Below are 72089 nucleotides of genomic sequence, written 5' to 3' on the forward strand. Positions count from 1 at the left end.
ATGGCGATTTACAGGGTTTTATGGGGCTCCATATGCAAATAATAGAGATGATTTATGCAATTTTCTGAGGAACTTAGGTTATTTTCAGGAGTTGCAGTGATTCAACATTTACCACATTCCTTTTCGAATCATTACCTTCTTCTTATTCAAACAAAATGACAATTGAAAAATCAAACGAGGACGAGATTTTGTTTTGAGACATGATGGGTAATGGAAGTATCTTTTGAGAAAGATGTAAAGAGGTTATGGCTGGTGATATTCTTAATAAATTAAAAGGTTTAGAACAGGGTTTAATGAGATGGACAATTTATGTCAAATATAGGAGGGAAAACTTAAATAAGGAACTGACTAAAAAATTGGGTTGATAGGACAAGAGAGACGATTGAAATCTTGAAGAACTCATTGATACAAAGGTTCACCTCAACCTTGAGATTAATAAGGACAAAATGTTCTGAGAACGGAGGGCTTTTGTAAATTAGTTGAAATTAGAGGACAAAAATATGACTTTTTTCCATAACCATGCCTCTCATTATAGACGGAGGAATACTATACGGAGTTTCAAACATGATGATGCAAGGGAAACTAAGGATGAAGACCAAATGGAGAACATAACCTGTACTTATTTTCAAAATCTTTTCTTATCAAAAGGGGTTGAAGATACTGAACATATTCTTTCATGAGTAGAGAGGTGTACTACTGATGGTGTAAACTTTATGCTAACTTCAAAATATATAGAAGAAGAGTTCTTATCAGCGTTAAAAGAAATGGGACCAACAAATGCGTTAGGGGATGATGGATTTTTTTTTCTTTAATTTTCCAGAAATGCTAGCATATAGTGGGAAGCTACATCACTTCCATTTGTTTGGGGTGTTCTAAATGAAGGTAAGAACTTTAATCTAGTAAATATTACCAATATTGTGTTAATTCCTAACGTTCCCCATCCAGTGAACCTAGGGAACTTTAGGCCAATTAGCTTATGTAATGTTATGCATAAAATGGTAGCAAATATGATTGTTAATCATTTCAAAAAATTTCTGGATATGTGCATTGATAGCACCCAAAGTGCTTTTATGCCGGGGAGATTGATTTCAGATTATGTGTTATTAGCTTATGAGATCTTGCATACTTTTCAACAAAAGAGAGTGGGGAAAAAGGGTTAATGGCTCTTAAATTAGATGAGTAAAACTTATGATAGAGCTGAATGGCTTTTTCTAATGGTGATGATGATATGTATGGGGTTCAATATTTCATGGGTGGAGACTAATATGGAATGCATCACTATTGTTTTGTATTTGGTAATTGTGAATGGAAAAGCTGGGCAGATATTTAAACCCACTAGGGGCCTTTGGCAAGGTAACCCATTTAGCCCATTTCTTTTCTTGATCTGTAACGAGGGTTTATCGGCTCTCATGAGATTAGCTTTGAAATAAGATTTTATTAAAGGGGCTAAGGCTAGTTGGAGAGGTCCCCAGATTTTGCATTTTTTATTTGCAGACGATAGTATTCTTTTTTGAGAAGCTAGTGAAAGAAGAGTACAAACCTTGAAATTGGTTCTGAAAGAGTATGAGAGGTGTTTAGGACAATGTGTAAATTATGACAAATCCACAAATCTTTACAATTCAAATACTTTTGAAGGGGATAGGAGAATTGTTTCTGACATTCTTGAGGTTAGAAATTTGAATAATCCGAAACAATACCTAAGGCTAACAAATATGTTGCAGAGAAATAAGAAGGTTTCTTTCCAAATTTTAAAGGACTGATTAAAATAATGGATTGAATGTTGGAGTGTGAGATTTTTGTCACAAGGAGGTAAAGAGGTCTTCATTAAACTTATTTTAAAAGCTATTCCTACATATTCTATGGTATGTTTTCTGCTACCAAAGTCACTTTGTGGAGAATTGGAAAGCATTATGGCTAGGTTTTGGTGGCAAAAAGGCCATGGTATGAGAGATATTCATTGATGTGGATGAGACTATTTATGTGACTTAAGAAAATGGGGGTTTAGGATTTTGAAGTCTAGCGAAGTTTAATGTTGCCTTGTTAGCAAAACAAGGGTAGCGTATTATTAACTATCTAAATTCTTTGTTAGCTCGTGTGTTAAAGGCTAAATATTTTTCAAACTCTGATTTTTTTAAATGTTGATCTAGGGAATTTACCTTCTTATACCTAGAAGAGCGTGTGGGCAGCAAGGGGGCTGTTATAGAATGGGCTGTGCTAGAGGGTCAGCACTAGTAAGAAAATATCAATATGGGCAGGTGCGTGGTTACTAGGGGCTATTAGTTACAAAGTAAATAGTAGCATTAGCAATGATGATATATTTGTTGTTTCGGACCTAATTGATATACACTCCACAAAATGGAAAGTAGAGCTTGTTAAAAATACCTTCTCAAGTGAGGATGCGAATAGAATTTTGAGAATACCCTTAGTAAAAGAGGCCCATGATGATATGCTGGCATGAAGAGGAGAGTCACCAGAAGAGTTCTTTGTAAGGAGTGCCAATAAACTATTACAAAAAGGTACCATAGCTCCTAGTTATATATAAACCGATACTAAATATTTTTACAAAAAATTGTGGAATATTCACATTCCAGCAGACGTCCTAAACTCAAATATGTTTGTTTTATCTTTTGTTCCACCGCGAATAGTTCTAGCATTATTGCTCTATCCTGGTCGTCTGCCTTCTTGGAAAACAAACATCTATCTAACAACTTGATTTTCAAAAATGTCTAACTTCTTTGATCAATCTATTATAAAATGTTCAGTAGATCCACATCGAAAATAGGCTCTAATCGTAATTGGATGCACATCCCTGAAGAACTTTCCACAATAATCATAAACAAATTTATCATCATTACGAACACTATCAGTACTGACTACCGATGTCTGCTGGATTCTTTAATCTTTCTATCTCGACTTATTTCTTCCTGTGAATTCAGATAATATGACATTGCAACTAAAAATATCTCGGTTTCTTTGAGAGTGAAGCTGAAGGCAATTTAAATATATTCACTACAGGAAAACAGACTTTTAGCGGCGTTTTTTTTGCCTTTAATGGCGTTTCTAAGCGCCGCTAATACTTTTAGCGGCGCTTTCACAAGTGCCGCAAAAAATGTCGCTATATGCAGTGCCACAAAAGTTCGTGGCGTTTTTTAAAAAAAACGCCGCTAAAGACCAGGACCTTTAGCGGTGCTTTTTTAAAAAGCGCCGCTATAGACCTGTACTTTTAGCGGCGCTTTTGTAAAAAAACGCCGCTATAGACCAAGAACTTCAGCGGCGCTTTTATAAAAAACGCCGCTATAGACCTATACTTTTAGCGGCACTTTTATAAAAAACGCCGCTATAGACCTGTACTTTTAGCGGCGTTTTTTAAAAAAGCGCCGCTAATTTGCCCAGTTTTGCAATATGTATTTTTACACCTATATCCAACCCTCCTGCAAAAAATTCAATAAAAACAGCAAATATACCATGAAATCCAACCCAACCAAAACACGCAAATTTAAATAATACAAAATTATACGAAAAATATATTATATAAATTGGAAATTAATATTCAAAATATTCTTAAAATAATGTTAAAAGTTACAAGAAAACATGTCTATGATGGCGGATTTTGAAATTGGTGGAACATAGTCATCATAGACTGAAGCTGCTGCTGGAGTTCATTGTATTTCCTGTTCTGCTCCGCCTCCTTTGCTGCTGTCTCCGCCTCCCTCGCTGCTGCCTTCGCTCTAAGTTGAGAAATTTGCTCATCTGTGCTAGCTTGTATCTGAACTATCTGATCTTTTAACCTCTGAACTTCAGCTTGACTTTGACACCCGGAAGGCATGTATTGGTGCGAGGTGGATCCAAAATATTGGGTTGGGTTAACACCAGATCCTTGAAATCTAACCCGACCATACCTTTCAGGACCCAAAACTTCATTAATAATTTTGTTATCAATATCCTCAAAATTAACAGAACTATCAGTCGAAGCAGTCGCTTCATACGCTGCCTTCTTATCTTTTAGTTTCTCCTAATAAATCAGTTAAAGAGTTAGAAACGAAATATACAATAAAAAGGAATACAACATAACATTATTTAAATTACACTAATAAAAACGACGAATTAAAACATTATAATTAAATATTATAAATATTTATAATGAATCAATTTTTATTAAGTAAATATACCATAATTTCTGCAGCCTCAGATGACATCGGAGTTCCATCTTTTTTCCTGTGCGTAATGTCAAAAAGTTGAAGGCGTCCAACTTTTTGACCAGACGAGGCTTCCTACAATATAGTAGTAAAAATATTATTTAATAGTAAAAAGTTATTAATACTTGATAGATTTAATAAATCCATAGTACCTCGGCCTGAGCTACACAAGCAAAACTTTTCGACCCTGCCGTGTGCGTAAATTTTTGTTTTTGCCTGCTGCTTGTTCCAACTCGCTCACGGTCCTACATAATGAAATTATTATTACGTATATAGTAAATACTATAAACCGAAAAATTTATAAGAGTTTGCAAGTACATAATACCTCTCCTTTCTTCGAATTCCAAAATTGAACCGCATCTTCCCATTGGTACCTCAGCATTCCCGGTGGGACATTTTGCAATTTTTCTTCGAGGCTTATGGGTTTTTTAAAATATTCTTTTTTCAAAATGCTTTTATTGTCTCTCCATTTTTTACCTAATGCCTTCTTGATATAGGCATCAGAGACCTCTAAAGCAAACCTATCCTAAAAAACACAAGTTTAGGAAGTAAATATAAATGAAACTTAAACAAAAGTATTATAATTACATTAACGTTTAGTTACCTTAATATTAGAGAGAGCTTGATTTTTATTGCTATCAGGCATGTTATGCCATGATTCGTAGATGATGGGCAACATATTGGCATTTCGTGCTATAATGCCCAAATAGCCTGCTAAAAGTCGAGCTTCTTGTCCAACAGGCTGACCATAGCTGTTTCTAGTTACTTTGACACGCTCGATAGAATTTAAGTTATATAAATCTGTTAGGAGCGTACGTCCTCGACCTCTACGCGTCCCACCATTTTCAGCTGAAAAATAATAAATTATTACTATATTGAAATTTAAAAATAAATCAGTAATAAAATTTAATACAATTTGTAAAATAAACTTAACATTACTTTGAATTTCCACAGACTCGTCAAGTGTCTCCGGCACGCTTGAAGATCCAACAACTGTCTGCTGTTCAGTACTTACTTCTTCCGAATTTGTAGTATTCTGTACAATACTAAGATCTCTTAATCTTCTTCTAGGCATTTTTCCTGCAACACATAAAATAGATAAAATTTTAGTAAGAAATAACAACAATAGTAAATATAAAATAGTTAAATTATATAACATGACTAATGTTAATATTGTAACATTACATATAAATAAAAAATCATAAAATCTTACTACATCATAAATCGTAAATATCTTCGTCTACATCCTGACGAACCCATTGAAATTGTGTACTAGTACTAGGGATATTTTCATCTAAGTCTTGTTCTGGAAAAGGCAAAGTTTCTGATCATTCACCGATGTCATCTCTACTTCCATTCCCAATGTCAAACAAGTCTCTAGGGGTGTTTCGGAGTACAACGTACCAACCCTCATCAATTGGATCTTTCGAGTAAAAACTTGTTTAACTTGAGAAGAAAATACATACGGCTCATCTATCAAATGTTCTCCAGTGTGAATTAATCGAGAGAAATTCACCATTGTAAAACCAAACTGATCATTTTTAATTCCGCGAGCAGTATTAGCATCAGCCCAATCACATCGAAATAGGACAACTTTCCATTTTCCATAATAATCCAACTCAATAATGTCGGTTAGAAGTCCATAATACTCCACATTTCCCTCGACAGGATTACTGTCCCTAGCACTAGCGTAACTTGTAATTAAAGAATTAACAACTACTCCACAATTTTGAGTTCTCCTCAATCTCTCACGATATTTGGTATGAAATCTGAATCCATTCATGATGAAGCCACTATATCTTTTTACTACTCGATTCGGACCTTGGGAAAGCCATTTAACTTCGTCATTAACGATATTCCCACTCCGAACCTATTGAATCGAAAGTAAATTGAGTAATTATAAATGTTATGAGAAAACATTATTATTTGTCAACAAAATGTTGAGTTGCATACCGTTTGGCTTAACCATTCATGAAAAGATTCTGCGAATAACCTATTAATCTTGCGATGTTGTAATCTTCGTGAGCGTGGACGAGATCTTAAGATTTGTTTGTACTCACTATGTTAAACACATGTTTAATTCGTTAAAAAAATAAACAAATCAAAAAAGAAGAATATTTATCATATTCTAGAACTTACTTGCGTAATTGTTCAAGTGCATCGTGGTGGAAAAGAACATATCTATGTGCTTGTATCCAAGATCGGTCATCTAATTCTACAATTTCAACTTTGCCGATTGGTTCTCCATAACTTTGAAATAAATAAGTTTTGTCCAAGTTAGGATCATTAAGTCTGGCATTTCTACTTGGTCTATTCAATCTTGTTTCAACATCTAAATATCTAGAACAGAATGTCATACACTCCTCTGCCAAGTAGCCTTCAACAATTGATCCTTCCGGACAACGCTTGTTACGGCAATAAGACTTCAATTTGCTTAGTAACCTAAACACCATATACAACATTATCAAAACTGGTAACTATAGGTATAAAGGTGAATGCCTTTGAAATAAATTAGCACCTTTCAATTGGATACATCCAACGATAGAAAACTGGCCCACCAATTATTGCTTCACGAGGGAGATGAATGACAAGGTGCACCATAAAGTGAAGAAGGAAGGTGGAAAGATCTTCTCCAAATTGCATAATGTCAAAGCGGCTCGATCTTGTACTTTTTCAAGTTCTTCAACATTCAGAACTTTGCCACAAATTGCTTTCATTATATTGGACAGCTCAATTATACAGGACGTTACCTTCTTTGACATACAGCACCGTAAAGCAACTAGAAGTAGATCTTGCATCAGGATGTGATAGTCATGTGATTTTAATGAATATAGTCTTCGATCTTTAAGACTTACAAATCGAGATATATTTGATGAATACGCATCCGAAACCTTTATATCCTTCAACACCGTGCAGAACATTTCTTTCTCTTCCTTTGACATTGCAAAAATTGTAGACGGCAACCAATATTTTCCATTAGGAAGTACTTGGGGATGAAGATCACGCCTAATTCCCATGTGAACTAAATCAAGTCGACTTTGAAGATTATCTTTTGATTTACCATCGACGTTCAAAATTGTCCGGATGATGTTCTCGCAGACATTCTTCTCAATATGCATCACATCAAGATTGTGGCGTAATATGTGATGCTCCCAATAAGGCAACTCAAAAAAAATTCTTCTTTTCTTCCACAAGTCCGCCTCATTAGGGTCATCCTCCTCGTCAGATTTATCATCAGATTCATCCCTCGATCGTCTATTTGTTTGCCTCTTAGATGGTTGATTCAGCTTCCCGTAACTGAAATCCATATCTTTTAACATGAATAAGATTTCAGATCCAATGGTCTGCTCAGGAGCTTTTTTCAACTCTTCAGTACCGTCAAATAAAGCTTTCTAAAATCTATATCTATGATTTTCATCTAACCACCGACGATGCCCCATATAGCAGAACTTCTTCCCATTATATAACCACTGTGAACACGTTTGAGCAGCACAACAAGGACAAGCATAACGTCCTTTGGTACTCCAACACGATAAATTCGCATATGCCGGGAAATCATTAATTGCCCACATCAAAGCAGCACGTAGGTAAAAGTTCTCCTTTCTCAATACATCATACGTCTCAACACCCGCCCATAATTGTTTTAACTCTTCAATAAGTGGCTGCAGATATATGTCAATATCATTTCCGGAGCCTTTCTCTCCGGGGATAATCATAGATAATATCAAAGAAGATTGCTTCATGCAGAGCCATGGAGGCAAATTATAAGGAACAATGACCACAGGCCAAGTACTGTACGAGGTGCTCATGATTTTAAAAGGATTAAATCTGTCAGATGCTAACCCGAGCCTTACACTCCGAGGATCACTTGCAAAGCTTGAAAATGTATTGTCAAATGATTTCCATGCAAAAGAATCTGCAAGATGCCTTAATAATCCATCATCCGTTCGTTGATCATGATGCCACGTCATAAACTCAGCTGTCTTTGACGACATGAATAGCCTTTGAAGCCTTAGAATTAGCGGGAAATATCGCAAAATCTTGTTCGGCTTCCTTCTTGACTGTGGCCCATATTCATCCTCATTAACATCTTCTGCATCTCTATTCATCCAACGAGATTTACCGCAAACATGACAAGACTGTTGATTTCTCCGATCACCCTAATACAACATGCAATCATTTGGGCAACTATGAATTTTGTTGTACCCAAGGCCCAAATCTTTTATCACTTTCTTCATGTCTTTACATGATTGAGGGATTTTTGCAAATGGGAACATTTCTCTCAAAAGCTCTAACAGCATTGTCAAAGAGTTTCCGGTCCACCCTCCCAAACATTTTAAGTGGAAAAGGCGAATATAGAAAGACATTTTCGAAAATTTTGATCCCTCATAAAGTTCTTCATTCATTTCACCAAGTAACGTGTAGAACTTCACTGCTTCTTCATTCGGTTGTTCATCCGGTACACTTCTTCTCGTTTCCATAAAAGTATTCCCACTGATATTATAATCATTAGATGCAACATAGTTTGGTGGAAATGATTGGAAACTTTCACTCTGCATATTAAACGCATCCCGCATCATACCTTCCATGTCATCTTCTCTAACATGCTGACGGTAACCACTATAAGGATAACCCGGATTAATCGTCGAAGAGGCTCCACTAGTTGTACACTCTCCATGGAAAATCCATTTTTTATACCCCCGAATGAAGCCATCAACAATTAGATGTTCGTAGACAACTTCACGATAATGCCAATAGATATTGCCACACTTCTTACACGGGCAAAGAATCATATTCTCTTGGCTTGAATTGTGAAATGCAAAATCTAAAAAAGATTGCACTCCATTTTGATACTCGTTGCTTGCCCTTGAGAAATTCATCCAAGTCCTATCCATTTCGTAGTTGTTGACGTCTAAAGTTGGCAATAAGTTTCACGGGTAAGTTGTTTATTATGTAAGTCTTGATATGATATATATTTATGTTTTATGTAAGTTATGTAGATTGTGTAAGTTATGAAATTTGAACTTTTAAACTATATGCTTTTAAGGAAATTATTAGATTAAACTACATGTATTAGTTAAGTTATGTAAGTTGTTATGTACGTTATGTGAGTTATGTAATTTATTTAAGTAATGATCAATATTAATACTATTTTTATAAGTAAATTGAAAATAAATTAAGGTTATATAAATATTCAATAGCGATAGAACTTTTTTCAATTCTTTTTGAATTTTTTAAGATTCATCATACGTGGTGTTGTTACACCTAGGGAGGATCCATTATATCTTGCAGCTCGATATAAGGCAACCCGTCAAGTTTCTAGCCTATATACTTTGAATCTTTAAAATATTTAAAATAAGGAATGGACAAGCAAGCTACATATATGGTAATAAAATTAATTCATACTTAAGTTGAATCAAATAATACTTAAGTTGAACCAAAATATAAAAACTTATTCATACTTATTCATACTTCAAATAATAATTAATAATACTATTTTGATAAAAATTAGTTATAACTTTTAAAGACATTTAAAAATATTAAATATTAAAATCAAACATGTTTAATATAACAAAATAGTAATTTGAATATAATAATATCAAGAAAGAATCGTAGTTTAATTTTTATAAGTAAATTGAAAATAAATTAAGGTTATATAAATATTCAATAGCAATAGAATTTGATATAAGGCAACCCGTCAGGTTTCCAGCCTATATACTTTGAATCTTTAAAATATTTAAAATAAGGTTGGAGAGAATGTCAGATATTGTTGTAATTATAATGGACAAGCAAGCTACATATATGGTAATAAAATTAATTCATACTTATTCATACTTAAGTTGAATCAAATAATAATTAAGTTGAACCAAATATAAAAAAATTAATTTGGAAACAAAATAGTTCTGCTCCAAACAGAACCAGCAATTAAATCTTTACAAAATCGCAACCCCAAAATATTAATTTTTCCAAAATCATCATGATAAAACTATTATTGATTACAATTTTGAAAAAAAACATACCTTAATAAAACGTACCTGGTCTACTCCACTCTCACCAGCAAACAGAGGCTGGAGTCCAAAAAGTAATATTTGTTAAGTAATTTAAAGTGAAAATGCATAGAAATAAGGAAAAAAAATTAGCAACGAAACCTGTATGTACCTAGAACAAATGTCAATGGCTGTGGTGTATATAGTTGCACCAAATATTATTTCAGGTGCTCGATAGTACCTAGAACAGATGTAAGATTATAAGAGTAGCACCAAATATATTTCAGTTTAAGAAAATATAAAAACTTTATCTATATCAGTACCAAATATTAATTCGAAGATTAAATGGCAACTTCAGTTGAACCAATACTTGCAGGAGGAGCAGGAAGCAGTAACTAAAGCTGTACACCTCAGCAAAATCTGGCAAAACTGCACTGTATAGAAAGCACACTTATCATCAATGGGACAAAGGAAACTTAAGGATGTGATGAAAGTATCCCATAACATCAATACAATTTGATTTACTCAAACCAGGATGCCAATTGATAAAAAAAAAAAGATGATACCAAAATGTAGATCTTTGACATATACTCAACTGATCTACACTTTGCATGCATTTTCTTTTTCCTTTTTTTTTCTTTTTTGAATTTAGATTAATAAACTACCAAATGACACTATCTCAAGCAAAAGAAATAACAGCCAACAGGGGATAACTCCACTTTTCAAGTACATAAAGCAGGCTTCCAAATGTAAAGAAGGACCAGGACATAGAACGGGAAAGGAATGTAAAATTGATGCAATTGAATTCTGAAAGAAGTGATTAACTTTGCTTGGTATAAATGTAAACAAATATCTAATATTATTACCCAGCCACAAAATCTAAGCAATACCATGTAAGAAGAGCCACAAAACATCATTGATGGATGTAAATACTAGAAACTATAGAAGGAATAACAAAGTTGGGGTTAAGTAAACTAATGAAACACCCTTTTTAACCACCTATCTAAATTGATGTAAGTAAAAACTTGGGATTTTTCCATTCTTCCAGACTAAGTTTGAAGCAAGAAAATAATGCTCTTTCCCTTCCATCAGACAGCATATAATTTTATTTTCCATCATTTTCTGGTAAAAGAGTCTGTTCTAAAATCAAATGAAATTCAAGTTGACAAATATTAATCACCATAAATGTGAATGAATGATGTGAATGCATTAGTTCAAAAATATCAAAAAATATTATGTACAACCATATGGAAATATAAAAGCATAAGAGGTTGTTATATATCTAACCACTTATTGCGGAAAAGGTGCTTTTCAAGGCTTCCACTTGCCATGTATTCATAGACAAGAAATCGATGCTCATCCTCACAACAGTATCCAATGAGCTTCACAAGATTTGAATGGTTGAGTTGCCCTAGATAGTTGACTTCAGTCTGCAGAACAAAGAATCATATGCAGACCAAAGCAATCATATTCTACCTTGAACTGCTGTTCTCAATAAAAAAAACTGCATATAATAATATAACGTACCAACTTGAAACAGGTGATATAATCGAAATCTGGCCTGCAAAACTAGATTGATAAGCAAGTCTAGAACTTTTCATCTGAGCAAGAAGTAAAAGGTTATTGATAATAGCCTTACTCTTCTGCATAGTCAGGACTTTGTCGAATTTTAAGGCGAATATTTCTTTCAATAATCCTTTCATCGTTGCATATTGTTTCTAGAAAAATAATCTACAATCAAAAGCAAAGATAAAACGTATTAGAAAATCAAAACTAGATATATTTCATTCTGGCTTAATTTATTATATCATTAAGCAATACATCACATGTACATTTGTTAATCATGATTCTAGTAAAACAGCATATGCAAAATCATGAATAGCACACAATATGTGTCCCCTATTAGGTCCAAAATACAAATCAACACAAAATTCCAACAGGCAGGCTGCTGATTGCCGACTGAGTAAGCCAATGTATATAACATTCTATACACACTAAATCTACATTCCTGTACATTTAGAATGTGAGATTAAATGAAAATTTCTTAAAACCCAAAAAAACAAAAACATTCATATATATATATATATAGCACTGCTTACTAGTAATTTGGTATAGCAGTAAATGTCACAGGCAAAGCCAATAGGTAACATTTGACAGCACTAACCTACAATATTTCCACAATAACAGAAAACGTAATATATAAACATATTCAAACAAGTGCAAATTATGGGTAAAGGAAGCAATTGCTAGAAGTTTATAAAAAGCTCCTTTCTTGAAACTTGCAACACATTGCAATCACAAATTCAATTAATTAATACAAACTAACCAACACTATAGAGTCTATGATATTACTACCATTGTGTTTGGTAAGAGAAAAATAAGAACAATAAAAGAAAATGAATATATTTTCACATTTCCTTTCCCCCAAATCAATCCTTTCAATTATGAAAAGAATCATTCGTGTAACTTAAATTAACAATTTTATTTACTAGTTACGACTTCACTTCTAACCCTGTATCTCTCTCTATTTTCCATCTTTGTACCAAAACAATGAAGGAAATATATTATTATTAACCATTCTTCCACTACTCTCTATTTTACATATTTCCAGTCAAACAAAGATTTAGCCCAGAAGAAAAAAAGGGGAAAGACTGATGACTTACATAGTAATCTCTAGATCGACCTCTGAACTCTTGAGCGAACAAATCCACTATTGTTTTACCTTCCCATCGTTTATTAACCTGTGCCAAATCAACAATTAAAATAGCAATTTTTTATTAGATAAGCAGAATTAGGGTTTAATTAGGGGTTTTTAAAAACTTGCTAACAACTGAAATCAGGAAAAAGAAAGAAAACTAACATGAGAGACGAACTCAAAGTAGTAAGGTCGTACATGGCGCTTCCCATTTAATTTACCGTTGTGAAAAATATAATCTCGTTTCTGAGTAGGATGAGCAGGCGACAGCGACGCAGCAGAGAGGTTAGTTGAGGGCGATGCACCAGGTGGTCCGGTCGGCGTCTTCGGTGGCAAATGGGTTGGGAACTTGGGGATGAAAATTTAGGGATTAAAGGAGAAGAGATGGAATGAGGGAAATTTTGTTAAGGGGAAAAAGAACAGCTATCGGGAGCACTGGGAATAAATTGGATGAAACTAAAACGATGGCGTTGTGGTTTAAAAAAATGATAGTTGTGGCGTTTTTTTTTAAAAATGCCGCTAAAAGTGATCTATTGCGGCGCTTACATGCTAGCGCCGCTAATTTCTTAAAATTATTGTAAAAATCAATTAAACCTATTCAAATTAAAATAAAATTTTATTAATAAATTACTGTTGCACATTACATATATAATAACAAAATTGGTTTATATAACTTTATAAAATCATATTTATTATTTTCATATAAAAATATTATTTTGATAAAAAATAAAAAAGATCTTTTTATCATTAATAACATTATGTGATATAAAGTTAATCATGGAAATTATGCGTATGTACTAAAACAATTAAATATTACGAAAATTTTATTAATACAAGCATTATTCTTTTAAGTATGTTCCGCATTAGTTGTTTAGATTTTTATATAAATGGCATACTGGTTGTTACATCAAATTTTATTAATTTTGTTACATAAAAATTCAATGAGTGTGCCATATTCTAGTATGATTATTTTACTTTACGAATTCAAAACATCCATTGTTTCGAATCGACTTTTAAATAAAATTAATTGTAATTTTATAATTTATATCAATTTGAGTGCAATAATTGTTTGTCTATATAAATTAAATACTAAAAATATTTTTAGTTGAATCATATAAATGGAAAGAAAAATTTATAATTATAGTTATTTTTTATTAAGTTGGTGTTATGGGTTAATCAAGTATATTAATTCAGTTGTGAAATTATTAATTTACCCTCTCACATATAAATTAAGTTATAAGAATGTATTTATATATATAATAAAAATTCGAAACACAATTAACTTTATGATTATAACCAAAATAACAATTAATTTTTATATAAACTTTTAACAAATATACGAGTTAAATAATTTCTTTTCGCATAGGAGTGTTAAATCTTAAAAAAGAAAAAGTAATTCTCTTAACATACTTTAACAAATTGAATACTAAACCACTTAATCTGTAAAAGCTAAAATATGAGATAAGTATTTGTACTTTTCGTAAAATTAAAATTTAGTCATTATATTTCTATTCTTAAGAATTTAATTCCTCTATGTTTCAAATTTCTGAATTTAAGTTTAATTTAACATTAGCAGAGTTTATAACCTAGCGCAACTAAAAATGCACCAATTGCGGCGTTTAGGGTTTTAGGGGTTATGTTTAGTGTTTAGGGCTTGTTAGGGTTTAGGCGTTTACTATTTTAGGGGTTATAGATTAATGTCTTATTTTTTCTTTGGGGTTTAGAATTTTAGGTGTTATATAACTTTTAGTGGCGTTTTAGCAAAAGCGCAGTTAATGCTCTGGTCTTTAGCGGCGTTTTACCAAAAGCGTCGCTAATGCTCAGGTCTTTAGCGGCGTTTTACCAAAAGCGCCGCTAATGCTCTAGTTTTTAGCGGCGTTTTACCAAAAGCGCCACTAGTGCTCTGGTCTTTAGCGGCGTTTTACCAACAGCGCCACTAGTGCTCTGTTTTTAGTGGCGTTTTAACAAAAAACGCCGCTATTGCTCAGTTTTTAGCGGCATTTTTGTTAAAACGCCGCTATTGCTCTGTGTTTTACAATTTTTGCGGCGTTTATTGATAAAACGCCGCTAAAAACGCCGCTAAAGCCTTATTTTCCTGTAGTGATTTCTTTTACTAGAGTCACGAAATTTCATTTCAATTTTTTTCTTAATGTTACAAATCTCTTCTATTTATTGCGTTCAACCAGACAAAACCATGAATTCCCATATTTCCATTGCTTCAGCCAACATTTTAATTTTATCAATCAGCCCATCTTCAAAACGAACACACCTTTCTTTTTTAGTCAGTACAATCTCGCGAGTATACTAACTATGCTGAACAAACTCTCGTTCATATTTTGATATAGACTTGTTTTCCTATTTCCACTCGATAGACTCTTTCTTTTCTAGTCCAAGCACCATTTATAGACATATTTCTTTCTAAATTCAGTTCGGGAAAGGTCCCAGTTAACTTTGTCTTTCGATACAATGGCTAATAACGCACTACCACTGATACAATTTGTCCTTCAATAGTAATACTGCACATCGCAAATAGTCATCAAGTGAACATGCCAATTCATCAAATATTCTCTGAATATTTTCTAACCAAAATTCAACTTTAGTTGGATAGTCATCTATCTTGTCTCTAAACTCATCAGCTCCACAATTATGAATCTTGTCTACGGGAGATCTATGTACACATACGAAAGTGGAACTTTGAGGACCTGGGGTTTCAGGATAGGTATAGTAGGGGGCGAAGGTTATGGAGCCATAAGATTGACTCACAAGAATTTTATTATACCAATAACCTATTAAGCCGAAAAAGACATTCTTTACCTCATTTTAGAACATCTGCGGAACTAGCACACTATATAATTACTCGTTGTTTAGGATCTGGAACATTACTTTCAATTTTATCAATAACGACACGATTAGAATTGACCGACATCTTTTATCTATAAGAAAAATAGGATCAGATCGCATCAATAGCATCACACTATCACAGGTATATGTGGCATGTATATTTTAGAATCTTTACACGCTACGTTAGTCCTAAAATCGACTAAACCATAGCTCTAATACCACTAAATATAACACCCTATTCCCGAACCGGTTGTTAGACCCTAGTTACAGAATGCTACAATAATTATTCGAACATTATAACACGTTTTGTAACATTTAATCAAATCATAAATCATAATTGTTTTAAATACATGTACCATAAAGATTATGATATTCATCAAGCTTATATCAAACATTCAAACATCAATCTTAATCGATATAACGATATAAATGATCAAACAATTCATAATATAACGTAATTACAATCAGTCAATGATAATCAAATATAATCAAGCCTTAGATTCAACATAAATAATCAACAAATTTATTAAAATGAAATTTAATTCAAGAATGATGTGATTTTTAATCAAAACTGGGCATTAATTGAGCATACAAGACCCTTAACTCAACACAAAATCAAATCAGGACTAATATAAAATTTTGACAAAAATTTAGGTAAAAACTAAAAATTAAGGTCACGCGGCCATATGACAAGGCACAGCCTGTATGGTGTAGAGATATAGCCGTGTGGCTAGACCATGTGCAAAGGTAAAGATCGTGTAGGAGGAGACACAAGTTCATGTTCTCAGACCGTGTAACTAACTGATGCCGTGTGGACCTAAAATCATTAGAATTTAATAGAGCACACGACCGTGTCTCATGCCCATGTAAGGCACACGGTCGTGTGTCAAACCGTGTGTGCTATATGATACCTTGAAATGCAAGGCTTTCAACAATGGTGTACTTAAGTCCCAAGCTTACCAAAAATCATGTATTCAACTACTCAAACACATCAGAAGTATGTCAAATCATGTCAAAATTATACCAAATCACAATCAACCTATGTGCCTAACCAATATGCCCTCATTGGCACCACAACTTAATCTTAAACAAAATTCATTCAAACCAAGACATAATCAACATGTTAATACCATACATTCATCAATAAAATTTCAAACATTATATGGCCAAAATCATTCATTTATACCACTTTCCAAAGGCAAACATACTCATCCTAAAACTATAAGTTACTAAAACCAAAGTGACTATTTCCACATCTATTCACCAAATAGGACCCCAAATAACAAACTACCATCTAACTTTACCTTTTCATCATCTAAAACATGGTTTAACTTTCATCAAAATTATCCATACATAAAACTCAAAAATGCCATTATCTTAGTACACATTCAAAACTTAACATATCCAGGAACCAACACATATACCTTAGCTATCAACTAACACATATATTAAGCAATTCATTCAAGTTTATTCATTTCTCAACCATCTCATAATCTAAGACCCAAGTATACCATAGCGACCGTTAGATTCAACCATTAAAATACATTCCAACTTCAACTTTGTACTTCCAAACCATCAACTCAAAATAACCTATATACATGCCACGAAACCAAAAAAAATGAGTCAGAATCTACCGAGACTGAAGCTTGATAATGTGAACCTTGATATTGATTCGACTGCCTAGTTCTGCAAAACATCAACTACAGAAAACAGGAAAAGAAACAAAGTAAGCTTACAAAGCTTAGTAAGTTCATAGGTATTTAAACAAAATTATTACCTCGGTTTACAATTAAGTAAAAAAATATAACTAAATTTAATACAATTTCCTTTCAATACATTTAAAACAATTAGGCGAGTGTTTCACATAACAATTGTATAATCTTTCGATCATTTAATATGACATATAAATCATATCAACCATTTGATCGTCAATTTATATTCATATTCCATTTCTTTTAAACACAACTCTATCAACAATATTGCATTTACAAAATAAGCGTTTCATACTTATAACTATGAACTTTCCAAATTTCATATCACTTTAAACAACCTTTAAACACATAATCATTATTTATTCGATTTCATCAATTAACATTTCAATATTCATATAAACATATCATCTCCAAATAATTCATGAATTCAATACATATATTTTCTTTCACCAAATGGCTCGATGAACTATAGCAAAGTAATTTTGATTTAATCCTTTAAAAATTATAAAGATATAGGATCTTAAAATGGTGAAATTGCATTTTTACCATTGTAAAAATAACAATTTAACTTCACCCCTTAAAAAAATTTTGGTTTTGTCCCTATTAACTGTAAGGACTTAATTGGGTGTGAATTTAATATAGGGATTTAATTTATTTTTTGCATTTTTCTTAAGGGATTTTTTGACATGCCTTAAAAATAAATATTAAAAAAAAACTCATGACAATTTTTTAAGGTTGCTTGTAGAATAAAAAAGTATACTACCAATATATCAAATGCTAACCCTATATATTTTATGCAATTTATAACACAAAAAATTTATATATAAAAATATAATGTAAACATTTAAAAAGTGCTGAAGTTACTAATATATAAATTGTAATAAATTAAAAATATATAATTATTAAATTTGAAATTAAAAATAATATGTACTATTCATGCATAATTCACAATTACAAAAATGGAAAATTAGTTAATGATGAAAACATAATTCATGCATATGGGCTTCTTTTCTTAAATCATACAAGTCAATATTAAATCAGTTACTGCTACAAAGTAGAAATTATAGATTCAAACATGTAATGCTTGTTTAAAAACAGCCATCACACTCAATATCAAATAATTATGATATTGAGACTGACATTTTATTCATTAACTTTAACTAATCCAATTACGCTTGCTTTAATAACTTGATAATATCATCATCTAATTTCTAGCTATTAATTAATCATACAACATCACAACTCTATTTGCAAAAAAAAAAATCTAATAAGTACAGAAATTGGTGTTGAAATTGAAAGCAGAATTATTTTACTCGTTTTTTAGGTGATGAGTTCAATGCTTTTCAACTTCCATGACAATTAAAGTACAATTATAGTAATTATAATGCCAATCCTTCATATTCAATATAATTTCTCCTCCACAATGACTGCAAGATAACGTGCTGATTTATGGTACAAGCAAACAGTTTCCAATTTTTAAGGATGTGTTTCTCTGACATGCCACTGCTGGAGGCTCCTGAAAAATGGTTTTGTCCTGGACCCAAATCAGTTAAATCAGGTGGTGGTTCAAGCCCTAATTTTACTTGGTTACGGTTGGTGACAGAGATGGAGGACTGGAAGCCGGGTTTTGAAGAATAGAAAGCATTGGTTGAATGGAGTTCCATTGGTGATATAAGAGCCGAAAAGTTAAAGAATTGGGTGAATAAAGCTACCAATATGGATAAAATAAAGAGGTTGGTGGTGTCAAAGTCACCTGGATGTGATCGATTCAGGTTATGGATGGTTGGGATCACAACGGCGATGCTTTTGCAGTGGGTTTTGTCATCGCAATCAGGAGACGATAGAGGCACGGTTACAACCAAGGTTGAAGCGCCACCCTATTTTCCACCCCCGTGTAAGTTGTTTCATTTTAGATGTATAAGATGGTTGATTTTAAGGCATCTATGGGTTATCATTTAGCATCAATGTTTTACAGGGGATTACAAGAACCAAGGTTACTTGATGGTTTCATGCAATGGCGGATTGAATCAAATGAGAGCCGATGTAAGCCTTTTTTTGGCCATTAGTGTGCATATAATAATGGTGGTATTTGTAAACAGATTTGTGGTATGGTTGCCATAGCTAGATTATTGAATCTCACGCTTGTGGTTCCTGTATTGTAAAAAACTTCATTTTGGCACGATAGCAGGTCGGTTCTTTCCTTACTAATTTACTTCAATTTTGCATAATTTAATACGGGAATGTGGCACTGAATTGAAAGACATATGGGATGTGGATTACTTCATCAAATCACTGAGCAGTGAGGTACGAATCATCAAACATCTCCCACCAAGGCTGAGAAAAAAAGTTGAGACAGATGGACTCTATTCAATGTTCCCCGCTAGCCTATTACTACAACACGGTGAGTAAAGTCATACCGCCGTTATAATACCAGAAATTTTAACCGGCAGTGGTAACGTAAACGTATTTAAAACGTATTTAATCATGCAGGTTTTTCCTCGATTTCAAAAATATGAAGTGGTTCGTTTTGCGAAAACTGATTCTAGGCTTGGTAACAATCTGGCGGTGGAGGTTCAAAAAATGAGGTGCAGAGTTAACTGTGAGGCACTAAGGTTCACTCCTGCAATAGAAGAGGTAGGGAAAAAGGTCCTTTCTTAGTATTACATCTGAGATATGAAATGGATATGTTGGCATTTTCTGGTTGTACCCAAGGTTGCAATAAAAGAGAAGTTGAAGAGCTTACGAGACTCAGGTCAAAACAACTTCCAAGGAGAAAGTCTATTCCAATTTCCTATAACTTAGTTAATTAATTAATTAATTAAATATCTTACCTTTTTTGTCACCTCATCAATAATGCTTAACCATTTTTTTTATCCTAAATTTCCCCTTAATTAATTAATTAAATAAAAATTAATCAATAGAATTAGCATTAACATTAACATTAAAAATTAGGGTTTAGGATCAAGTTAAAAGTTATTATATTTGGTTAATTAATTATAAAAGAAAATAAATCGTGTATCTTTGATTTAGATAGTGAAAATTAATAATAAAAAAATAAATCATAGCCTTTGAAATGTTGTTTGTCTGGAGTTAAGGAACCACTCAACTAATCGGATTTTGTTTCTCGACTTTGAAGGGCCTTGTCAAATTGAGTTACGCATTATGCGCGAGCCACTTATCAAAGGGATGTGTGCATTGCACGCTTGGTAGGGTTTGAACCATTACCACTTATATGACATCTAGTGTCTTTTAATTAAAGGGAGGTCAGACTCCTTTCAAAAAAAATTTAAAGTGTCATCTTTTTATATAGCGACTTTTTCTAATAATAATTCTTTAAAAACTCCATCAATGAAATTTAAAATTGTTACATGTTTAATTTTTTATACTAACTTTTTTTTTTACTATAAATATGTATTACTCATTCAATCATGTTTCGGTAGTATTCCACATAATTTTCCCAATTTTATAGGTACCGTTTTTGCTATAAATAGGTTATTAGTAGGTACCTAAAATGTAAGTATATTTTACGTATGTAGACATACTATTCCTTGGTGGAAGGAAAAGGAAATAGATCCCAAGATTCAAAGAGAAGCAGGACTGTGCCCATTGACACCATTGGAGACAGCTCTTACACCCAGAGCATTCAATATTGATCCTAATATCCAAATATATATAGCTGCTGGCAACATATATGGAGGGAACAGGAGATTGGCTTCTCTTAAAGCATTCTATCCAAATTTGGTAATAAATATATATAAACCCCAAAAGCTAGCTTATTAGACAATAATAAAATCTAAAAAAAGGCCTTGGTTGATGTTTCGAAGCACAGGTGAAGAAGGAAACATTGTTATCAGCATCAGACCGAAGCCATTGATGAACCATTCAAATCAAATGGCAGCATTGGATTATCTTGTTTCATTAGATAGTGACATATTCTTGCCTACATATGCAAGCAATATGGAAAAAGTTGTGGAAGGCCATAGAAGGTACCTAGGATACAAGATGACAATTAGTCTAGACAGAGCGGTGTTGATTAGTTTGATAGATGGATACAAAAATGGAATGAATTTTCGGAGTTAGTGAAGGCAGTTCATGCGAATCGACTGGGGAGTCCATCTCAAAGACTGCAGTTCCCAGGGAAACCCAAATTGGAGGACACCAACCCACAGCTGCTTGTAAGAAAATCAGTTACTGAATTGGGATGATTATATATCATCATAGCATCATTTCCTTGGTGTTAGAAACTAGGGGGGCTCACTCTACTTTTAATTAATTGAATGAATAATTATTTTCTTCTTTGGTCTTCCTCTATTACCTTAAACTTGGTGGTATTCCATGCATCCATGAATTTGTAAAATTTATTTTTCCTTTGTGAGTGATACCCAAATTGCTTTTAACTTTCTAATTTATAAAATATTTCATTTCAACAGAGAGAAGAGAATCCGACAATTTTTAGATTTATTAATTTTAAATATGATATATAAAAACGAAAATAGTGTAATAAACATAATACAATATGTTTGTTACAGTACGTATCATATTGGTGTTTTAAGATTTTAACACATTTAATAATTTTTATATTATTTTTTATTGAGATTTAATTCGATTGGCATGGATATTGTTGTTGATGTAGAAGGACGTGAGTTTGAGTATGTTGAAGCGTATTATCCTCTTATTTTTAGGTTAGGAGAAGTTATCCGTAGTTCTCAAGTTTAATTGCATCTCTCTTTCTAATGAGTTTTGCCAATTCTTATTCATTTTAATGTGTTTTTTTTTCTATTTTAGTGTTCTTAAGCTACATTTGTTTTACTCAAAATAACTTTAAGAAAATAATTTTTGAAAAATAGATTAATGTTCTAAAAAAATAATATTTCTTTTTGTGCCTAGATAATTCTAGGTGAAATATTTTTTATTATTTGACAAATTTCCCTGAAATCATTTTTAAAAGTTGTTCTTAGTGAAATAAACACAACATAAATATATTTTTACAAAATATTATAGTACAGTTTCCTTTTAACAATCAAAATTTATTTTATAATAAGATAATATTTTGTAATAATTAATATCATATATAAACTTAATAATAAATAAGATCTAATTCAAATTACATATTATATATATATGAGAGTGCATATTGACACATTAAAATTGGAAGTGATAAATGAAGCTAAGCATGATTTAAACAAATACTCATATTTATATAATTAAAACATTCATATTTTATACTAGGTTAAAATATGTCATATGTCCCTATACTCTTTATAAATGTGGAATTTAGTCTCTATACTTTTATTTTGGGGAATTTAGTTCTTTTGCTTTTTTAGACTTCAGAATTCAAGTTCAACTATTAACACTATTAAATTTATTTTGTTAAATTCAAATTCGTTATATTGTCATATTTTTAGTTACATAACTATCATGTGGGTATTTTTTTTATTTAAAAATATCACATCAACAAAATTAACAATGTTAATAATTGAGTCTGAATTTTGAAATCTGAAAGTAGAGGGACTAAATTCTTAAAAATAAAAATATAGAAACTAGATTCCAAATTTATGAAAAGTATATGGACTTATGAAATATTTTAACCTCTATACTATAGAACATTTATCATTAATATATTTATTATTAAAATATTAATAATATGCTTTAATAGTATTCTTCATATATTTTTTAAAAAATATGACTCATAAACATATTAAAGCTTCCTTTGAACGGGCTGTGTGTTTGTCTCCGATGAAGTTAAAAACATTAATGACAGTGAGATCAATTATTGTATCTACGAGATTGGATATTGTAGCGGTGAGATTAAAATCAATGGTGAGGCACGTGCTTGGATTCAAATGTAGAGGTGATAGTGAAATGAGTTATCGTAAGAATACAAAATGATTATTAAAAACATCAAATTAATTTTTTTTTATATAATTGAAATTTTAACTTATTTAAAAAATTATTATAATTAAAAATTATATTAACACCTTGCTTAATATATTTATTTAAAATTTTTAATTAATTATTATATTAACTATAGTAAAATTAATAGAAATAAATAAAAACCTTTAAATCAGATTAATAAATAAAAAAGAACAATAAATAGTTTAAAACCTTTGTAAATGGACCCTAAAAAAATATTGTAAACGGGAATATAAATATGCAATGATCATAATATATATCAAATTTAAAAAAAAAACTATCAAATTTATTTCTAAGAGTCTAAGCTAAAAAAAATCTTATATGTAAAAAAAAATTCTTTAAAAATGCAAAAAAAATAATTAATTCTATGTATTAAATTTGTATTCAATTAAGTCCCTGTCATTAACTAAAATAATTCATTAAGCCCTTTTGTTTACAGTTTCCGTCAATTACCACATTGACCATTAAAATAAATTGACAGGCCAATCTAATGGTGGCATGTTGGTTTAATCTAATATCTTTCTCATAAGAAAATGATTAAAAATCATAGAAATTTATAAAATAAAATAAAAATATTAATATTGATATAAACTTATTAAAATTAAAAAATATATAAAAACTTATAAATATTATAAAATTATAAAAATTATAAAAAATTATGAAATTAATAAAACTTATTTGAAATATTTAAAATTAAAAAAATATTAGAATTCTTAAAAAATATTAGAATTCTTAAAAAATATTAAAATATTAAAATTGATATAAACTTATAAAAATTATAAAAAAATCATAATACTTTAAACTGAATCGATTAACCTGAAATCGACAAGGTACGGATTCGGGGAAAGCCATTAGATCGTTTGACTTAGGAACCGGACAGTTGAACCAATTTTTTTATTTTTTAATATTTTTATTAAACTAAAATTTCATTATCTAACTATTAGCATATGCCAGAATGAAATATTCTAACCAAGGTTTTCAGGACTGAACCAGTGGTTGAACCGATCAGGCCATTGTTTTACCGATTTGACTGATCCGTGTAGTTCAATTAAATAAAATATTAAAATTAATAAAAATTGATTCAACCTTCTAGTTCTCAGGTCAGCCGATCTAATAGTTTTCTCCAAATCGATACCTTTACCAATTTTGGTCTAATCGGTCCAACTGACTGATCCATTCATGTTGAAGTTTTTATGATTTTTTATAATTTTTATAAATTTATATGAATTTTAATATTTTATCATTTTTATGATTTTTATATAACTGTAATATGTTTTTATAAAAAATAAATATTTTTATAATTTATTAGAATTTTTATATTCTTTTATAATTTTTTTAAGTTTATATAAATTTTCATATTTTTTAATATTTAATTATTTTTTATTTTTTTATTTTTAAAATTTGGTTTGATATTTATAATTATTATTTAATTATTTTTATGATTTTTTTTTTACATAAAGGAAAAAGAAAACAAAAGAAGAAGGAGAATAATACAAATAAAAAGCAAGGATGTGGTGGGAAAAAGAAATGGCAGTTGGCTTGGGTACAGTAAAACGTTCCAATCTTTTATATAATTATAGATGTTAATGGGTTTCTTTTCAATTCAGAATAAACATAATTGGTGTACCCGCAACTAAATATTCAATTTATTCTTGGCCAAATTAAATACAAAACATTACACACATAAAATCGACCGGCTCTAGCTTAATTTAACTCATATTTTACTCAACCTATAAACAGGATTATGTCACTGTCTATTCTCTCAAGATATCATCCATGTTTACAGCTGAAAATGATCAAATTTAATAAAAAAAAAACATTCCAAAGAGACCACAAACATGTGCTTCACTTTGTGCATCAACCAAATGATTATTTTGATTCAGTCAATTCCTGGTTAAATTGAATTAATCCATCTTACATCCTCCAGCATTTATATATTCATATAGTTTAATTATCATGTTATAAGAACTACTGTCTTTTTTTAACTACCATATATGTAACATATATGCCTCGATTTGATCTATTGTATGAAGCCATTGGAGGAGGAGACTAAAGCTGAAAAAAATATGAAGACTGTAGCTGCCAAGCAGCCTTCTTCATTGGCTTGTATTAAGTTCTGGGTAGTTGTAACCTTAATCATGCTACTTATTCTTTGGGTCTTTGCTATGCAGTTGGCAACCCCTGATGATAAAATCATGGTGCCAAAATCTGCATTTTATATCCCATATGATTTCCCACCTCAAAGTGAGTGCTAACTGTTCTTGATAATGTCTTGTGTCATTTGTGTTGTGTAATGATGGAAATGAAATTTGTTGTAATTTGGTCATTGCAGGGGTTTGTAAAAACAATGGATATCTAATTATTTCACCTAATAGAGGATTGACTCAGAAGGGACTTGGGGTGAGTAAACGAAAACATGTTTGAGATTCATAGTAGTATTCAGATTCCCCTTACATGCATGTTTTTTTTTTTTTTTTTGTTCTTCACAGGTTGCTGATATGGTTGCCATTGCAAGATATCTGAATGTCACACTAATTGTTCCTAAATTTGCTTATGGCACATACTGGAATGATACCAGGTAAAACCTTTCAATCTGTTTATGTGCTCACTCTTCAGCCACCATTGCATCAACCTGTTCACTATTATATATCCTGACATTTTTTTAATTATGGCAGCAAATTTGAAGATTTTTTTTATGTGAATCATTTCATTACATCTCTGAGAGACGAGGTTAAAATACTGAAAGAGTTACCACCAGAACAGGAGAAAAGCAGAATCTGAACCGCTTTATTATATGTTTCCAATGTATTTTGGTAGCTTAGAATATTATCTTCAAAGGGTTGGTTCCCATTTTTCCAACCTTTACACCAAGATTTCTTGCTTTTGACTCAACTTCATTTCAACAACTAGTATTGATATAAATTTGTTTACAGATCCTTCCTCAGATACAAAAGCATGAAATTTTGCTGTCTGCTTATACTGATGGCAGGCTTGCCAATAATGGGATGCCTATAGAGCTCCAATGATTGCGGTGTCTTGTGAACTACGAAGCATTGAGGTTTACTAAACCGGTTGAGGAAACCGGAAGAAAAATTGTTAACATCTTGAGAGAAAAGGGTCCTTTCTTTGTTCTTCATCTCAGGTACGAGAAGGATATATTGGCATTCACCATTTGCAAACAAGGTTTAACGAAAGAAGAGGCTGAAGACGTAAAACAAATGAAGTAGTAATCTTGTTCATTATGTTTGTGACTGCGATAAACACAGGAACCAAAAATAAAAAATGCAGACATTTGACCTAACAATGTTAGTATTCAGATATTCCCAAGATGGATGGCGGCATAAACCGATTGCTTCAAATAAGAAACGCAAACATGGATTGTGCCCTTTAACTCCGGAGGAAACAGCTCTAGTATTACAAGCATTAGACATTGATGAGAACATCACAATTTACATTGCAGCCGAAGAAATATACAATAAAGAGAAGAGAATGGCAGACCTTGAGGCAACTTATCCAAATCTGGTCAGTAGTTCAAAAATCAATGAAAAACAAACATTTTTTGTACATTGAATTCTAAGCCAATTTATCATGTTTCATTGCTTTTCCTTAAGGCAAACAGACGATATTAAACCCAGAAGAGCTTGAACCTTTCATGGAACATGCAGATCAGATGGCTCCTGTCGAAACCATCATTTTGAAAACGGGAATTGACTTTGTTTAAATGCGAAAATTAAAACGGGAGTCGCCACCGATCTTTATTAGGTGTGATCGGATCACCTTTGTTTTAATAAAACAATTTTAGTTTACTAAAACGGCATTTTTGGTCTACGAAATTCAAGAGAATAAGTTCGAGAGTCGATTACGTGCGAGGAAGGATTAGCACCCTCGACACGCCCAAAGATTGGTACCGAATTGATTAGTTAGTGTCTTAATGTCGAAAATTGAAAATCGGGAATGGATTTGAAATACGATCTTTTCTATTAATATCAATTTTAAAATTCTTGAATTAGCTCAAAACAATCACTAAAGATTTCCCTATCTCGAGATATCGGAGTATCATATCCCGTAAGTTAGACACAATACTATGAATTCCCGAGCGCAAGGTTGTCTTTAATTTTAATTGGGGTTCCGTGTGTTTTAAAATTCAAAAAGGATATTTGCTACTTAGAAACAACAAGGAAATCGAAATCCCGTAAGTTAGGGCACGATTCCTCGAATCTTCAAAAGGCAAAACATTGCCTTATTTGGAAAATTTCGTTTTTGAATAGTAACAAGTACGATATTTAAACGACGTGTATTTGTTTAGGTTAAAATAAAACGATTTATTGGATAAATGCATTGGGATTTAATTCGCGAGGCAATGATATGAGATACAATAATAATGAGTGTAAACAATAATACATGGACGACATCACATAAATATACAACAATAAGGTGAACATACAAGTGAACAATTTATGTTACATGCAATGACAATAATGGCATACATTATTCACATATTAACATTAACAATTGAGGAACAAAAAACATATTTAACAATCTAAAAAAAAATAGTACAAAGCAAGTCAAATTAAATAAAATATAAAAAAAACTATTTAAAAGCTAATAGGCAAGTTTAAAAAATAATAAAGTAAAATATGAATTTTTTTCTTTTAAAATCAATAACGTATAAAGCAATAATGTACATGTATGTACATAAAAGCATAGCATATAGCATGGGTAATAAAAAATCTATAATGAATAATAAATAGAATGTTTTAAAATAAATAAGTGGCATTTTGAAAGGTATATGAAAACAATTTAAACTAATGGAATGAATTTTAAATAAATAATACAAAAGACGATTTTAAGATAGAAAATGGTACTTTTAAAGTAAAAATATGATGATATATAATTTGCACATAAGATAAAATAATATAAAATATATATAAAAAAAATTACCACATCGTGTGAAAGATTAAATAGTCATGCAAATTAACGAAATATAAAATAAACAAACAGTTTACAAAAGAGAACATAAAAAAGATAATATTTATATTTAAAACAATTGGCATATAAAACTTGGAATAAACAATCTGATGAAAAGTGAAAATGAAATAAACAAACATGTGTATATGTTAAAATAATTGATGGGTAAAAAGAACTTAGAATTTTTTAAAAAAAAACAAAAGGCAAATATACAAATGACACGTAAAGAATGACACGTAAAGTTTAAAACTAAATACATTATAACATCTAGGTAAATAGCAAATAAAACATGTAATAAAACGTGGTAAAACAAATCGAAATAGAAAGGCAATACCAAATTAAAAAAAAAAAGTAAAAGAAACGGTCTAGATTATAAGTGACAGAAGGCTGCCAAAGATTAAATCGAAACGCGCTCGAAGTTGTGAGGACTAAATGGGACAATCTCCCAAGTCCAATGCGATGCATTTCAACCCCACAGGCCAAGGATTAAAGCGAAAATGAAATGAAATAAATAGGCGAAATTTAAAAAAAAAGAAAAATGCAAAAAGGACTAAATAGAATGGCGTAGCAGAGAAGAAAGGACCATAACCAAAATATCCCATTTGGGCTTCAAAAACACGCGGGTCTGCCTTCCAATCGGGTCGGGTCGCGGTTCTCCCCTAAACGACGCTGTTTTGAGGCGTGGGGGGTGTGTGTGTGTGCAAAACGGCAGTGTTTTGCATGGCTATTAAAGCCAAAATTTTTTATTGTTTTTAATTTTAACTTCATTTTCTTTCAAAAAAAAGGCAAAGAGCCTTCCTGCTCTCTCTCCCTTCTCCATTTTCTCATTTGGCTAGGGTAATATACCCATCATCGCCGGACCACTGCTCCTCCACCGTAGACGGTGGTCGGGGAGACGCAAAATGGTCCCCTTTGCCTCGTTTTGGCCGGATCTAGAGGTCTAGCACCTTTTTTTTGACAAAAAAACAAATAAAAGAGGACTCTCGGTCCTTTTAGCCAAACCTTAAATGGTTATGTGGTCCTTGGCGCCGATGACACACCCACGACGACGGAGGACGTGAGGCTACCAAGGTACGTTTATTTCTTCTCTTTTTAATTTGAAAGATTTTAGTTATGAAATAGAAAAAATAAAAACGAAAGAGACAAAAACGAAAATAGATAAAAAAATCCACCTTTCGAAACTTTTGTTCTGTTCTTTTTGATTAATGGTGTGCGTAAAAAAATAAAGGGATTGATTTCGGCTTTTTATAGCCGAGTTACACTGATTTGTTCTTTGTTTTTTTTTCATTTTGTTTGCTTCCTTTCGTTTTTTTTTTTGCTTGTCGTTTTTCTCTTTGTTCGTTTCTCTGCTGTTGGTGTTTGCTTGCGTGTGGACCTTCATTTTGCAGGTGGTGTCAGAGGCTGGTGGTTGGTGCCCCGAGCGGTGGTGGCGCACGTGGCAGAGGAGGCATGCGGCGGCTGAGGCTGAAGGAGGCTAGGGTTGCTAAAGTGTTTTGGGTAGTTGGGCTATTAGGGTTAGTTTAGGTAATGGGCTGATGGGATTTTGATTTGGGCCTGTGTTTGGGTTATTTGGTGGTCTGTAAAAATATTTGGACTTTATTTATTTTTGTTTTTTTATTTCATAAATGGGCCAGGCTAAAATTGGCTATTACAGCTCCAATGGATTATATTGTAGCAATAGAAAGTGATATTTTCATGCCTACTTTTGTCGGGAACATCGCACTAGCTGTCCAAGGCCATCGCCGGCATTCACTTCTAGCTCTTCTTCTGACTAAGAAGTTTGCCCGATTCCACCATGTATTTACATATTGCAGTTCATGTTTCTTCATTTTCTGCAGATAATTGGAATTTAAGACAACAATTTAACTGGACAGAAAGCTTTTGTTCAGTCTAATTGTAGAATACAAGAATGGGACATTGTTGTGGGACGAGTTTTCTTTGTTAGTGAAGAAAATCCATGAAGATCGCACAGGAAAACCAGCAAAGCGCAAGGAGAATCCAGATCATGCCAGACAAGAAGATTCTTTCTATTCTAATCCTCAGGAATGTTTGCCAACATTTGCTTGTACCATCAACTAATACTTGATAAACCTTAAGATCATATGCATATATATATTTGTTCCATTGATATGCAACATCCTAAAGTAATCTTGTGTTTACACATACACCATATTTTAGGACTTGAAAGATCAATGAAACAGTAATACTACTTTTTTTTGTTTTGATCCATTATGTAGGTATTTATATCAAAATGTATGATACATCCATGATAATAAAGGTAAACGCCTTGACATCACCTTAACAGAATTCTAATGGACCACCCCCATGAAAATACACATAATTTAAGGGGGACTACTCTTACAACAAACAATGATCGATACTTGGACTTCTAGAAAAGAACCAAAACTGCAGCATATACAATAACCAAATGAAATCAAGATGAAACAAGAAAGAAAGATCAGGTGGGAAAACCGAGTTGAAATGATCTTTTATGGAACCCAGGTGCCGATCTTATTTCTTCAGTCGCTTTTGAGCATGATCAGAATCCTCTCCACTGCTCACATCTCTAAGATGGGTCATTGCCTGATGGGGGGAATTATGTGGTTCCTGTAAACATTATAGTAAACAAATAAAAACCAGCACAAATTTATACAAATCTATTATTGTATATTGACTAATTTCGTCGAGAAAGATGTAGGAGTTTTAGCAAAGAACATGAGACAATTGTCGATAAACCCGAAAGCAGAACCAACCGAGAAAAGGACACCAAGATCTTTCTTTGTTTCAGTCGTACCTTAGCAGATAGCCCTCTATTTGCATGTTTTCCAAGATCAATCTGCACTAACATGTTGGCCTGTGACAAATCCAAACCCAAGCATTGAAGTGCTTGTGCCAGAGCGCTCAATAAGCTGGTCAACATCAAAATCCATAAACATATTATCAGCTTATATTCAGTACCCTAAACCTAAATGGAATTTTGTTTAAGTTAGAAAAGTATTAGATAAGGTCTTAAATATATAAAATGCAGTAGTGAAAGAAGATATACCCACCCTTGAGAGTAGACACTAGAGATGCTAATTGTTCCTCCTTCAATAGTCAGATCCTCCTGTTGATTGATCGGTATATCATTGCCAACAAGACACTCAGTCGATTGAGTCTCAGAGACTGGTCTCTGAAGGGGATGCACAAGCACATTCTCACCTTGGATGGGCAGATGGGTTCCGCTGTTCGCCAACTCAGTTTGGCAATCCATAGTTTTGGATGTAACATATCTTATTGGATCAGTTTCTACAGCATTCGGCAGACTTGTGATCACCGTGGGGTTAATATTGGTGTTATTCTCATCAAGCTTCCGAGCAAATGTTGCCCCTGGGCCAGAACCCTTTTTAATAGCTTGTGGGTGACCAACGAGACTCTGAACATGCCAGTGACTATTTCTCTATTACCGCAAGGAAAAAGTCAGTCATTATTCAGAGTTTTAATACCTCCAATAGGAAGGCACCATATCCAGAGGCTTTGTTCAAGAGAAACTACATTATTAATACAAGAAATTAACACCTCGAAAGTAAGCAATATAAAGCACCGAAACACAGCGGCAATTATGAGCAGATAGATTTACGCATTAAATTATTGAAATAATTAATATAAAATAAAAAATCCAGTAATATACAACAAATAAATCGAGTATGTTATCTCATTACTGCAACAAAAAGTTGCAGCAATAATTAAAACATTGGTTAAGAAATTTGTTGCTTCTGAAACTGAATTTCCCATCGGAAGTTAAAAGAAAGGTATAGGTACCTAATAGCTTAATGAAAAGGTTAAACACAAATAATACGAAAATGTCTAATGTAGATACCTAATAGCCTAATGAAACTACAAATTAACCACTCCAACCAAAAACAAAAACATACTATTTAAACCTCAAGATAGAAAACGTACTATTCAAACATACCCATGGCATTAGTTTAGCCGGCTCAGAACTCCATCCCTGGTATGAATCCTCATATTTTTGCACCTTCTCCTGTAAATATTGAACATACTCTATCACCTACAAAAGAACATTATTCGAGTCCATAAAAAATTTATGCGGAATTTTCTCAAAAGGTAAACAACTAGATAAAATAACATAGTATGGCATTTTCTTATTTCCACATTCATGACATACCTCTAGCAAGAACGAAGCCGTATCTCTCTTTTGATCAGTGTTTGGTATTAAATCTCTCAATCTTTGAAATCTAAAAGCATCAGAGAACTATTATTGTTCACAAAATTTAAGCAAGCATCTTAAATTCACAACCTCTGTTGAATCCATAGAACATCAATAGTAATTCCATAGCATTTAACTCAGTGCTAGCAAAGGACCAATAACAGCTTAATTTAAGGAGCCATTTAAGGTTAAACACTTTATAAACTAAACCATTCTTTTAAACTGATTCATATGCACCTCCAGTTCCTAATGCAATCGAATAGCTTAACACATCAATAAATGCAGTCACGTAGCTAGACAATCTACTTCCTTTTCAATCATCAATATTCCCACAACCTACCCCAACCCCTAAGCTAAAAAAGTTCAAAACTTTCTAAGCCTCAACCTACCCCAACCCATTATAATCAATGGTTTATGCAATTACCAGAAATTTAACTTGATAAACATACAGAACTACTAAGAAAAGAGAAGCAGATACCTTTCATTAATCTTACTCCTCCGCCTCTGCTCCGTGACAGAGTGTTTTGAACGTATAGCGTTAGCCTTATCATTGTTTTTCCCATCTGCTTCCACACCCCCATAATGTATATAAAACAAACCCGGAACAGGAACCCAAAAAAAAAACCCAGAATTCCAAATACAACAAAAGTAAAAGAAGAATACCCTTTTCAAGAAACAATCATGTAGAAATATACAATGAAAGAAGAAAGGGGAAAAGGGAGATCTGGGCATGAAGAGTGGGATCCAATCTAATAATATACCTTTGTTGGTGGTGCTATTGTTGTTGGGGTTGAAAGACATATTTTGATTTGAAGAAAAGCCTCCTTTTTTGGAACCAAATTCTTCTTCGTCGTACTCTTCCTCCTCTTGACTTCCCTTTCCCGTTCTCATTTCTTTTTCCTCCTCCAGATATGACAAAGAATATATATACACACTATAAAGAAGGTAAAGATAGTGAAAAGAAAGAAGACAAATTGCTGGAATTAATAGATAAAAGGAAGGGAAAAAAGTGAAGGAATTTGGAAAGAAAATGAGATTGGAAGAACAAAATTATGGAACTCCTTTGTTGGTTGGTTCACAGCGACGAGAGCGGTGTGTGTGCTTAAACTAGTTTCTTTCTCGCCCTCAAATCACGTACTAAATACTTATAATTTATATAATTAATTAATAAAAATAAGTAAACTGCCTCTTAACTCTAGTTAAAATTATGTTTCAACCATCCAACACTTGTCACTAACATTACCAGATTAATACAAACGATCACCTATTTGTTTATTTTATTAGAGTATTATGAGTATGATGTTGCACATTAATTTTGCCACCTAATTTTCACTTGGATTACCACGTAGCAGTCACCATACCTTCTCTCTCTTTATTAAATTATTTTTTTTGGGTAATGTTATATTTGGTATATTCATTTTCATAAAATGTTCAATGCAATACATTTACTTTGAAAATGTTGCTTGGTTAGTTTTTGGTACCTTAGAAAATTAAGTCAATTAAAAGTTTCAGCTTTTTAGATCCCTAATCCAAAGACTAATCAACGATATGGATGTCAACCAACCGCTTTTGTTTGTTGAATTGTTAATTGCTTAATTTTTATTATTTTACAATTTGGTATTTTTTTAGTGTTATGTAACCAATTATATGATTTAACATCGATTATGAATTGCCTTAATATAGCACTTAGCGAGTAGTTAACTAGACTTCTTAGTTGCATACTTGTTGCTTAGGAATCACTTTTTTGTTGCTCTCTTAGGCTTGATCCTTAGAATACTCGAGTGTTTTATTGTAATACTATAAATATTACAATTCAACCTGTTACACTTGCAATATACCACTAAATTATTATTCGTATTTTTGTTTATTCATAGCCCCAGTGCACGCATGCCAAGGTGCAATCATGAAACAAGAGTTGCAATGTCGAGGGATCAAGGAACTTACTAAAGCCATGACTATATTGGAGTCCTTAATTGAGCTTGTTCTGAGAAAAAATAAATTCGAGTCTTCCTATCCAAGGGAGAAGGGCAATGGTGGGGAAGACCATGATGAAGAATAGATTAAAAACAACAATAGTGGGAAGGGCAATGGTGGGGAAGACCATGATGAAGAATAGATTAAAAACAACAATAGTGGAAATGGTGGTAATAAGAAGCCAAATAATGCGAAGTGGAAGCTCTACAACAAACTGAAGGAACCAGTGAAATGCTTTCTTTGTAACGATTCGCATATGGAAAAGGATTGTCTAAAAGGATTCATGTTTTCTGCCATTAAAAGGGATGATGAGCCTAAAAAAACACCATTGAAGCTTGGTTAAATCTTGAGTTTTGCTGAAGCCAAGAAGGTCAGAGAGAATGAAAAGAAGCCAGTGAAATGCTTCTTATATTATGGTTTGCATAGGATGCGAGACTGTCTAAAGCGACCCAAGAGATCTACGATTAGTAAAGAAGATGAAGTGGAGCTAGAGAATGAAGCTTTAAAGCTTAGGTCAATGATACTTTATTTTGCGAAAGCGAAAAGGGATCATAAACAAAAAGGGTTGATATATGTGGACATCAACATTGTAAGTCAAAGAAAGAGTCTCTTGTTGACACGAGGCTTCAGACTTATCCATATTAGAGAAATCCATAAGTAAAATTGGCCTCTCGGTTAACAAATCGACTAAGAAGATCCAGACAGTTAACTCCAAAGAAGTCTTAATTGTGGAAGTAACACAATGAGTTGAGCTACAAATCAATGAGTAAAAAGGTAAGGAAAACTTAGAGGTAATTCACTTAGATGATTACGACTTTGTTATTGACTTGAATTTCATTGACTGAATTAATTCTTTTTTAGTTTCTTTTGTCGATAGCATATTATAAGTGTTTGAGAACTTTGAATGAAATCTAAATTGGTATGAAATGTGAATTTGATTTGGATATTGAATTATGTTACCAATGATGGCACATTGGTTAGGCACTTAGGTTAGATGATTTTTTACATGTTTTGGCCTTGTTTAAGTGTGTTTTGATAGTAAATGAGTTGTTTGATGTTCAAGTAAGCATGTTTTAGTATACTTGTATTTGAAGGAAAAATTAATGGCACACGGCCTGCGACACCGGCTGCCACATGATCATGTGCAGCACACGGTCTCTTTACATAGCTATGCATTTTAAGTCAGTGTGTCACATGGTCTAGGACACTACCTGCGACACGATCATGTGAAATTATTTTGAAAGTTATACGGTTGGCCACACGGCCATGTCCCTATGCCACACAGCATGGGCTCTGTCATATGGCGTGACCACACAAGCGTGTGACCCCTATTTTTAAAATTTTCAAATTTTCTAAAACTTTTGATTTTGTTTCAAATTGGTCTCGTTCCCAAATTATTTTTAAAGCCCCGTAAGCCTGATTTAAGGTCTGCAATCGTATTTATGCTATGAATGACATTTGAATTTGATTATTTGGTATTTAATGTGATATTTGGATAGTTAAATGTTTTAATTGTTGTATTATGTATGTAATACTCTGTAACCCTAATCTGACGATGAAGACGGGTTAGAGGTGTTACAATCTTGTTGTATGGATTTCGTGGAGAATGTATAAGGAATGCATACTTCGTTTTATGGTTTTATCTATTGTACTTTATCCCTCCCCCAAAATTTTCATGAATTTCATAATCGACTGTGGAAGAAGATAAGAGTGAAACTTGTGGTGCTTTTTTATTTGTGTTTAAAAAGTTATGTCGGGAACTTAACAGCAAGCTATGTCTATGTTTAAATTGCGACCATGACATTTATTGTGATCGCAAACATAATGAAATGTTATATCAAAGCAGAAAGCATTAAATCTACAAAAATAATAGCCATAACATCATATTATCATTGTTGTTTAACTATCTGCTTGGTATGTTGTCATTGATTCTGATTGTTTGGCAATGAAAATAGGGATAATGACATCAATTGTACTCAGCACCCAGGAGGATCGAAAGGGTTGTCAGATCGAGAAAACTAAGGTTAATTAGTTGTCTTGGTTGTATAGCATCCTAATTGACAAGTCCTCATTGTTCATATGTCTAATTCTTTGTTTGTGTTGGTCTTTGTTTTTTGGAAGATTGAGATTATGGTGGGAAAAGCTAAGAAACTTGGTGCCATCAATGTAGTTGTAACCCCAAAGAAAGCTATTGATGAGAAGGCATAGATATTAAAGAAAAGCAGTAGCATTGGAAATTCACTACTTGTATAACATCATGGATGATCTTTCTATGAAGTAGGAGATAGTGTAGGTAAACCTTTCTGTCTGTGTGTACGTGTGTGTGTTTTTCTTTTTTTATTTTTCTTTTATAATATTAAGTATCAATCTACTATATAGTTGGCATAGAAAGTTTAAAAAGGGATGTATTTTATGAATATCATTTTGAGCATAGCTGCATTATCATCTCAAATCTCAATATGACACTATGATTTCATCTGAGTTGAATTCATACAAAAGCAAGCATATTCTCTTAGCACTTTCTAGCATTACTATTTTCTTATCACTTTCTATATTAAGCAGAAAAGAGAGAAGAGTTATGACAGATGATTAATATGTTAACATTGGAAACAACTTTTATAAAATATTTTTAGGAAATTAAACAATGAAAAGATATAATAAAAAAATCAAAAATGCATGTTTGTTTCATTAAAAATAACTTTTATAAAATATTTTCTGGAAATCTGTCAAACAATAGAAAATATTTTATACAGATTCATTCAAACATCGAAAAATATTAACTTTTCTAGAAAACAAAGTCACTTTCCAGAAATCATTTTACGAAAACCATTTTACATGCAAACAAACAAATCTTAAATAATAATAACTAAAAAGTATAAGTAATATATTTAAAAGTGAAATAATTTTTTTATTTAGAAATTGAATATTCAACCAATAACTTAATGACATAAAGATTACAGATGTTCAATCATCAAAGTACTCCCACATTCAACTTAATCATTAAAGTTTTGGAGAAACCAAATTATTAAAGTTGGATTCAAAGATAACTTGTGACCAGTCATGATTTTGGGCCAAGAAGTAAGTTACTTGTAACCCATGCATAAAGCAATATATATGATCTTAAATTGAAACTTTTTTTTATTTAATAGGCAAAATCATAACCCCCCACCATTGTTTTCCATTTTACTAGTTAGAAGCCTTATTCGTAAGACATAATATTATAATTACCAATTGTGTAGATCATACTGTTTTTATCAAAAGTAGAATAGCAAGAACAGATAACAGCAGGGCTCGAAAATTTATGTGTATTCAAATCATAGGAGCTAGTAATTATCGATATGCTCATATTGGTGATGTTATTGTTGTTGTGATCAAGGAAGTAATGCCAAATACATCTCTAAAAAGATCAGAAGTGATCAAAGTTGTAATTGTACGTACTTGTAAAGAACTCAAACGCGACAACAGGATGATAATATGATATGATGGCAATGTTGTCATTGTCATTGAATTGAAAAGGAACGATTCAAGTAGGATCTAATAAAATCATTTAAATCATTGTTAAAATATTTTTACGATAAGGTTTTATCAATAATGTAAGGAAACATTGGAAATGCAACAAATATTTTTTTTTTGTTTTAACCCTACGGCAAGGAATTGAAAAGGACCGTATTGAAATATTTTAAATTTACGACAGATCAATCAACTAGGTCTATGAATCTATTCTAACTATCAACAAATTCCTATAATTTTAGGTGGGACGAAGATTGTAATTCGTTCTGCTTATCAAGGTATAATGACAAACCGAGAATCTTAACTTGAAGGAATTGATGGATAAATTTTGTATTATATATGGTAATTTTTTCCAATATACGAATTGTATCGAAACTCTCCATTTGTGAAAAGAAAAAGAGTAAAAAAAAAGCATGGGTTGTCTAATAGAACTCCTCATGTCCTACAGTAGTTGATACATCAAGGAAGTTTTACCTGGAATAAAAGAACAAAAACATGGATTCATGGAGATTTAATTAGTAAATCACTCCCACTTTAGATTTCTTTAGATAATAAAGATTTAATTCTAGTTATGTTTCAGGAGAGTTTTATCAACGTGGGATAGAGTCGACAAAAATGAAGTAAGTGCTTATGGTTCAATCAGGGGACGTATAATTTATAGATTTCGCAACAAGGATTCGAATAATTAGGTAGTTTTTTCAACTTCAAGATTCCTTTCAAGGGGATCCAATTCAAATTTCAAGAAACTTATTTTCTTCTAGTAAGCTAATTCGAAAAAATTTAAGGAATAACAAATATGAAAATAAGGACTTCCATTTGTAAAATTTGTAAAAAATGTTGCCCCACCCATAGGAGACAAAAAATTGTAAATTGTTTTAACCCAAAGCATAGGCAAAGAAAATGATAATCTTTCTATTCTAATTTGGTTTTTGAAGAGCTAGTAAAGTACCATTAAATTTGACTGAAGAAAGGAGATTGATTCAATAAGGAACCTGTTATGGAAGTTGTATTTCTTTGATTCCTTTTACAAGCTCCTAGGATTAAAATTGAATAATGTTGAGTAATGCTTTTCTTGTGCCTTATTGATATAAGTATCCAGGTATTTATACAGGTTGTTACTAGTACTATTACAGTTTATGATAGGACCCCGCTATTTTGTCTTGACTCGACTGCCTCTAGTACTGACATTTTCTGTCCCTAGTACTGACATTCTCTGCGAACTCCAGGCTTGCTGGGCATGTTTCTACGGAGCACCCTGTCCTTTCTGCTCATGGAACTGGCATTCTGGGTGAGCTCCGTCCCTACTAGACACGTGCCTAGGTGGCCTATGGAGCACGTGGCACTTTCTGCAAGCTCCTTGGGTACATGCGAAATGAAACTGTGACCTTCCCTATGTCCCCACGAGTTGGGTCTGTAACCTTATCTCGCAAGCTAGTTCTGCGAGTTGTACCTACGAACTTGCCCTATGAGCTCGCGTAAGGTTCTTGTGAGCTGGGTCTATAGCCTTGCATTGCAATCTGGTTCATTTTGTTGTCCTCTTATGGTCGGGTCGTGAGTCGAAGGCTCAATTCTTTTTTAGGATTCGGGTCTCAGGTTATTGACATATAACAATCTACTCCCCTTAGAATGGGCCTAAGGGGTGTCATAAAGTGGCGCTCCTTAGGTCCATCATATCAGTATTAAATGCAACTTGATGGGTATGCTTGCAAACGGTTCTCACATGTGCATATTTGGTTGTTAAAAATTGAATCGTTTTTATTCGTTCACATCTAGGTCGTTGATTTCCTCGGTCACACGAATCATCTTAGAGGCGGGAAGGGAACTTCTTCTTTAAGAGGATGTCCTTCTAAACCCTAACAGACCATTTTTAGTGAAATTAGAATAGTGGTTTTAGGACCATAAATTCGAGCCAGAAATAAAATTTATTTTAATAATACTGCATGGTTCGTATTATGATAAGAATGTTATATGAAAATTCTGATAAGAAAATTTTACGATTATGTGTTTAATTATGGAAATGACCAAATTGCATAAAATACAAAAGTTGAATTCTAGTAGCCAGAAGGATCAAATAGCTATGGAATTAAAATAAGAGGTCCTTATATGGTAATTAGACCATTAAGTAAAAGTTAGTATATATTTTTGGTGATTCATCCATGGAAAAATTAGAAAATGACAAAGACTAAATTGAAAACTAAAATAATTAAAAGATGATAATAGAAAAATATTATCATTTTATATCATCTTCCCCAAATTAAGACATGGAAACCCTAGGAAAGAGAAAAGTGTTCAAGCAAGCTTTCTTGGTTTAATTGGGTAAGTAATCTTGTCCCGTTTTTAGTAATTTTTAAATTTTCGAGACTGGAATAGCTTAATCTATCTATTTTGGGAATTAATTTGTAAAGATATCAAAGTATATAAATTTTTACATGGATGTAAATGCTGAAAATGTGAAATTTATGGTAGAAAATGAAAGGTTGTTGCTAGATAAAAAAAACTTTTGTAAAGTGAATTTTCGTGAAATTGTGATTTAGGGACTAAATTGTAAAAATATAAAATTCATGGAAATTTTCTGATTTTTATGAAGTATATGTACTATAAATATTATACGTAAAAATTCCTTAGGCTTCGAATAAGAATTAAATTGCATGAATTTCATTTTTCGAGCCTAGGGACGAAATTGTCATTTATGAAAAGTATAGGGGCAAAATGGTAATTTTGCCTAGGATATGAATTAAATTAAATTGAGTATGAAATGGATTAAATTGACATTAAATTCATTTATATAGATCTGAAAAGACCTAATACTGAATTGGATCGAGGAAAATAAAAAGTTTCGAATTAATATATTCTCATATACGAACAAGTACCGAGGTAAGTTCGTGTAACTAATTTGTGTTTATTTTTATGCTTGATTTGAATGCGGTATTTGATTTCATGAAATACATAAATGTTATAAATATATGAAATAATCACATATTCTGGAAGATGTTGAGTTCCGTATGAATAATGAAATTCAATGGATACAGTATTTCCCTTACTAATTGTAGTCTTGCATTTGTTAAGGACATTATAGCTCGGATGAGTACCCTGTTAAAAGCCTTCTCGAGCATCTTGTTATATAGTTCCTGCGAGCATCCTGATCGGTAGTGATTTTGCATATGTTGCGCACTACCGCATCTTTTTGTGATCGTTTTATTACATGATTCGATCGGTTGTGATCTAGCATATATTGCGGACACAAACGCAGCTCTACGTGAGCGTCCTGATATAGGCTCTTATGAGTTTAATGACATGGCTCGCTTGAACTCTCTGTTACCTAATTCATTGCTCCTTGATAATAACTCTTTGAAGTTACCTGTAAAGCTCTATGAGCTCCCTGATTAAAACTCTTACGAGTTTCCTGTTTAGCCCGAATAAGCGTCATGTTACATGGCTCATCTGAGCATTTTAATATATGTGGCTCGAGAATGTGCTTGAAAGATCGTAAAGCTTGGAGATCAGTCGGAGTATCATCACACTATCCACCAGCTTGTTTTGGTATAAATAGTAAACTTATTTTGGTATAGTGGCATGTATAGGTTAACTTGGCCAACTGTTGGCTTGTAAATGATAGTTTGTAATCTAGCCATTGGAATGGCTAGTGATGGTTTGATTTGGTATATGTTTTCCAGTATTGGTGTAGGTAGTTGGCAAAATTTGAATGAGAAATAAAGTAAGGAAATTAATTTATTTTGTCCACACGGGTAGACACAAGAAACCAACCATAGTTTTTATTGGGAGCTTAATTTTCATGCAGATAGTCACCACTACCATCTTCGTCATTCTCATTATTGGTATCCCAAAAAATGGCATTATATGCCATCAAGTGGTCCATTAAGTAAAACTGAAAGTACACTGTGGTTGTATGCTCGTCATCTCTTATGGTGACTAGCAGAGTGGCTAAGCCTTTCGCCTCAATTGGATGGTTCATAAAACCGTATAGCGGGGTAGCTTTGGATAACGATTATTTTTCTGTATACTTCACAAGATAGAACCTCCATCGTCTTTCCACTGTCGACTAGTATTCTTTTGACTTTAAAGTCGACGAATGTTTCTGAGACTACTATCGGGTCATCACCCTCTTCGTCGCGAACTAAATCTTTGTCCTTGCTATCAAATTCAACACTCCACTTTTTTTGTCATCATAGCCTCTTTGGAGCACTGACTAACATCACACTTCTCATGTGTGTCCATCTCTTTGTCTTCGAGCCTGCCTAGTTGTCCTCAGTACCCACGATCACGTGGATGGTGCCTTGTGCCTTCTGTTTGCCCTTGGAGTGGCCTCTAGAGCTCTGGCCCTGCTACAAAGCACTCTAATTAACGAATTCAATGAGTCTGCCATTTCGGACCACTTCATCAACGGCATTCTTTAATGTGAAGTAATCTTCGGTTTTGTGCCCTATATCATCGTGAAAGCACATCAGTTCCTGGAGTTTGCCCTCTTACCAATGTTCCTTATCGGGGACGGTTTAGGTAAGATACTAAGGCTCTTTACATGGCTAAGAATGTAAATACATGTGGCGTTCAGAGAGGTGTAGGCCTTAAACCTTCATTGGGGGCATATCTCCTAGCATGCTCTTACTGAAGTCTTTAAAGGTTCCTAAATGCATCACTCTGGGTTTGATTTCATTGAGGTCAGTTGTTTCTAACTCGCAGAGGCTGGTTGGGGGACCCTACTTGTTGCAAGGTCCTTCTTTATTTCTAGGCTGCCTATCTTCTTTTTAAAAGGTAATTCATAATGCTCTTTTAAGCTCCTTGGCCTCTGCGAACTTATGAACCCACTTATATAGGTCTGCCAGACTCTGTGGTCTGTTATCTGTAAATAAGTACTACACGTGGTCATTTTATACTCTCATGATAAAGGCATCTATTGCCCACTAGTCCTCCAAGTGCTTCGTGTTGAGGGTTGCTACATGGAATCTTTTCACATAGTCTTGAAGAGATTCTTCTTTTCACTGGTCCACTGACATTAATCCTATGGGTGTGTTCATGATCGCTCGATGGGCTCTAAACTTGCCTAAGAACATTTGGCCCAATTATGAGAAGTTGCAGACTGAACCTTGTGGGAGAGATAGGTACCAGTCTTTGACGCTTCCTTTTAACGTTGTTAAGAAGGCTTGTCACTTCGCTGCATCCAGCACTCCCAACACATTCATATAACCGTTGTATTTCATCAGGTGAGCCCGTAGGTCCCTTCTCCTCTCGAACATGTCTTTTGGGACCTTGAAATCATGTGGTAAGCCTACTAGCGCGATTTCATGGGCCAACGGGTTATTGGAGCAGCACAAACCCATGTCTTGTGACTTAGAATGTAATGCCCGTACATCTCAAGGCAGCTTGTCCATTTTGTTTTTCCATTCTTTCACTTGTGTGCTCAAGGATTTATCTTGTGTATTGATGTTGTCCTAGGAACCAGAGTTGCCAGCGTGTATCTTTCTTCACAGCTCTTCGTTCTATCTCAGTAACTCTTGATAGAAAGCTTTTTGTTCTACAAGTTGTGCTTCTTGAGCGGCCATTTGATCTCTCAAGGACTTTAATTAGAAGGCTAGGAACTATTGTGGGGGTGCCTCCGGGTTGAGAGGAAACGGTAGTCTCTGACTTGTGGAGACGTTCAGGTCTAAGGAAGGAGAAGGCCCTCGACAAACAGCATTATCAAGGTTTTTCAGCCTACCGGTGAAGCATGCAACAAACAAGTCTATCTCGTTGTGTTGGGCACCGAAACTCGATGCTCTGGCTTGTCCTAACGAAGGGTTGGAGGGGAAAGTTTCATTTAGGTGAGCTATTTGCTTTGAAGTTTGAAAAAAAAACTTAATCAAACTAGGAGAAATCTGATGATCGAAAGTAAGCTTCATGCTCACCGCACCAATAGTTGAGTAATATTTTACTTGTGCCTTATTGATATGAGTATCCAGGTATTTATACATGATGTTACTGGTACTATTACTGCTCAATATAGGCCCCACTATTTTTTTTGACTTTGCTGCATCGAGTATTAACATTCTTTGTCCTTAGTGCTGACATTCTCTGCGAACACTAGGTTTGCTGAGCACGTGACTACGGAGCACGTGGTCCATTCTACTCTTGGGACTGGCATTCTGGGCAAGCTTCGTACCTACTTGACACGTGTCTAGATAGCCTGTGGAGCACGTGTTACTTCCTACGAGTTCCTTTGGTACATGTGAAATAAGACTGTGACCTTCCCTAGTTCCCCGTGAGCTGGGTCTATAACCTTATCTCGCAACCTGGTTCTGCAAGCTGTACCTACGATCTTGTCTTATGAGCTCGCGCAAGGTTTTTATGAACTGGGTCTATAGCCTTGCCTTGCGATCTGGTTCGCCTTGTTGTCCTCTCCTGGTCGGGTCATGGGTTGGAGGCTCGGATCTTTTCTAGGGTCTAAGTCTCAAGTTATTGACGTATAACAAATAAAAAAATTAAAATAAATTATTTGCAACAAATATAAATCTAACTATTATATAGGGCACTTATTGATATATGTCACGTGTGAAATGGTATGCGAATTGTGCAAGTATACACATCGAATTAAGTAATAAGTGATAAGTGAGATCGTCTCAATAGGGATCAGATTAGGTAAAAAAGGGATCAAGTTATTATAACGAATTATGGTTAATGTTATGGCAAAACCAAGTTAAGTACGCAGTGGTAAATTAAAGTAGTAAAGATGTGTGCAAAATGTATATTGACTAATACTGAAAAATGCTAAGCAAAAGTAAAAATGCAATGGCAATTACGAGAATAATTATGTAAATAATCTGCAAGCGAATAAATAAATAAGACAGAATACTACGGCAAAGATACTACCACAAAGGATTAAGGGTCTACAATGTTGATTTGAAAGGTTGGGATTACTAAGAATCTATCCTTACTTTCAGTAATGCCTCAGCAAAATCGTACTCAATCTATTGCTCAGGAGAAACCTAAAGTGACCTGCTTCTTTCGAGAGTTAGATCTCAAGTTACATGGCTTGTGTCTATAGGCCTTAGCATGGTACCCTATAGTGTTGTGTCTTTATTCTATACAAATGATGCTCTATGTTTAAAGTCTACTGCGTGTATTCAGTTGAATACCTATTTGTATCATTCAATTCTAGTCCAACTAATCTAACCTTTTCACAATTAGATTCAGTTTATGGGCATACTGCACATTTATTTATGTATAAAGAATGTACACATACGATTGGGAAATAAAAACAATTGAATGAAACAATAGATTAAATCATATATATGTTTCAACCATTAATGAAAATAAAAGTATAATCATGTAATCCCAACCTTATGAGATTTAGCTCATGGGTTGGCAATTAAAATTCAAGTTCAAAATAACACCCAACATTGTTTCGACCAAACCAATTCACGGGAGAACAGATTAATAAATAATGGAAGAACTTAGAAAGATGGTGTAACACCCCTTACCTATACCTGAGACCGGGACCAAGTACGAGGCGTTACGAGACATGTACTCAAACATTTTTGGGAAATACGGGTTATAAAATTTTGTTCCAATTTGAACCCAATCAAATAATATCTCAGTGTCCCTATTATGGGCCTACGGGGCCCAAAACATAAATTGAGAAAGGTCCAAGACGAAACCGAGGACCTGAGAAAGTTCCTAGAAAATTTGCTAGGTTAAGCCTCACACGCCCGTGTGGAGGCAATGCACACGCCCGTGTGCTTTGGGACACGCCCATGTCCCCTACCCGTGTGAAATTAATTGAATTTATTTTCTATTTCGAACCTACAAGGGTTTTCACACGGCCAAACACACGCTCATGTCCTTCACACGGCCTAGACACGCCCAAGTGGTCGCCCGTGTCCAAAAACTCAAGCATTCTATTTATGACGTCAGCATGCATTAGGGGCACACGGCCAAGACACACGTCCGTGTGCTAAGCCGTGTCCTCCACACGATTGAGACACACGACCGTGTCTCTGCCCGTGTGTTTACTACTATGCATTCTGTCTTAAAATTTTTTTGGTGCAGGGGACACACGAACGGACTACACGCCAATAGGGCTATTCGTGTGTCACACACGACCTAGACACACGGCCGTGTGTCTACCCGTGTAGACCTTGTTGGGCTATTTTCCAAGCCTTTGGTCACCCTCTAATAAGCATATCCACTTATAGTTTTCAATAACACTTAACATGGTCTAATTATACTCTTAAATGGCCTTAATATGCTTCATTGCATGTAAACCTCATCTCATCAGTTTTTATACATGCTAGGTTTTCCCCTTTATATTAAGGATTTCCATGACTTGTAACTCAATTAAGCTTGGCTCGTTATCTTAACTCATTGCCAAATTGTGGCCTAACCACCCTATGTGATTTGGTCATATTATATATGACTAATTGTATCACACCATATTTAATCATCACAAGAACATTGGAACATAACATACACAATTTGGTAGGTCATAACCTGCACCAAAATGAACCAATTTCCATGGCCATATACAAGTGAACACGTATACTTTTAAAAGCCTTCATGTTGGCTAATCAAATGACATATATAAAAAAAATAACAAAAGCCCTATACATGCCATTGAACAAAATAAAAGTATCTATATACCAAAGCTAGACAATATGATAGTGTGTTGATTCCCCAACTGTCTTCAATCTTTGCGAGTCCACGAGCTCTTTAAGATAGAGAAAAAAGAGGGGTAAGCATTTACATGCTTAGTAAGCCCGAATAACTAGAAAGTAAACTTTTCGATTAATTAAAATGCATCCATATTAGGCAATAAAACCAACAAGCATGAAATAGTTTCTCTATCACATGCACTCAAATCGACAAGTTAGTTCCATAACGATACACCATGTAACTTTTCTTAGATGAGTTCATCATCTAACATTTTCATTTTCATATCTCATGTTAATCCCGTTGAGTTTCTCATAAGTCTCAATGGATTATCCATTTACCGTCAAGTCATAACAGTGATCACCTCAAGTACGCACTCCCGTGAACCTCACATCTTACGGCGGAATTACCAATCCAGGCTAAATCCCCCGCAATGTAAACTCATAGGGTGATGTCGGGATTACCAGTCCAGGCTAAATCCCTTGTAGCGACAAACACCCGTAATGAGCTCGAATCTGAATTACTAGTCCAGGCTAAATTCGGACCCTAGTCGGATTGTTCGTCCTTGTTAAGTCCACAATGCACACATATTCTTCGGGAGGCTCGATCACTCAAGGAGCACCCGTCCAGGTGAGATCCTTCCTATATTTGAGATTAACAGATTACCCGTCCGGGCTAAATCCTTTTTCTGCAACACATGCAAGATCTCAAGTCATGTAAGCCATGGTTTATCCATCGAATTTCCCTTTTAACTTCAACCGGGACATTTATTATCATATCATTATTATTAACACATTTCATGGATTTTCATGGCATCATTATAATCAATTATTAGACATTCATAAAAACATGCAATTAGACATATTAATAGTTTACTTAAAGTTATTTGAACTTAGCTGGTATTCGTGTCAGTTCCACATTTCGGTTATTCCGAAACTTTTCGTTTCCCTCGATCGACCTCTGAAATTTGTTCCTCGGGGTCTATAATAATAAAAATGAATTATTAATACCTCTCATTATTCTTTTCGAGTCTAAATTTCACCCCCAGACAAAATAATCGTTTTTCCCCTAACCTTTTAGATTATTTACAATTTAGTCCCTAGGCTCGTATGATGAAATGCATGAATTTTCAACATTACCCAAGCCTAGCCGAATGTTCTTTCCTCTTATGGCAGCCCACATTTTTCCATTATTTCACATTTCTACCACATATTTTACACCTTTTGCAAAAAGGTCCTTTTAGGGGCTTTTGATGAAAATCACCTAGAAAAATATGTTTAACACACATCCAACTTTCAAATTCTTCCATAAATCATCAAAGAATAAACCTGTCACACATGGGTCACTTTACATATATAAACCCTAACTCAAAATATGGGTAAAAATGGAGAGAGTAAGTTACCGGGATTTTAAAAATACGACAAACATTAAAAACAGGGCCAGAAAGCACTTACTGTTGAGATTGAAAAGTGAAGAAACCCTAGCTATGGTGGCTCTCAAATTTCAGCAGCAAGGTGGAGAAGATGAGCTGATTTTTGGCTTATTTTCTCATTTTATTTCATTAATTAGCCAAATGACCAAAATGCCCCTAAGCCCTCTCCTTAAAATTTTATCCATACATGCCCATTTTTGTCCAAAAATTTAGAAATTGGGAAAATTTCTCTTTAAGAACTTCTAATTAATAATCTAAAGCAATTTCATGCAAATTGCTTCTAGAATCCAAGTTTTGCAATTTATTCAATTTGGTTCTTATTTTTCAATTGGACACCTTCTATTATTGCCTCTGGATCTCCACACCTTTGAGGGTTTCCTCTTTTAGATTTTTCTCAGCTTTTCTTCCTAGGGTAACTCCAACAACCCATAATATATTCTCCTTATTTTTAAGCAGATTTTTTTGGTACAAGTAGAGTTAGGCTAAAAGTAATATGCATTGAGTGTTGACTCAGTCATCTTCCTAAAATCGCTACGGCATTCGTATTGGCAAATTGTCCAACCTTTTGCCTTGGCAAACCTTCACTTCTGTATTTCTTTCTCCACATCATGCACCTGCCAAACTACCAAAAACAACCCTTCCACATGCAATTAAAAGTACCTAACATTTAAATACAGTCCAAGCTCCTAATGCAATGATAAAAATACCAATTAAATGTCCTAAAATGCAACTAAATGTACCAAGTACAGGCAATTAGCTAGGTTTAAAGGCATGAAATATAACTATTTTCAAGAGTTATCAATATAGTAGTTTACTTTTAAGCATGGGATATGCTTTTGGTATAGTAAAGATTGTTTATTAAACATTGTGATATTTTGTTGTACAAGATTTCTAGACCACATCACCCTGCACTTTTAGATGTTGAGAAAATTTTTAATTATCCAAAAATATATGTAATTTATTATTGTCATACTAAATTTTTATTTAATGTAAAAATTAAAACTTTTCTTTCTTTTCTTTAGCAAATTTAGTGTTTGTTTCTAGCATCTAACATGACAGCTTGAGGAACCTTAAATGTTATTTGGAGTTGAGATTACAGAGATGAATTTTTAAAGATGTTCTATATAGTATGAATAAGTTGATTTTTTTAATACAGATTCGATGCGATTTAGACTTGGGTTTCATATTTGGTGGGAATGAAAGTGATATGCTACGATTTTGTCTTTTGTTCGAAAGGTTGTTCTCATTGTAATCTTTAGGGCTATAGTATAGTAATGAATCATAATCTTTGACAAAGTGAGTTGGATGGATTGTATTTTGTGATATGTTTCTGTTTTTTCCCTTTTCATTTTGATTTTGCTTTGTTTTCCATTGGAAGGTTTGGTTTTGTTGGCCTTTTAATTTTGTTTCCTTTACAGAATAAGGGCATGTACTTTTGTTGACTATGTAAATAAAAAAATAGCATCGTATGTACTGTTTAGCCCACCAATATCATTAAAATTTTAACATTTTAGTTACTATTTAAATGTTTTTAAAAAATAATTTTACTCTTTTTTAAATATAATGGTCAAATTTAAAAAAGGAAGTTCATTTTCTTTACAGATTTTTCCCTCTTTCAACCTCGTCCTTCACAACTACACCCATACCTTCTCTTTTGATCTCAACCCTTTTCACTATTTACCCAACTCTTACTAGCATACACCAAACCACCATTGTAACCATCCTAAATCAGGACCACCTTACCCAATCATATATATCTCCTGCTCCACTAGTTAACATCTCCAACTCACACACCACTAACATCCTCATCCCCAAATAACCACATCCAAAGCCAGTGAGCAATAATAAACATCAATAGTTAATCAAACCATTTTTAGAAGACCTTTTTGGTCAAGGTTTGATTCGTGGAGATCTCATCACTTTTTTAACATATTGGACAATGAAATTCAAGTCCATGACACGGGGGCAACATACTGGAAACTCGCAACCATGTGAATAAAATCTGGTTGTTAATAAAATTAGATTATTTTCCTTATTTCTAAGCAAATAGTTGATGCACATCAAAGATTTAGTGGTTGAAAATTATGGATTTATTCTGGTTAGATTTTTTTTCTAGTTGTTAGTACCTATTTTTAGTTTTTCTATTATGTAAAAGTCTATATAAATAGGCTCTTGGATTATGAATCAGTGTACTCATCATCTTAGTTTTATCTTTCCTTATTATCTTCATTTTGTTATTATCTCTTTTAGTAAGTTAACAGTCGTATCAGAGCTAGGTTAAAAGAAGAGTGTTTTCGGTGAGAGGAAAAAGTTCCTATGGCTTCTGAAAAATTTGTTCAACCAGCTATTTCATGTTTTGATGGTCACTATGATTATTGGAGCATGTTGATGGAGAACTTCTTACACTCCAAGGAATATTAGTAGGTCATTGAGCACGGTGTAGCAGCATCAACAGATGGAGAAAGGCTTACAGAAGCATAGCAAAAGGACCTACAAGGGCTGAAGCTGAAATATTTGAAAGCAAAGAATTACTTATTTCAAGCAATTAATCGTTTGATCCTGGAAACCATTCTTTGCAAAGAAACTTCCAAGGATATTTGGGACTCCATGAAGACAAAATATCAAGGTTCTTCCAGAGTGAAACGTGCACAGCTTTAGGCCCTACAGAGGGACTTTGAGGTTCTTTAGATGAATGACACAACCATTTTTGAGAAGGTACTGCAGTCTTTATCACCAAAGTATGATTATATTATCTGCTCGATTGAAAAATCTAAGGATATTGATGCACTCATTCTTGATGAACTTAAGAACTCCTTGTTGGTCCATGAGCATAAGATGAACAGAACTTCTACCTCAATAGAACAGGCTTTGAAAGCTTCAATTCATTCTTTCAGAGGAAGAGGTAGAGGTCGAGGAAGAGGACGAAGTAGAGGTGACAGTTGGAATAAAGATGGTGGCAGGCATGCCAAACCAAATGATAAAAGTAAACAATGGGATCAACAATTTGACAAATCAAAGGTAGAATATTTTAGATGTCATAGGTTTGGTCATTATCATTCTGAATGTTGTTCTAATCTGTCTAATGACAAGGAAAAAGGAGAAAAGTCAAATTTTACAGAAAAAGAAGAAGTTGAAACCTTGTTGATGGCAATTCATAACAAGTAAGAGGAGTCGCAGTAATCATGTTTATGGTATGTGGATACGGGCCATAGCAACCACATGTGCAATAATAAGTCTTCTTTCTCTTATCTAAATAAAGACTTTCACACTACTGTGTCTTTTGGAGATAAATCTATTATTGATGTAGTGGGAAAGGGTGATGTTAGTATAAGAACCAAGAATGGTTTTGTAGAGACAATTTCCAATGTTTTTTTTTTGTGCCTACTTAAATGCTGGTCAATTGCGAGAAAAAGGATATGTGATTACAATATCAAAAAGTGTTTGTGAAATTTATGATCATTCCAGAGGTGTTATTGCAATGGTTCCTATGAGTTCTAACAGGTTGCTTTCATAGGTGATTGATTGCGTTCAACCTTGTTTGATGGTTAAACTGAAGGACGACTCATGGATTTGGCATTTTTGCTATGGTCATCTTAATTTTAGGGGTTTGAAGACTCTTAGACAGAAATAAATGGTTAGTGGCCTTCCTCAAATTGTCATTCCATCCCAAGTGTGTGAAGATTGTGTTTTTAGCAAACAACAGCGTGAACAATTTCCCAAAAGAAAGTCTTGGAGAGCAAAACGTGTGCTGGAATTAGTTCATTTAGATATTTGTGGGCCACTAAAACCATCATCTAATAGAGGTAAAAATTATTTCCTTACTTTCATTAATGATTATTCCTGGAAAACATGGGTTTACTTCTTGTAGGAGAAATAAAAAGCATTTAATATATTTACTAGCTGCAAAGCACTTATTGAAAATGAAATTGAGAAAACCATTCAAACTCTTCACACAAACCATGGTGGAGAATATTGCTCCAAGGAATTTGAAGCATTTTTTAAAATTCATGGCATTCGAAAAGAGCTTACCACTACATATACCCCCAACAAAATGGTGTATCGGAGAGGAAAAATATAACCATACTGAATATGGTGAGGAACATGCTTGCTAGTGGAAGGGTCCCAAAATGGTTTTGGCCAGAGGCAGTAAATTGGAGCATCCACGTCTTGAATAGAAGCCTAACTTTTTTTATTCAAAACATGACACCTGAAGAAGCTTGGAGTGAAAGGAGACCAGTGGTAGATCACTTCAGAATTTTTGGTTGCATAGCTTATGCACATGTTCGAAATACAAAGAGAAAGAAGCTTGATGCCAAATGAGAGAAGTGTCATTCTAGGTGTAAGTGAAACATCTAAAGCATATAAATTGTTTAATCATTTAACGGAGAAAATTGTGATTAGCAAGGATGTAACTTTTTATGAGGAGAACACTTGGAATTGGAATGACCAGCAACCTTCTCTAACCTTTGTTGACACTGAATTTGAATTTGAAAGGTAGCAGCTTTTAGCAAACTTAAGCAACACTTGAACTTGAGAGTTCACCAAACAATGCTCCAACAACCACCGAAATAGTAGTAATCGAATGTAACAGTCGATTTTGGGCTTAGTCAGAACAGTGGTTTCAGAACCACAAATTCGAGGTCAATAAATTATTTTATATATTATAGAATGATTATATAAGTGCATGAAAAGTTTGGTGAATTAATTTTAGCGTTTGTGAGCTTAATTGCGAAAAAGGACTAAATCACATGAATGGAAAAAGTTTTGTTTTACTACCCAAATATCTTAAATAGCTAGAGCACCAAAATTAGAGGTCTTTAAAGTGCAAATAGGCCATTTGAGGAGAGATGGCGGGGCTTGGAGACAAGGATATTAAAATGGTCAAAGGTTAGGTGGCCTAATTTGTAACAATATAAAACCAAAAAGAAAAGGCTATCATCTTTTTATTTTTCTCTTTCTTCTCCACTGATTTTTACCCAAGAAAATGGCCATGGAAGCTTGAAAATTTCAGCAACTTCTAACCCTCACAAGTAAGTGATTTTGATGACTTTTCTTGATGATTTTTACACTTTTGAGACCCTTGTAGCATGAGCTAGCTAATGGAGGGACTATTTAGCAAAATGGTTGAAAGTCTAGGGTTTTTCCATGAGAACATTTATGTTGTTTGCTGAATTTTTATGGAAAAAAATGAGTCTTGGTTGTGTAATAAACAACTTTTGTGAAAGGATTTTCATGAAAACACCTAATATGGACTACTTTGAAAAGTTTGTTAAATGGACGGGAATTGTGTGAAATAATTGGAAATTGTGGGATACTTCTAGTATAAAAATAATTCGACTAGGCTTGGGTAGTAAGAAATTTGATAAAAATCGATTTACGAGCCTAGGGGTAAAATCATAAAATTGTGAAAGTCTAAGGGCAAAATGGTCATTTTGTCAAAATGTGATGTATAAAATGTATTGATTAATGTAATGATTAAATGAGTGAATTTAATCATGTTAGGACAAGAAAATCGAGATTTGGGCTTCAATCGGAAAGTATGAGGTCATGGACTAAAATAGAGTAATTAGCCGAAATTTTCATTCGAGGTAAGTCTATATGATAATAATATCACAATGTTATGTTTGAATTATAATTCTTTACTATTTTTTTCATATATTATATTATTTAATAAATAATGGAAAAGTTGATGAAATGTTGTATATGATGTGGAAATATGACATGGAAGAATATTATATGAAATGCAAGAAAATGATGATCCATGACAAGTGATATATGCAATATGTGATATATGTTAGGTAAATTCTTAAAAGCTTATTTTCTATTTGAGTTATGCCTTATTATGTTGTGAATGGGCAATTGATACTATGGATAGTGAGATCGACACTTCAAGTAAGTTCGACAGAGATGGGGTATCAAAAAATCTCGTCTGAACCTTAAGAATAGTCTAGGATACAAGTGACATGTCACTAGGAATTCAAAAATCCAAACTTGTTGAGTTAGTCCAAGTTTGTGATGTATATAAGGCATCTGAGCTCGCTTAGTTAGTCCGAGTTCATTATGGATGCGAGCATCTGAACTCATTGAATTGGTCCGAGTTTATAATGGATGCGATACATGTAATAGGGTTCCAAGTAATGGTCTTGTGTGTCCTGCCTGTGGTTAGGTAATTCTTGAGTTAGTCGAATACCTGAAAGCTTGTGTGAGCAGCCCGTGTGGCTACACCTTGACTGATAGCTTTTATGAGCAAACCCGTGAGTAGCTCCATTGTGAGCGTTACATGTTATGAGGTAGCTTTGGCTACATATGTATATGTGGCAATTATGTGCAATTTTTCCGCATATTCAATAGTATTTCGAGGGTTCAAAGCGTAATGCAATATATATGATGAAAGTCCCGATGAGGGCATGTTAAAGAGGTATGGTTATATGACATATTACTATGAGTATAGGTATGTACACTAAGCTTATGGCTATTGAGACTTTGAAATGTTGAGACATCAGTGAGCTAAGATGTATGACTCATGATTATAAATTTTGTTGCAATATCATGTTAACTTATATTGTACACTTGAACATAGAATTCATGAAACGGTGAGTTCATGATTAGTCGACAGTGAACTTACGATAGTTATCATTATATTGCACCAAAATAGTGTTGGATAGTAGCAGTTGTATGACTTTGAAAATCCACCAACAATTATAGATATTGAGTTAAAGGTTAAATAAAATATGAAATTAAAGCTTAATGAGTCTAGTTTCACTTAGAAGAAACAACGTAAGCAAAAGAGTTTCATATTATGAAATATTTAAATTGATGTGAGATAGAGTTAGAATTATTTCAAAATCCCCTATTTTGATTTGAGAAAATTATTAGAAATTATACGAAAATAGCTATGGGTTATAATTTATATGCTTAGAATTCTTAATGAGTCTATCTTCAAAACAATAAACAGAAACATTATCCGAGTCCTGGATTATGAGATAATAATTTTTTAGTGAAGAGAGGTCAAAACTATTAGACAACAAAAAAGGGGTAAATTTAAGGAATAAATTATACTTATTGGCTAGATAAAAAATTCTAAAAATTTTATGATAAGAAGATATGTGAGTCTAGTTTTAGGGAAAATTTGTGGATCTTAATTTGGAGTTTCGTAGCTCCAGATAAAAATAATTTAGTAACTATGACTCAAGAAAACAACTTGGCTAGAACATAAGTAAAAATGCAAATATGGTTGTATTACCTTAAGAAGCATGTTGGCATATTGCTTATTATTTTCATATGAACTTACTAAGCTTTAAGCTTACTCCATCCTCTCCATTTCTTTAGTGTTGTTAGGTTGGCTCGGGGTTAGAGATTGTCGGAAACAGCATCACACTATCAAGTCACTACCTTTGGAATAATGAAGTATGTGTTAGAAATTATCAAGTAAGTGGCATGTATAGGGATCTAGTTTCATGGTATGTATTATTATGATTTTGGCCAAATGTATTGGCTTATATTAAGATATGTGTATATGGCCATGAGATGTGGCTCATATTGATTTCGGTTTATAAATCTAGCTATTCATGATATGTCTAATGTTTATGATGTGATTATGTTTGGTTGCCATGCATGGTTGACAATAAGACATGTGTGTTGGATATATGCTCTATGACCAATTGAGGTGGTCATGGCCATATAGTAATTGCACGTTTTAAAAACAATGTGATAGGTTGAACATGAGTGTTGGATAGATAAGTGGATAACCATAGTATAATGGTAAAAGTGATAATCAAAATGACAAGTTTTATGAATGTGAATTAAGAAATCTAGACTTGATATTGTATGAGTAGAAGCAATTGCTTGTAAGAGGACATGATAATGTTATGAATATATCTTATTAAAGAGTGTTTAATCACTAAAATGATGCCATGATTTGTGGTTTTAATATGTATAAGGTTGTAAGGGTTTATGGGTAACATGAAGGCTTGGAAAATAGCCTAAGTGTTGGCCACATGGGCTGAGACACGGCTGCGTGTCTAAACCGTGTGATGGACATGGCCTGGAGATACGGGTGTGTAGCCTAACCATGTGGTTCGATTTGCATGCTGACGTTATAAACAGAGAGTTACACGGTCTGAGGACACAGGTGTGTCCCTATGTTCACACGGGCGTGTGACCCTATTTCTTAGGAATATTTTCTAAGTTTTCCCGAAACTTCATAGAGCTTTCGATTTAGTCTCAAATTAATCCTGATGCATGTTTTAGGCTTCGTAGACTAAATTAAGGGACGACATGCATGTCTTTGAAAATTTTGAATTAAAATAAATTTTATGGCCCCATTTTTCCATGTATGTGTATGTTTAAAGTCTGATAATGCCTCGTACCTTGTCTCGGCATCAGATACGGGTAAGGGCTGTTACATCGAACCTTGTCCTAGTCATATTCGACGAAGACCAGCTTGGATGGGAGATTTTGAGGTAACTGGCATTGGTCAAATTGAAAATCCAATCATCTACTTTGCCTTATTTGTAGATTGTGATCCAACAACATTTGAAAATGCTGTAAAGGATTCGAAATGGTGAAAGGTAATGGATAAAAAGATTGCAACTATAGAAAGGAATGATACATGGGAGTTGACTGAGCTTCTAGAAGGGCACAAGACAATTGGTGTCAAATGGGTATGAAAGATAAAGTTGAAGGAGAATGGAAAAGTTAACAAGTATAATGCGCGCTTAGTGGCCAAAGGTTATAAGTAAGAGTTTGGGGTGGATTACAAAGAAGTTTTTGCTCTTGTTGCAATACATGATATAATGAGATTGGTGATTTCACTTGCAGCCCAATACTCTTGGCCTATCTTCCAATTAGATGTGAAGTCAGCATTTTTACATAATGAGCTCCAAAAGCAGGTATTTATTGAACAACCTATTGGTTATGTTAAACATGGAAGTGAAAATAAGGTTTATAAACTATAAAAGGCTTTATATGGATTAAAACAAACCCCACGTGCCCGGTATAGTCGAATTGAGGCTTATTTCTTAAAAGTTGGTTTACCAAGTGTCCTTATGAGTCTACTCTTTTTATTAAAACTGGCGATAAAGAGAAAATGCTTATTGTGAATTTATATGTTGATGATCTTATTTTCACTGGAAACTGTAGTTCCATGTTTAATGAATGCAAGAAGTCTATGATAATTGAGTTTGAAATGTCAGATCTTGGTATGATGCATTATTTTCTAGGCATAGAAGTAGTGCAATCAGCTAATGGAATATTTATTTCTCAAAGGAAATATGTTCAAGATATTCTGAACAGGTTTGATATGAAGGATTGCAATCTAACAAGTACCCCTATTGAGTTTGGTTTGAAGTTGAGAAAAGAGGGAAAGAAAGTGAACAGCATCCTTTATAAGTAGATCGTTGGTAGCTTAATGTACTTAACTGGTACAAGACCTGACATAATGTATTTTGTGAGTTTGATTAGTAGGTTTATGGAGAATCCTATAGAGATGCATTTATTGGCTGTCAAGAGAATCCTTCGTTACTTGCAAGGAACCAAGGATTTTGGATTGTTTTATAGAAAAGGTGAAATTTTAGATTTATTTGGGTTCACTGACAATGGCTTTACAGGAGATCTGGATGATAGAAAAAGCACTTCAGGTTATGTTTTCATGATGGGAATCGGAGCTGTTTCATAGTCATCCAAGAAATAATTTATTGTTACTTTGTCAATGACTGAAGGTGAATTTGTTGCTGCAACAGCCTATGTTTGTCAAGCTATTTGGCTGAGGAAAATCTTGGAGGAGTTAAAGTTCAAGAGAATGGGAGCTACAACAATTTTCTGTGACAACAATTCAGTTATCAAACTCTCAAAAAATCTAGTTTTACATGGTAGAAGCAAGCATATTACTGTAAAGTTCTATTTTTTGGGAGATCTTAACAATGATGAGGTAATTGATCTCAAGTACTGCAAGAGCAAAGATTAACTAGCTTATCAATGATGGGGTAATTGTTTTCCTTCTAAAATTTGAGGAGGTTAATGGGAGTTTGCCCTTTGGAAGATCCTGTTTGAAGAATGGCACCAGTAAACTGAAGTTTAAAGAGTTTTTCAGTTTAAAGGAGGGATAGTTAATAAAACCTTGTTGTTAATAAAATCGAATTATTTTCCTTATTTCTAGGCAAATAGTTGATGCACATCAAAGATTTAGTGGTTGAAAATTATGGATTTATTTTGTTTAAATTTTTTCTCTAGTTATTAATGCCTATTTTTAGTTTTTCTATTATGTAAAAGCCTATATAAATAGGCTCTTAGATTATGAATCAGTGTACTCATCATCTTAGTTTTCCCTTTCCTTATTATTTTCATCTTGCTATTATCTCTTTCAGTAAGTTAACAAACCATCCAATGATGGAGCTTCGAGAATGAAAAAAGAATAGTTAGAGATTAAAGTATCAATTTTGAACAGATCGTGTTGAATTTTTAAATATCTGAACCATGGAAATTATCAAGAGGAAGAAGAGATCTTGGCTAGTGGTGCCCGATCAGATTTTTTACGCTAGAGATAGTAGCTATCAACGGTGTTTGTGGCAGTGCTAAGACCTTTTCGTGAAGGAAGACGCGACACAGATGAACAATACGGGTGATGTGAGCGGAGCAGGGACTACGAGGGCGTGGCTTGAATGAAGGCGACTAGGGTTTTTGTTTTTGTCAAAAAGAAAAAAGAAAGAAGAAGAAAATATGAAGAAAGATGAAAAAGTAAAAGGAACAAGAAAAGAAGAGAAAAGAAAAAGGAAATAAAGTATAAGCAAAAGGAAAGAGAAAAAATAAATAATAAACCAATAATGTGGTTTTATATATTTTAATATTTTTAATATTTTTAATAATTTCTCATTTTGAAAAGAATATTTAAAAAATTACCACATAAAAGATAATGTCTCATACCAGAGTCGTAAATTTCGTCAAAATTAATCACTAATTTTTGGAAAAATAAAGTAGTACACAAAATGAGTTTAACTCCCCACCTGCTTTCCAAACCTCCATCAAAAATAAAGTAACGCATATGTAATATGTTGTTAATGGCCAATAAGTCGACTGAAAATTATCGAGCAAAGAATGTCTACCATTGCCCTTGCTTTTCTTCCATTTCTTTCGTGCGTTTCTCTAATTCTTATGTCATATTTTTACTTGCTTTTTATCACCCTTTTAATGGCCATATTTACATTTACTTGAAGACCATTGGTCATCATTTCTTTCGTGTTTTTCAATATTAATAAATTTCTCTTCTTCTGTCCATAATTTCTTTTCAATAAGGATTTTCTACGTAAAATTAGCGTATTCTTATTTTTCTTTTTTTATTACTTTGCGATCATTCCTACTACCATTATCAATGTATAGTATAACATATGATTCTGTTTTTTTAATTATTAGAGTCCAATGAAATGCTGGACTTGTAAAAAAGGAAAGAAATAATATATAGAAGAAAGCTGAAATACTAGGCAAATTGCAAATATTAGAAAGAATAATCAAGTTGATGGGAATTATTCTAAATAATTAAAATCTCAATTATTGTTTATCTTTTATACTAGGATTTTCGATATTTCCCCTAACATTTGTGAATATCCACTTTGTTTCGGTTTCTAGTCTTATGATATATTTGATAGTATAGCTTTTTATATGTTATACTTTTGTATCATATGTAATTTCAATATGTCAATCTCAGCTATAAATATATAATTATGTTTATTATTCAGTACTTCTTTCTGCAATTATATATATATATGCAAGTTTGTGAGCTTTAGTGGTGTAGGCAGAGGATTGACAAGTTTTAGTCTGTCCTTTTGAACTTGTTCACCACTACAAATGAATCTCCCTTATGTTCATGTATTTCCTGTCTTTAGCCAATTTGAGAGCTAATGTGAAAGCCTTGGACTTAACAAGAGTTTGTTTGTTTAAATGAAAATACTTTTCGGAAAATAATTTTTAAAAAATAATTTATTTTCTTAAAAAATTTAATATTTTTTGTTATTTGATAAATTTCTTACAAATATTTCATAAATATTATTTTTAATGAAATACATATTGAGATTTTTTTATCTTTTTTATTATTTAATTGAGTTTATTTTATATCTATAAATTTATATTTTATATTGTTTTTTCATGTATTAAAAATATTTTTGTTAAATTCAGGTTCATTACAATGCTATTTTTTAATTACATAACTGCCAAGTGAGTATTTTTATTTAAAAATGTGACATCAATAAAATTGACAAAAAAATTTAACAATGTCAATGGACTTAATTTTCAAATCTGAAAAGTAGAGGAACTAAATTCTTAAAAATAAAAGTACAAAGACTAAATTGCAAATTTGTGAAGAGTACAGACTTATCATATATTTTAACATTTATACTACAAAAAATTTATTGTTAATATATTTATAATTGTAATAAATATTTATTATTAAATTATTAATATTGAATATTTTCAATAATACGTGAAAAATATTATTTAAAAATATTATTTTTAAAATTTATTATTAAAATAAAATTGAAATATTAAATAAATTTTAATAAATTATATTAATTATATTAATAATTTATTATATGACTTAATATAAATAATTAAATACGTATGTTTAATCATACTAAAAAATATAATATTTTATTTTAATATTTTTAGATATTTTTAAAAATAAAAATAAAAATTATTATCAATATAATAATATTAAGCTTGATTTAATTTAATTTTTATATAAAAATAAAATTACCTATAGAGTAGCTCTTTTCCGAAAAATGACTTATGTTTTTCAAAAGGGTAAGTCAATTTACTAGAAAAATGGCTTATTTTACATTGACCTGTAAGTTATTTTCCATTAACTAAGTTGTTTTCTATGAAACAAACACAGAAAAATGTAGAAAATATTTTTTGTACAACCTTTTTACATGTAAACAAACAAACCATACATCTAATGTTAAGAGACCTCTTATAGCTTGAGTCGACCTATAAAGAACTAAACCACCTTCATTAGGAGACATAACTCCAACGCCTCTTCAATGTTGACTAGAAAAATAGCCTCTATCCACATTTAGCTTGATGACTTGCCTAATGGGATATGTTCCACACGCTTAGGCAAGATGAGAATGCTAGTGAAATTATAAAGTCAAAACTCATGTAAACTTCTGGCCCTTTTGAAAGCTAGTCTAAGAGGAGTCATCTTTTAATGCATTACACATTTTTTGTAAAGCATCTACATTTCTATCCAAATGTTTTATATGGCCCTTTGCCAAATGTTTACTTGATCCCTAATTTGGCCAATTTTCTCTATCACTAGCAAAGTTGCATCATGATGCTACACATCCTTTACAGTCTTTACACAAATTTCTTTTTTTGCCTAACAAGCATTGTTGAGTGTTTGCTTTACCTCCTCCTTCTCCAGAATGATTCATCAACACATATATATGGCACAGTCTATTGATGTGACGTGTTAGGGGTAGCAAAGCTACATGCATGGTGACACGTTACCCTCCTTAGGAGTAGCACGTATCCTAACAAAGGGCTTGCCAAACCATGGGTGAGTTACTGGGGAGCTAGCCAGCCTTACCAACTAAGACGAGTGATGAGAACCAGCTAGAATGAGTGGCAAGCACATATGTCGAGCAAGCATGGTTTACATGGCATGCTCTGTATCATTTGTATAACAATTTGTCTCCCACTTTGTCGAAGGAGAGTTATAAAGTGACTTTTCTGAGACAAACTTGGATAAGTAATCCTTGCAATTGAAGCTTGCTACGTACTCTTGAATTTAAAGCTTATCACATACATTTTGTTAACAGTAGGAGAATATAGTTGCGTGTAGCTTATTGGGCTTATTTTTTGGAAAACAAATCATTTTCTTAAGTTTTCTTCTTTAAAACAACGTTCACTTAACCTTAAACTATTCATTAGTTATTTCAACTCAAAAAGTTAATGAGATACCGCCAGTAAGAAGAGAAATTGTCGTTTGTAGGTAAAAAAATCTTTGGACTTTCAACTATTATTTCTATTATCTTCTACCATGGTTAGGGTCAAAAATGGTTTGGATGGTCGGGGTGGTGACTATTCTAGTTGTGGCAACCGGGGTTGTGGATCTAGGTTCGTGAATGAGGGCACTAATCATCGTGAGCAGCGTAAGGCTTCTACACCTGTGGAGGTAGCATTTTATCAATGCAAAACTAAACCGAATGAGATGATTCATCATATCACCATGCGGGGCATGCAATTGTCAAATTTTGCATAAGACTTTACGATTGTGGAAAGGCCCGAAAACTAAGCAAGGCGGCGGGAGTTTTCTGTTACCTCCACACCCATTAGAGGTTGGTTTTCACTTTCCCCTCCACCCTTTTTTTCTACACTGTTCTGAGTGAGAATAGTATTTTGCTTTGAGACAGTTGGCTGGCTTTTTATGGTGGATCCCCATTACTTACTTCACTAATTGTTGCCTCCGAAATGAACCTCCATTGTTGTTAGTCTTTCATAATATTTATCAACTGAAGTCGTCTAATCGCGGGAGTAGGCTAGGGTTAGTGTATTTCACTACTCGAGTAGGATTCAAAACTATAATTTGCAATCATTTCTCAAACCTTCACTTCAATTGGTACAAGTATGTGCTCATCAAGAAAAAGTTTGGGGTGGTTTCAAATTTTTAACCCAGTAATCAATTCCTAGCAAGGTTGTGTGTATGTAGTGCGAATTCATTACTATCACAGTTGGTAAGGAACAATTTAAGAGGCTAAGGAAAGGTTGCATGTTGAAGCTTGAGGATTTGTTAATTGTAAGGAATATTTTTAAGTTTTGCCTTCTATAAAGTAGTCCCAATGGTTGGCGACCTACTGACAACACAAATGGCGCAGACACTGTCAATGTATTGCCTATAGAGTTCTTCTGGCCTCATGGTGCCACCGATGAAACCCCTTAATTTTTGTACTCCTATTGTAGGTTGCGACCGCGCAATTGGTCTTATGTGCGCACAATTGAGCAGGAAGGTTGCGCGAGCTCTCGTACACTTATTAATGTTGTTGATGATGACTTGTTGATGATGCAGGTATTCTTGGTGTTCAATCAAGAGAGTCCACCAACTCCTCTGAGGATCTTGAAGACAGAATGGATATTGGATCACTGTTGCAGAGTGTTCGCCAAGAAAATATTAGTTCCCCTGCGGGCAAGGGAAGTGGCAATGCTCACAAGTGGCCGAGGACAACGAATGAGGCTGTGAGCACTGAGACTCGGAGCAAATGGGAGGAAGAAGAACTTGAATCCTTAAGGGAAGCTCGCCGAAAGAAAGGAAAAGATCCTGTTGTCCCCAGTAAAGTTATTAACATGATTCCATCATCATTTACTTTATCTATTGTTCCTATTTCAGAAGCAGTGCTCGTAGGAAGAAGTTTTGGTATAGTTCAAAGTTTTGTAAGTACTTTTCCTAGTGGCTCACTAAAGCTGGTGTCTTCTAATGAGGAGCAAAACATTGTTTTTCTTTGGCGTGCCAAGCTCGATAGGAAAGAATATCATTACTCTCCAGCTGATATAACTAGACATTTGGAAGAAAGTATGTCGAGAAAAGTTAAAGAGTGTGTGATGTCTTCTGAATCATCGGCATACCCTAACGGTCCTTTTATGAAGGATTTGATACTATCCCTTCAATAGCCAGTGCCCACTACTTGTCCTAGTTGGCGAGGTTGGCTAACTCCCCAATAGCTTGCCCATGGTTTGATGAGCCTTTTGCTAGGACAAGTGCAACTCCTAGAGGGTAACATACCACCATGCATGTAGCCTAACTACTCCTAACACGTCATATCAATGGACTGTGCCATATATATATATATATTGATGAATCACTATGAACAATGAGGAAAAACAAACACTCAACAAGCATCAAATTTAGAATAATCGTCTATTCTTCCTTAGTTCTCTCACATCATATCATATGATCAGCTATTCTTTAAAAATTAAAATACATTAATATCCTTAATTCATTACATTATATATTGTAATTTGAATTTGACTCTTAAGTAATTTCATTGATTGGAATTGTCTTATTAATTCAATTAGTTTCTTAATAAAAATAATAATAAATTTTATTAAATTACGATAGTATAAACTATAATAATTTTATAAAATTTCATAATTTTTTATTTGATTAATATTTTAATAATTCTTTCATCATATTTTATGTTTTATTCATATAAATCGTACAAGTCAATTTTTAAATAAATTATGATTACCTAATTATTTGTTTGAAATTAAAAAAAAACTTTTGATACTTAAATATATATATATTAAAAAATATTTTAAATTTATATAATACAAGTATCAAATTGATTCAAAATTTTACATGCATTACAAGTATAGTTATATTGATGAACTTGACAATCATATTGTTAAAATATTAATACCAATGTAAGATACATTGTATTCCCAATAAGAATCTTAGAAACGATATTATTGAAAAGAATAACCATTTAACTTAACCATAGAAAATAAAATGTACGTGAAAAATATTTAAAAAAATATTTTTAATTAAAAAAAAAGGAGATAGAAGAGTGAGAGAGAAAAAAACGTGAGGCGCAGACGAGCAGAAGCGCCCACAGGAAATTATATTTAATATTCCCTGTCTGACGATATTATCTTTACTTCCCATTTTTTAATTAAAAAATATTTATTTTCCATTTGTCTGTCTGCTTTGGACGAATTTGTCTGACCCTGACGCGGCTCCATATCATTGGATAGACATTGTAGGATTTTCGATTCTGAGCCATGCAAAGCACCTGGTCAGCCGGCAAACTGGACATTAATCTAAAATAATTTTACATGGTTTTCAACACAAACATTTGGATACCCAAAGAATAGATTTTGATCTTTGCTCATAAATCTAACCTTAATTAACTTATTTAACCTTGTTTTGCATAAAACTAATGAACGAATAATATATATGATTAACTTACTTAAGTTAGTTAACCTTAATTAACATACTTAACCGTATTTGAGCCTGATATGCATACCTATTGCATAAATCCCTCACATACTTCATGATGATAATCACCTTACCATATCACCACTATTAGACAAGAAGACTCTTCCTATAAATACTCTCCGGATTAAAGGACAAATGATCTTCTTCCTCGTTGGTAACTTTGAGCACTTACTTCCTGCAAATCAACCTTCCTAGCCCTCGCAGCAATTTACCTACTCCTTTTACCCTTTTTCGGCTCTTCGCTTATTTAGGTGAATCGACCTCCTTTGCACCATCACTCTCTCTTCCTTGTCTCCTCCTTTATTTAAACTTATATCAACAAATCTATATGAAAATAAAATGAAAAAGAGTGAAAAGTTTTTATGAGATTATGTTGGTTTACTTCCATCAAAATAACGTGTTATATAGAAAAAAATTATGGACCTTCATCAATCACATCGAGTTCATGTAAGAATATTGCAATGCATTCTTCAATAACATCCAGAGGCGAAACTAGAGGGCGGGCAGGGGCCTCGCCCCCCTAAAATAGAAAATTTTCCATTTAAGTCTTTTAAAATTTTAAATTAGTAAAGGTAAAATTGCACTTTGACCCTCCTAAAAATATAAAAATTTGATTTAATCTTTTAAAATTTATAAAGATATAGGATATTAAAATGAAAAAATTGTATTTTTACTATCGTAAAAATTATAATTTAATTTCGACTTTCCTAAAAAAAAATTATGATTTCGTCCTTGATTACATATCTAAACATACATGTTGAGATTCGATTAGCAAGTCTCCTTTAAAACTTTTTTCATATAATTAATTTATTAAAATACCTCCAAATACCTATTATTTATTATACAATATCTATTTTCTCTTCAACTATTAAATAAATAAATAAAAAAAGAAACTTAAATCTCGTTACTATAATAATAATATGAATTAAGTTAAAATTGATAACTTGGCATCAACAAATGAGAAGTTATGAATTTTCATTTAAATTACATTTCTATCAAGAGTAATGAATGTATTCATGATATTTTAAGGCTCAAAAATTAAGACTTTGCATCACCCAATTTAATGTGTGCGGATACACACAATTTCATCATTGAAAAAGAAATTTTGATTTTAATATGAAAAGAAGGCACCCTCCAGTAGCTTAAAAGTTTCTTTTATCTTTCTTTTAACTTAATATCTATAAATATCTTTCTTTCTTTCTTTCTTTTTTTTTTTTTACTTTTGAGTAGAATATAAGATGGAAATTATTTTCTCTCAATTAACGTAACAATAAATGTTTATATTTTAAAAATAATTAATACTCAATTTGGTCCCAAGCTTTACTTGTTTTCTCAATTTGATATCTAATTAGTCCAGAGTGATAAAAGAAAATGAAAAAGGTCATGTGGTGCTATTAGAACATGCCACATTAGCCTTCTTTTTATTTTTAATATTATATATTATATTTATTAAAAATATAAAAGATCATATATAATATATAAATAATTCAAAATAATCTTTACAAAGTTTAAAAAATATTTTTTTTATAAATTTAAAATATAAAAAGTCAAAATAGTATATAAAAATTGAAAAAAATTATAATTTTTTAAAAAAGTGTTTAAAATTTAGAAAATTGCAAAAAAATAAAAACTTAAATTTTCAAATACATATTCTAGAAAATTTATCATATTTTTTTTCAAAAACTCTAAATTTATCAAAAATGGACAAAGTTCAACTAAAAAATATAAAGTTTAGAAATTGATTTTTAAAGAAAAGAGAAATTGAAAAACTTGACAAAGTTTAACATTGAAAGTTGAAAAAATAAAAAAATATAAAATTTTAATTATTTTTAATAAATTGTAAAAATATGTTTTTAAAAGATTTATATTTATGAAAAATATTTAAAATTTAAAGTCAACACCAATCAACAGTCTATCAACATCCAGTCAATGATGAGTTAAAGTCAAAAGTTTTTTAAATATATAAAATTTTCATTTTTTTGAATTTAAATTCAATAATTTTATTTTAAATAAACCTAATTATCATGTAGCACATTCTGATTGGTTGGATGTTTTATGTGGCACATTCCGTTATAAGTCAAATAGTTTTTCTAATGCCATTACAAAAAAATGAGGTAAAACTCTTTTAAAAAATATTTCCATGAAATAAAAGAGTATGAATATTTGTGATTATTATCTTATACATTGTGAAAGGAGAAAAAAAACTTGACAAATAATACCATTTATTTTTAGGTGTAATAAAATAATTAAAAGACATTTGGTATCCTTTTGTAGAATTTATTCACACAAAAGAAATAAATTAGGATCCAAGTGGAAATAATATGAAGTCAAAGAAAGGATGTTTCCGGTCAAATAAACGAGTTAGATCGCCGATCAAATCGGCAAAGAAAAATAAATCGTAAAAAGATGGGGTCAGTCCACGTCATATATAAATCCCCAAAGAGAAACAGACAAAGAAATGCCATACAACGGTCCAATTCCGCAATTCCCCTTCCAGTTCCTTTCTACATCCAACGGTCCAAAATTTCTTGTTCTAGAGCCTTCCTACAGAAGGCCCGATTTTGTAGTTCGCGTAATACTTGAATAAAAATAAAAATTAATTAAATGAAAAAGCAGCAACAAAGGAAATATTTTGTAGAAAAACATGAAATTTGTATATTTTAAATGTTGGATTCGATGTTTAAAAACGCTATAATGTCTTGCATTAATAATAACTTTGTCCCAAAGCAACTGAATCATTATCACTGGGATAGAAACCCTAAATATGAATAAGTTTGGGATATAAAATAAATGAATGGAATGGGAGTACATTAAAATGGTGTGTGGATAAAAGGATAAAGGCCAGTGTTAACTAGGGTTAGTTAATTAACCCTGGAACGGTAACACATTAGAGTTAAAAAGACCGTTTCTTCCGGAAAGGATAGAGCCATTCGGAGTTGGAAGGAAAAGGAAAATAGGCAGTGAGTGAGATAAAGAAGGAGACTTTCCTTTGTTTAGACAACTGAGTCTACTCGGACGAGTCTTTCCCTTGTTTTTTTGCACTTACCTTTAAATTCTTCCTCTTTGTTCACCGATTCTAAAATCAACTCCAATTTATTTTCTTGAAACTTCAAATTTGCGGATAATCGGAGATTTCTATGTGCCCTTTATTCGGATCTTAACAGCCGGTAAGCTAATTTTCATCAAATTTATATGTTTTAAGTTTTTTTTGGAGCTTCAAGTTTGTGTTTTTATGTAAATGGAAAGTTGAAGATTCAATGTCCAGAGAGTTCTCGTTATTATCTATTGGTTGAATTAATTGAAAAAAAAATTACGTTTCAATTTGAGCGTTTCTTTTTAGAAATGAGAGTGAGAAAAAAGTTTACTATTGAAATTTCCTGTGCAATTGCTAATACGAATGTTTTTAAGCTAATATTCAGGTTAACAACTTACTTTGATTCGTTGAATATTGAAGAAATGCATTGATTTCACTCTCTCTCTCTCTCTCTCTTTTTTTTTTTTTGATGTGGGATTTTCTTTGTTTTGGATACCATGAATGCATTCATTTTGATAACTGATACTTTACTTCGGTCTTAGCTAGCTTTATACACTAGTTTGTCTATGTTCCAATAGATTTCGGGTTATTTGGTGTATATATTGATGGTAATACTGTTTTGTGCTAAATCAAAATCAGGGTTGTTTATTCCGAGTCTTTGTTCTTTCTTTTATTTTTTTCAGGTTTTTTGGGGGATTTCTACTGTTTGTGGACACCTTATTGGATGTAGTACAAGGATGTTTTGGTCTGCCAGTTCTGTCAATTGGGTTATGTTCTTCTATTTTCTCTGATTTAGTTTTTGGGCTGGGGTTTTAGTTTTGGTTTCATTGATTGATGATTGTTGGTGAATTAGAGTTTTCCCTTGTTCATTTGCGATTGGGTTCCCAGTTTGGGGTCTTCTTGGAGGGGAAGAAGCTCTCTTCCAGTGTCGCTTCTGCCTCCAACTGCCACGAAACCGGTGATCGGTTTTTCTAGACATTTTATGTCTCGCAAGTTGGACAGTCTTGTTCAAACTCAGATGGCAGTTGCAGTTTTCAAAAGTCCTCTTAGAGGGGAATATCCTAGGAACAATAGAATGGAAGGGAAACAACCTGTTGGGAGGAGACGGGTTTTTGTGCAAACAGAGACCGGTTGTGTATTGGGTATGGAGTTGGATCGCAGTGACAGTGCTCATACAGTTAAAAGAAGGTTGCAGGTTGCCCTCAATTTCCCTGCCGAGCAAAGCTCGCTGACTTTTGGGGATGTGGAGTTGAAGAATGATCTTAGTGCCGTTCGGAACGACTCTCCGCTTCTCCTAACAAGGAACTATCTACACAGAAGCTCCTCTACTCCCTGTCTTTCACCAACTGGAAAAGATCTTCAGCAGAGAGATAAAAGTGGTCCTATTGAGATACTGGGACATTCTGATAGCTTTAACGTATTAAAAGTGGTGGTGAAGGACATTGTTAAGGCAATTAAGATGGGTGTTGATCCACTTCCTGTTCATAGTGGTCTGGGGGGTGCCTACTACTTTAGGAATCCCAGAGGTGAGAATGTTGCTATCGTGAAGCCGACAGATGAAGAACCTTTTGCACCAAACAATCCAAAAGGCTTTGTTGGTAAAGCCCTTGGTCAACCAGGTTTGAAACGTTCGGTTCGTGTGGGGGAGACTGGTTTCAGAGAAGTTGTTGCCTACCTTCTGGACCATGATTATTTTGCCAATGTGCCACCGACCGCGCTGGTGAAGATTACTCACTCAGTCTTCAACATTAATGGTGGTGTGAACAGAAATAGGCCTCACAAGAATCTGGTTAGCAAGATTGCATCGTGCCAACAGTTTATTCGGCATGATTTTGATGCTAGTGATCATGGAACTTCAAGCTTCCCTGTTACTTCTGTGCACCGCATAGGAATACTTGATATACGTATATTCAACACGGACAGGCATGCAGGAAATCTTTTAGTTAGGAAGCTTGATGGTATTGGAAGGTTTGGTCAGATGGAACTCATTCCTATTGATCACGGCCTTTGCTTGCCAGAAACTTTGGAGGATCCATACTTTGAGTGGATTCATTGGCCTCAGGCTTCAATTCCTTTCTCCGAGGATGAACTTGAGTATATACAGAAGCTTGATCCTATGAAGGATTGCGAGATGCTGCGAAGGGAACTCCCCATGATTCGGGAGGCTTGCCTACGCGTTCTGGTACTCTGCACTATTTTCCTCAAGGAAGCTGCTGCTTTTGGTCTCTGTCTTGCTGAAATTGGTGAGATGATGAGTAGAGAATTCCGGGCTGGAGAGGAGGAACCTAGTGAGCTAGAAGTTATTTGTCTTGAGGCAAGGAGGTTGATAGCAGAGAGGGAGCTGTCATCCCCTAAGTCCGATGTGCGAGACGCAGAGTTCCAATTTGATATCGACTTTGAGGAACCAGAGTCAGACTTAAACCCGAAAATGGCTACAGATGATTTTATGAGCAGAGCACCATTCCAATTGGGAAACGGATTTGTAAGTAATCATTTTCCACTTTCAAAGCTGGAGGAATGCTTCGAGGAAGACGAAGAAGAAAGTGAAGAAGAAACCGAGCAGCTATGTTTTTCCACTTTCAAAGCTCTTGGAAGGATCCCATCCACTTCAAAGCTTTCAATGTCGTTCAAAAATACCAGCTTAGGTGACAAGAGCCAGAAGTATTCAAAATTTTCTGGAACAAAGCAAGAAAACGGTTACCTTAATAACTCATCTGGGCATAGGAGTGCAACTGAGCAGCTCCCAGGAAATGTGAGCTTTGTGAAGCTGGCTGACATGAATGAGGAGGAATGGACTCTTTTCCTAGAGAAGTTCCAGGAGTTGCTCTACCCGGGATTTGAAAAACGAAAATCGGTTACTTTAGGTCAGAAGCAGATACAGAGGCTCGGTACTTCGTGCCAGTTTTGATATCGAGATATCCGTATATCGTTACCAGATAGTTGAAATGAGTTTTAGGATTGTTTGCACTTGGGATGAAGGATTGTTAGGAGAGATTTGAGTAATATGGGTTTGGCCGCGGGAATTGTTGTAGTTTGGGAGCAGCATTACGAGGAATTGATGTAAATATTCTTTGGCTTCATTTCAGCTAAGTAGAATTGGTTTTATTTCTTCTTTTAAGATCTTTGATTTTGTTTTTGTTTTTTCTTTTTCTTTCACTTGAATCACCTTCTTATGGACCTTGTTTGATAAATAATATATAAAAAGGGAGAGCATTTATGTAAATAAAGAATAGTTCAATATTTGTGTTTCAGAAAGCTTGCTTTCAAGTTCATAGTGGATTCATTTTGAGATTGGGAATTTTTCTTCTTGCTATTCCATGGGTTCTTCTGGATGTGAAAGTGATGGAACATCCATACAGTTCCTTGTCTGATTCATGAAAGAGATGCATATATCTTTTTCAGAAAAGAAAAAAAAAGATCAAGTTTGGATTAAATTTGAGATGGGTTAAGAGTTAAGAGAGTCAATTTTTTTTATTGATTTATTTAAAGATAAATTGTATTATTAAAAAAATTCATGTGTTTTGTTGCTTTCAAATTTCACTTTCGTAACTTAGGCAGTTTTGTTTTATAGTTAAAAGCATAAAGTAATGAATGTAATTTTAGAGAGTGTTCTATATTTGATATTGATATGAACAAAGACAAATTATATTGATCAAATTATTAATGAAAATATCTAAAAAAAAATGACGTGGATTTTGAAAGTTTACAAAATTTATAAATCTACGGAACCTTTATCAACTGTTATCAATTATAACAATCCGGCTTTAAGGGTTTGAGTTGGAATTTTTTAGAGAAACTATATCGGACATTAATATTATTTTCTAAAATCTCCATTTTAATTAATCTTGATGGAATTCTGAAATAAATTATATGAAAACAGAAGAGCGAAAAGGATATTTGGCGATGATAAATTTGATAAGGTGATTGAAAAACATATGGATGACATCCATAGATTGTTATTGAATTTCATTTTTACTTTCTTTAAAACCAACCACT

At 33.1% G+C, this 72089-nt stretch overlaps 2 protein-coding genes, 5 long non-coding RNA genes and 2 pseudogenes across 8 annotated transcripts; 5 read left to right on the plus strand and 4 right to left on the minus strand.

The window, feature by feature from the left end:
- Positions 1-3873: 3873 nt before the first annotated feature.
- On the minus strand, positions 3874-4410 carry LOC121212707 (uncharacterized). Its single transcript, XR_005908012.1, has 3 exons — positions 4349-4410; positions 4170-4271; positions 3874-4012 (listed from the first exon to the last, which is right to left on the minus strand). It is a non-coding gene; the product is annotated as an uncharacterized lncRNA (long non-coding RNA).
- A 5815-nt stretch (positions 4411-10225) lies between these two features.
- On the minus strand, positions 10226-10618 carry LOC107894707 (uncharacterized). The gene is made up of 3 exons (XR_001683220.2): positions 10507-10618; positions 10356-10424; positions 10226-10264 (listed from the first exon to the last, which is right to left on the minus strand). It is a non-coding gene; the product is annotated as an uncharacterized lncRNA (long non-coding RNA).
- Positions 10619-11584: 966 nt separating this feature from the next.
- Positions 11585-13285, minus strand: LOC107894709 (uncharacterized). Its single transcript, XR_001683221.2, has 5 exons — positions 13044-13285; positions 12847-12924; positions 11823-11914; positions 11711-11744; positions 11585-11613 (listed from the first exon to the last, which is right to left on the minus strand). It is a non-coding gene; the product is annotated as an uncharacterized lncRNA (long non-coding RNA).
- A 5622-nt stretch (positions 13286-18907) lies between these two features.
- Positions 18908-20195, plus strand: LOC107894710 (uncharacterized). Its single transcript, XR_001683224.2, has 3 exons — positions 18908-19325; positions 19407-19832; positions 19922-20195. It is a non-coding gene; the product is annotated as an uncharacterized lncRNA (long non-coding RNA).
- Positions 20196-20859: 664 nt separating this feature from the next.
- On the plus strand, positions 20860-21817 carry LOC121212303 (rhamnogalacturonan I rhamnosyltransferase 1-like; annotated as a pseudogene).
- Positions 21818-25348: 3531 nt separating this feature from the next.
- On the plus strand, positions 25349-27135 carry LOC121212708 (rhamnogalacturonan I rhamnosyltransferase 1-like; annotated as a pseudogene).
- Positions 27136-29056: 1921 nt separating this feature from the next.
- LOC107894989 (uncharacterized) lies at positions 29057-30012 on the plus strand. The gene is made up of 2 exons (XR_001683339.2): positions 29057-29383; positions 29701-30012. It is a non-coding gene; the product is annotated as an uncharacterized lncRNA (long non-coding RNA).
- Positions 30013-30505: 493 nt separating this feature from the next.
- LOC107894988 (transcription factor BIM2) lies at positions 30506-33649 on the minus strand. 2 transcript variants are annotated; one of them, XM_016820155.2, is made up of 7 exons: positions 33284-33649; positions 33001-33085; positions 32481-32550; positions 32268-32336; positions 31363-31751; positions 31107-31221; positions 30506-30919 (listed from the first exon to the last, which is right to left on the minus strand). In XM_016820155.2, exons 1-7 carry the CDS (start codon positions 33411-33413, stop codon positions 30824-30826), a joined length of 954 nt encoding a protein of 317 aa, XP_016675644.1. In that variant the 5' UTR covers positions 33414-33649; the 3' UTR covers positions 30506-30823. The 2 variants fall into 2 exon arrangements, with proteins under 2 accessions (XP_016675644.1, XP_016675643.1); XM_016820154.2 differs by having other exon boundaries at positions 32268-32363; positions 33284-33648.
- Positions 33650-67834: 34185 nt separating this feature from the next.
- On the plus strand, positions 67835-71316 carry LOC107894990 (phosphatidylinositol 4-kinase gamma 5). The gene is made up of 2 exons (XM_016820156.2): positions 67835-68226; positions 68777-71316. The coding sequence occupies exon 2, from the start codon at positions 69076-69078 to the stop codon at positions 70999-71001; it is 1926 nt and encodes a 641-aa protein (XP_016675645.1). The 5' UTR covers positions 67835-68226; positions 68777-69075; the 3' UTR covers positions 71002-71316.
- The last annotated feature ends 773 nt before the right edge of the window (positions 71317-72089 follow it).

The sequence above is a fragment of the Gossypium hirsutum genome, chromosome A13 (assembly GCF_007990345.1).
Source record: "Gossypium hirsutum isolate 1008001.06 chromosome A13, Gossypium_hirsutum_v2.1, whole genome shotgun sequence".
Classification (NCBI taxonomy): domain Eukaryota; kingdom Viridiplantae; phylum Streptophyta; class Magnoliopsida; order Malvales; family Malvaceae; genus Gossypium; species Gossypium hirsutum.

Excerpts from the sequence above, each read along its gene's own strand:
- LOC107894988 (XM_016820154.2), bottom strand. The coding sequence starts at position 33,413 with ATGAGAACGGGAAAGGGAAGTCAAGAGGAGGAAGAGTACGACGAAGAA. Across the intron at positions 32,364-32,480 it reads CGGCTTCGTTCTTGCTAGAG|GTGATAGAGTATGTTCAATA; the intron begins GTATGTCATGAA and ends GTTCTTTTGTAG. Across the intron at positions 31,222-31,362 it reads TCTAGTGTCTACTCTCAAGG|CTTATTGAGCGCTCTGGCAC; the intron begins GTGGGTATATCT and ends GATGTTGACCAG.
- LOC107894990 (XM_016820156.2), top strand. The coding sequence starts at position 69,076 with ATGTCTCGCAAGTTGGACAGTCTTGTTCAAACTCAGATGGCAGTTGCA.